The 72089-nt window shown below is 45.6% G+C and overlaps 3 protein-coding genes and 1 long non-coding RNA gene across 4 annotated transcripts; 3 read left to right on the top strand and 1 right to left on the bottom strand.

Annotated features, from left to right (window-relative positions):
- The first annotated feature begins 12634 nt into the window (after window positions 1-12634).
- Window positions 12635-13407, top strand: LOC135384747 (neuropeptide-like protein 31). The gene is made up of 2 exons (XM_064613936.1): window positions 12635-12646; window positions 13129-13407. The coding sequence occupies exons 1-2, from the start codon at window positions 12635-12637 to the stop codon at window positions 13405-13407; spliced, it is 291 nt and encodes a 96-aa protein (XP_064470006.1).
- Window positions 13408-15938: 2531 nt separating this feature from the next.
- LOC135384746 (uncharacterized) lies at window positions 15939-16682 on the bottom strand. The gene has a single exon (XM_064613934.1). It carries the CDS (start codon window positions 16680-16682, stop codon window positions 15939-15941), a length of 744 nt encoding a protein of 247 aa, XP_064470004.1.
- A 24294-nt stretch (window positions 16683-40976) lies between these two features.
- LOC135384745 (keratin-associated protein 21-1-like) lies at window positions 40977-41243 on the top strand. Its single transcript, XM_064613933.1, has one exon. The coding sequence runs from the start codon at window positions 40977-40979 to the stop codon at window positions 41241-41243; it is 267 nt and encodes an 88-aa protein (XP_064470003.1).
- A 20465-nt stretch (window positions 41244-61708) lies between these two features.
- LOC135383678 (uncharacterized) lies at window positions 61709-63373 on the top strand. Its single transcript, XR_010419998.1, has 3 exons — window positions 61709-61997; window positions 62110-62326; window positions 62823-63373. It is a non-coding gene; the product is annotated as an uncharacterized LOC135383678 (long non-coding RNA).
- The last annotated feature ends 8716 nt before the right edge of the window (window positions 63374-72089 follow it).

The following is a 72089-nucleotide window of genomic DNA, read 5'->3' as shown; positions in this document are numbered from 1 at the left end:
AACGTATCCCATGCATTAATCAACGCTGAATTCAAGCGCCCAATAATAAGACTAAAGTATTTGATGCCTTCTGAATTCATCAATCAAGACAACAAGCGGAAACTTCAGAGTTTTGAATAGAACAACTGTAATAATTTATCGAAATAAACAAGTGTATAAACTACAGCACAGCGTCCACTACAGCGTCTGCACAATTATCTTCTTCTACCAGTTCTTGCAATGATGTCGAATGAGCAGAAGTTCAATTGTCGACAATATTGAACTTCTGCTCATTCGACATCATTGCAAGAACTGGTAGAGGAAGATAATTGTGCAGACGCTGTAGTGGAATATATCACGTGATAATATTTTTATGTACTTTCCATTTCAACTGTTTGGTGTAATTTCAACAAATCCGTAACGAATCGTGCGAGATAGAGTACTTGGATATGATAATTTGATCTGATTGCTTTCTTGATTAATGCAATCCCCGTTGCAATGATTACAATTACCGGATTAAAAGCATTAAAAAACAGACGAGGACAGACACTTTTATTTGACATGAGACGCACCTACTATAAAAGAGCTCAAAAACTCCCTCTCTTTTTCCGTTAAACCAATGGACGGACAGCTGACACATCTGGCTCCTCCCTCTGCGATCAAAAAGGCTTCAAAAATTTCCCTCTCCCTACTATCACGGAACCGTGTCTTTATCTCCACTCCAGTAAACACAGGATGACAACCACAGTGTTGCACATGTGCAAACAGTGTACCAGAACGCTCGGAGAGGTTATACCTATGTTCCCTTAAGCGGGTGTTGACGTATCTACCTGTTTCGCCCAGATACGAAGCACCACAAGATAAGGGAATCTCATAAATTACCTCATTGCGACACCCGACAAACTTATCAATATGTTTTATAGTACAACCCGCCCGGTCACTCTCCTGTTGATCACTGACAATGCCAGGAAGAGAGGATAAATTTCTACCACCCCAAAAAACCACCATTACCCCTTGCTTCTTCGACATTTTCTTCAAATTGTGCGAAATTTTATGAACGTAGGGAATAACAGTCACATGCGAAAACCCATCCCTGAAACGAGGGGCTTCCGAACCCAAACGCTTCAAAACCTTAGTACACACATCCACCAGCAAATCCTCCGGAAACCAAGCATCTCTCAACTTATACAACTGGGCATCAAAACTAATCTACATTTCGTGAAAGCAAGATCTGCTGAGAGAAGATTTCGCGCACATCTGGGCCACGCCCCTCTTGACCAACTTTGACTGATTTGAGGAGAAAGGCAGGACAGGCTTGACAGATCTCTGTTGGTAGCGCCAGCATAAATGCTCTTTCTTTAGGATCAACATTAGGTCCAAATATTGCAAGGCGTCATCTGCCATCCGCTCAATCGTAAAACGGAGGTCAGGAGCAGCACACTCAAAGACATTAAGAACCGAGTCAACAATACCGCTATCAGCTTCCGCTACAACCAAGTAATCATCAACATATCCAAAAGTCCGCTTTACCGGTAGCCCCCTTTCCCCTAGAAGACGGCACACCTTATCGTCCACATCAGCCAGGAACAGATTACTGAGCACGGGGGCTATTCTCGACCCAATACACACACCTGTTCTCTGAGTCCACGCCTGCCCAATAACCTGTACCATGGTAGATTTCAGGTACTCTTTTAACAACCACAAAAACTGATCTACAGTGCAACCCACTCTGTTCTGAAAACCCACTAATCCCGCTTTATCAATAGCTCTCTCAACAGTTTCCAAAATTCCCACAGTCGGAAGGGAATAGAACAGATCGGTAATGTCGAAAGACCACCCCAGAACATTGCTACCAAACCCCCCGCCTTCAGCCACTCAACAACTTCAATAGAATTCCGAACCATGTACGGATCCACAAGGGGTAGCTTGTTAAGGTAGTTACAAAGGAAACGGGTAACAGCTCCTTGCCAGAGGAGGCTTCAGATACAATCGCCCTGAACAGAAACCCCTCCTTGTGCGTTTTCAGCGTGAAGAAAATTTCCAGCCACTCCCCCGGTGAACCCCCAATGGTTTTGAACAGCCCCGACAAGCCCCAATCCGAACAGTTCCTCAAAATTTCCTTCTCCTTGACCCCCAGACCAGGGTCTTCGAATAGCACGAAGTTCTTCCTGACGGCATCCCTCTCCCTTTCCTCATAGCTCACTGTGTCCAGCAGCACGAAAGAACCAGTTTTGTCGGACTGAAGAAGCTTCACACCCTGGGAGCGCAAATCCCGGATCGCAGCCTTGACTTTCCCCCGCACCGAGCGGGCCTGGGAGCCTTTAAGAACATTGACAGCCTTTGAGGCAAAGTGAGATTGCTCATCCTCTGGGAGACGATCCCCCACCTGCGGGCCATTGCCAAGAGGTGGACTGGGTTCTTGTCCTCCGAAACGGTGTACTTCGGACCCAACCGAAGAAGTTGACAAGTTGAATCCTCAACCGAGACTTGACCCACTCGCACACCCGGAAGCCCGGAGTTGGTGGGCCGCGAGGCACATTTCCTGATGTCAAAAAACATGAACCGCCACAAGCTTTCCTGGAGTGCGAAGGCCAAATCCTTAAGGTGCTTGAACGCCGCCACCGAGGCGAACCCTTTGCCCCAGATTTCCCTGGCCAAATTCCTCTCCAGCTGCCTGCCAAGCCAGACCTGGTGATACAGTTCCGCTCAAAATGCGAGTGATCCTCCGGCGATTAGAAGCCGACGGTCGGCTACAACCAAAGACTCCACGGAACTCAGGCGGTACTGTGTTGTATCTAAGGGTACATTTATGCTGCAGCATCGCTGCTGGCACATGGCACATCGCTGTTTGGCGATGACGAAACAAACACATGTATCTCTGTGGGCGCGTTCATGCTGCAGCATCGCTGCTTGCCAAAGATGCACGCCATGATCATCGCCACAACAATGCTGCCAAACATGTTTGAACATGCCCGGGGACTACCTGACTTCTGGCGATGACAGGTCAAACACAGAGCTTTCTGTTGGTGCATTTACCCTGCAGCCTGGCTGCTCGCTTATCCTCGCCGCTGCTTGCCGCTCTGCTCGCTGCACCTAGGAATGTAAACATGTTTGTCTTCCTGGTATCATTGATGACTGGCGTCTTGAAATCCGACCTGCGATTGGTTGTGATGAAGTCGGTTTCCTCCTTCCCACTTTTCCTCGTTTCCATCCTTCCACAGTGAACGCTGCTAGGCGACTGATATAGCGAAAGCGAGCAGCATCTTGAGCAATCTGCAGGGTAAACGCACCCTAGCGGTTATGCGAGCAGCGATGTGCTTGAAGCTGCAGCGAGCAGCGATGCTGCAGCATAAATGTACCCTAAGGCAAGCTGAAATCCTTCTCGCCCTGCAGAGGAGCACCGTCGTCAGTTGTAACGTCTGGATGAGGTGAGCGACGGTGGTCCAGAACGATTCGTTGAACACAGACGATACATACGGAGGAACTGTTCGGATTGGGGCTTGTCGGGGCTGTGCAAAACCATTGGGGGGTCACCGGGGGAGTGGCTGGAAATTTTCTTTACGGTGAAAACGCACAAGGAGGGGTTTCCGTTCAGGGCGATTGCATTTGAAGCCTCCTCTTGGCAAGGAGGTGTTAGCCGTTTCCTTTGTAACTACCTTAACACGCTACCGCTTGTGGATCCGTACATGGTTCGGAATTCTATTGAAGTTGTTGATTGGCTGAAGGCGGGGGGGGTTTGGTAGCAATGTTCTGGTGTGGTCTTTCGACATTACCGATCTGTTCTATTCCCTTCCGACTGTGGGAATTTTGGAAGCTGTTCAGAGAGCTATTGATAAAGCGGTATTAGTGGGTTTTCAGAGCACAGTGGGTTGCACTGTAGATCAGTTTTTGTGGTTGTTAGAAGAGTACCTGAAGTCTACCATGGTCCAGGTTAATGGGCATGCGAAGGACTCAGAGAACAGGTGTGTGTATTGGGTCGAGAATAGCCCCCGTGCTCAGTAATCTGTTCCTGGCTGATGTGGACGATAAGGTGTGCCGTCTTCTAGGGGAAAAGGGGCTACCGGTAAAGCGGACTTTTAGATATGTTGATGATTACTTCGTTGTAGCGGAAGCTGATAGCGGTATTGTTGACTCGGTTCTTAATGGAGAGTTTTAGCAGACCGTTGATAACGTGGCTTGCGTCAAACCGTATCAACCGGATCCAATCAGTGGATAAGATTCTGAGTCACGCGCGCCTACGATTGGTTCCGATAGACACGATAATCTTATCAACGGTTTACTAAAACTCAGTAATGTCTTTGAGTGTGCTGCTCCTGACCTCCGTTTTACGATTGAGCGGATGGCAGATGACGCCTTGCAATATTTGGACCTAATGTTGATCCTAAAGAGAGAGCATTTATGTTGGGGCTACCAACAGAGATCTGTCAAGCCTGTCCTGCCTTTCACCTCAAATCAGTCAAAGTTGGTAAAGAGGGGCGTGGCCCAGATGTGCGTGAAATCTTCTCTCAGCAGATCTTGCTTTCACGAAATGCAGATTAGTTTTGATGCCCAGTTGTGTAGGTTGAGAGACGCTGGGTTTCCGGAGGATTTGCTGGTGGATGTGTGTACTAAGGTTTTGAAGTGTTTGGGTTCGGATGCCCCTCGTTTCAGGGATGGGTTTTCGCATGTGACTGTTATTCCCTACGTTCATAAAATTTCGCACAATTTGAAGAAAATGTCGAAGAAGCAAGGGGTAATGGTGGTTTTTTGGGGTGGTAGAAATTTATCCTCTCTTCCTGCCATTGTCAGTGATCAACAGGAGAGTGACCGGGCGGGTTGTACTATAAAACATATTGATAAGTTTGTCGGGTGTCGCAATGAGGTAATTTATGAGATTCCCTTATCTTGTGGTGCTTCGTATCTGGGCCAAACAGGTAGATGTGTCAACACCCGCTTAAGGGAACATAGGTATAACCTCTCCGAGCGTTCTGGTACACTGTTTGCACATGTGCAACACTGTGGTTGTCATCCTGTGTTTACTGGAGTGGAGATAAAGCCAAGGTTCCGTGATAGTAGGGAGAGGGAAATTTGGGAAGCCTTTTTGATCGCAGAGGGAGGAGCCAGATGTGTCAGCTGTCCGTCCATTGGTTTAACGGAAGGAGAGGGAGTTTTTGAGCTCTTTCATAGTACGTGCTTCTCATGTCAAATAAATTTGTTGTTAGTGCGCCTTCCGTGTGTTTGTCCTCGTCTGTTTTCTTAGCGCTTTTAATCCAGCATGCAGTACGAACAGGCCCAATTCCACATTTTGATTACAATTACATCTGGTCTAGTGTATTTCAATTCTTCGTTAGTAAACAGAATGGCGTAAATGCAGGCTAGCTGGTGGATAAATTCCATGATAGGCAAGCCTGAGCGATGGGTCCCTATTCCCCTCTCTTTGTCTTCCCTCGCACCGTCTACATGTTCATGAAGTTCGTTGTTATCAATTAAACGTCTTGCTGGTTGCGAGCCTTCGTGTTTGTGTTTGTTTACGTACCTTGCTTATCGCTCAGGCTTGCCTATCATGGAATTCGTTAGCAAACCTCAACAACTCCACCATCAATCCCATCGGCCCTTCCGACGTTGACGTGCAAATATTTTTATAACTATTGTAGATTCGGCATACAAGTTATTGCACCTTCAATTCCGTAATTTGAACCACATCTCCGAATACGACCATGTCTAAAACGTATTGAAATGCTGTGATAATAGAATCATTTCGCTGCTCTTCTTTTTCGAAACAGCTTGCTTTTTATCATGTCCTCCCACGACCTATGGTAGCGAGTACAAAATCCGTCCATCTCTTCGCTGAAACTTCCTTGTTTGTTCTGTTTTCTAGCTCGCTTCTACATTTAATTAAATCATATTTGTGCTCATTTTATTGATAAAAAAGTATTATGTTATCTGGTTTAGAATATTAATAATATCCACATGGCCACACCGACCCTCCATATCTTGACTTGAGTGGGGAGCGAGTTTATGGCCTTCAACTACATTGTGTACCAAGACAGCGGGAGAATTCCCCTACCCCCTGAGGGGGAGTAGGAGAATTCCCCTACTCCTTAACGAAAGTGTACGGGAACTTTATGGTTAGCGGCTTCCCTCTCTCACTTCGAATCCACTAGTGGGTCTTGGATGAAAAAGACATGTTTCTGTGATGTATTCACGCTGCTTGTTTAGAAAATGTTTGCCTGAATTAATTACTGCTTTGACTTTGTTTCAGATGATCACTCGATTGATATTAATAAAAATATTCTACTAGTTGGGAAGATATTCTTGAGATGTGTGTGTTGATTTCCTCTGTAGAAAACTTTTACATTAATTTACATTTCAGATGTGTTGTTTGTTTGTGGCTTGTGTGTGTAGAAATTATTGTTGCAAGTTATCATAAAAAATGATGTAATTAAATTTGTTTCTCGTTTTCGAATGAGTATTGTTTCTACCACGGATCAACTTGACTTTCTCTCTTTGCTTCAGATGTTCACTCGATTGATATTTTGTGAGTTCAGAATTATGTGTGCATGAGTTATTAGTTGTGTTGTTGATTTCTTGATTGATTAACAATAATCTGAAATACATTAAATTCACAATGTTTCTCGTTTTGATTGAGTATTGTTTCCGCCATAATATTTCTCGCTTGCTTAGATAATATTTGTCTGAAACCAGTTTGCAGTGATATCGATGTCTGTTCGTAGATTTTTTTGCTTGCTACTGTTTGTTTTGATAGAATTCTCATTGTGTTCTTGAGAATCGAATAATACTAACATCTATTTGCGATAGTTGATCAATAAAAAATTTCGCCGCTGTGCAAACTTGACCAGTCCTAAGAATATTCCCCTTTGGAGGAAGAATGTGAAAGAGAGAGAGAGAGAGAGTCCCCCACCCGTTAGACTGACAAAGGACGTGCGGTTTCTTCGCTTTGGGCTGTATAGAGAGAGAGAGAGAGTGACCCCACCAGGCTCAAGTAGAAAAGATAGATAGCTGGCTTGGTTGTACTGCGTGTTGGATACCTCCGTCAAGGTAATGTTCATAGTGACTGAGTCGGATGAAAATTGTACATTGTTCGACAAGATTATGTCGCAAGGATGATTTTATGATACTTGAAAAGATAGATTATTCCCATTTCAAGTTATTAAATTTGTAATGTTTCTTGTTTTGATAGTTTGTTTCGATATTATTTTCCTGCATGTGTCTGTTGTTTACACGTTGACAGATGCGCCGTTTAGAGTGTTTCTCCGCTGTTCAGCGTTAAGTCCGTGCATGTTTATCGTTTTGATAGATTGTTTTTCAATTATTTTCCTGTGTGTACCTCTTGTTTTCGTGTTGGATGGTGCATTGATATGGCTCTCTATTAGCTGTTGATCGTGTTTCTCATTATTTCCTTGCATGTATCTATTGTTTACGTATGGATGATGCGCCGTTTAGAGTGTTTCTCTGCTATTCAGCGTTAGCTCTGTGCTAGTCGCGGTATTAAATTTGTAAGGTTTCCGTTTTGATAGATTGTTTTTCAATTATTTTGCTGCATGCATCTTTTGTTTACGTGTTGGATGATGCGCCGTTTAGAGTGTTTCTCTGTTCTTCAGATTTAACTTTGTGCTGGTCACAATATTAAATTTGTAATGTGTATTGTTTTGATAGATTGTTTTTCAATTATTTTCCTGTATGTCTCTTCTGTTTACGTGTTGGATTATGCATGGGTTTGGCACTCTATTAGTGCTAGCTGTTGATCGTGTTTCTAATTATTTCCTTGCATGTGTGCTATTCACGTCATAAGAAACTGATTAATTGTGTCGTGTTAGAATATTCAACTTAGCTTCCCATATTCTTTATTATGTGTATTGTATTTCTTCTGTTTCATGTTTTTGCTTTCTTTTTTTAGGTTTTCTCCTTTACACTGAGTCACAACATAATTCCTGCCATTATTGGCATTAATAAATATACCTCATCTTGTAGTTTTGTGTATGGCTATCCTTTGTATATCTATACTTGCATGTGAACCACCCACCGCACGGCTGTTGTAAGGAAAAAATGCCTGTGAAGCTTGCCCAGGTGTGATGGTAGCATCGCTTGGGTGTGTTGTCAGTGTGCATGTCCCTACTTGCGTGTAATGCGCCCACCACACAGCTGTTGTAGCGGGAAAAATACGAATCAAGTTTGCCCAGGGTGAAAAATGTGAATGAAGCCGGCCCAGGTGTTGTCAGTGTGCATGTCCCTACTTGCGTGTAAACCGCCTATCACACGGCTGTCGTAGAGAGAAAATAATATGAATGAAGTCGGCCCAGGTTGAAAAATCGCGAATGAAGTCGGCCCAGGTGTGACGGCACCATCGCTTGGTGGGGTTGCCGGTGTGCGTGTCCCTACTTGCATGTAAACTGCCTACAACATGGTTGTTTAGCGAAAAAATTATGGATGAAGTCGGTCCAGGCGAACAAAAAATGTGAATGAAGTCGGCCCAGGTGTGACGCCATCATCGCTTGGTAGGGTAGCCGGTGCGCATGTCCCTACTTGCATGTAAACCACCCACCACGCAGCTGTTGTAGCGGAAAAAAATACGAATGAAGTCGTCCCAGGCTGAAAATCGCGAATAAAGTTGGCCCAGGTGTGACGGCACCATCGCTTGATGGGGTTGCCGGTGTGCATGTCCCTACTTGCATGTAAACCGCCTACCACACGGCTGTTATAGCGAAAAAACTTGTGAATGAAGTCGGTCTAGGCTGAAAAATCGCCCAAGAAGTCGATCCACGGTGAAAAATGCCCGACGGTAAACGAAAGCCCTCCGCCAACGCCACTGATCACTTCATAATAATCTGTTTAATTTTGGCTCATTGGAATATTCAACTTAGCTTCCCTATTGTGCTTGAAGTTACATACATTTATCAGAACTTTGTAATTAAAACTCCTTTATGATGCTCACATATAATGTTAGATAATAAAACTTGTAATTTTGATTGCAATCGTATTGATTAAAGGTATCCTCTTTGATCAAATGTGCTACCCCATTTTAGTTCTGATTCATTGAAAACTTGTATGATTATCATTAATAAAAAATATTGTGTATGATGTGTGATACCCCTTCACTGCTATAGCATCATACATGTAATAAGTATAACCTTTGTTACGAGTATCGTGTTGTGTTTCTTCTGCTTCAGGTTTTTTGGCTGGGTTTTTCTCCTTCACACAGAGTCATAACATAATTCCTGACACTATTGACTTTAATAAATGTATTTTCACTTGTACTTTTGTGTATGGCAATCCCTTGCATGTAAAGCGCCTACTGCACACCTGTTGTAACGGGAAAAAATTTACGAGTGAAGTCGGCCCAGGCTGAAAAATGAGCGAGGGAAGCGCGCACGCAGTCCTCCGGCCACGCGCCGCGCACCGATAAGGGCGCAGACAACCCTCCGCACACACGCCGCTCGCAGGGCGCGTGAAAAAATACGCGAGTGAAGTCGGCCCAGACGCACCTGGCCGTTGCTAGGTGTTATCCAGAAAACCTTTCATTGCAACAGTATATGAAGTGGGCGACGCTTTCTTCTCATGTCGCTCGCAGGTGGGTCATTGTGTAGTGGATTACTTGTCGGAGTTTATCCGAACAACGTCCGGTGTACCTCAAGGTTCTTGCTTTGTTTGATCTAGGTAGAACAAAATAAAGCGTTTGTAGTTTTTATATTACAGACATTCTGTCTGGAATGACTAGTAGAGGCGGGCAGTGCAACAACAACGGAAGAAATTGTACTCCAGAACGGTGTAGGTCTTATTCGCGAGTGGAGCAACAAAAGAATTAATATGTCTCAATATCAAGCGGTGTTGCCTTGCGTCTTGTTGCCGTAGCCAACAAAACGTATCATGCTCTTTTATTTTGTACGCCACACCGTTTATGCCTCGCTTGGACTGGTACACATAAGTATTTTGTCGTACAGCCGCACTGGGGACTGAGCCCCTTTTGCAGGAAACTTAAGCAAATAAATAAACCTCTCATTGTACTCGCTGTGAAATCCATCTCTAACTGGGAATCGTGCCGTCGTCTACATCTGCCGTAACATAAAGCTCCAACCAAAACGTATTAAACGCTTGGCATAAATAAACTTAACTCGTCCTCGTGTTCTGTATGCTTCTGTTACACGGGGAGCATTATACAAAATATGTAACCAATTACTCTAAAGGTAATTACGAAATAAGCTCAATAGAGAAGCAGTTTTCGTCATATTAAACTAACTTTCTAGCATTTCAACAATTAAAGGTAACGCAGATACCCCACCGGTGGGGCCAGCTACATTTCACCCTTTTTCTCGGGACCTTCCACTCAACCCTATACTATGGCCATCTTATGTTCCACCAACTCTAACGTATCAGCAGGCTTTTCTCGTACAATTACAGTGATACGTATTCTTGCCACAGAAAGCACGACAAATCTTCGCACAAGCAATTGTCCATTGGAATTTATTACCGGTGTTCATTGGAACCGGTCCTAACACTGACCTCTCCTGGGAAGCAAGATCAATAATTAACTTTGCTTAATTTTTCTGAATTATTGGGGTTTTCCTTCGTTTGTAGCTACTTAACTCAGAGCAGATAATGCTTCTACGACAAGAAAAAGCAACAAAAAACAAAATGAAAAGAAAAGTCTCACTGTAGGCTAGGCATCTTCTGCGATTCTTTTTGCCATATTCACAACGGCAAACGCATCTCCTAAGATACATACTTGGGCATCGAGCAGTTACATAATGTATTAGTCACTGGTTACGTCAGAAAATGTTATTGCCTACCGTGTTAGAGAATTTCGAATCTAACAGTAATTGCCTGGTCCGTTGACGATTTCAGTGCATTACTTTGAGAAGGATAAGCACGCGAAACACTGGACAAAAGACCAAGAAGTCATACAGAGCACTAAACGCGGCAAAACTCACTCCTGAGCATGATCGCTCATGTGGCGAATAAGCTGAGTGTGAGTGAGCAGACCGAGAGCTGAGTTGAGCGGATACCGAAAGACTACATTACTGCAGGCACCTTGTACCACTACACACTCCACCGGAAGAGTATCACTATACACTCTAAGAAAAAGGGGGGAGTGATAGTGACTCACCTTTGGGGATTTAAATCCTGATGCATATATAACCCCCCTTGGTATCGTACCCCCTCTGTGCAGCAGGGCTGTTTCACGCTTGGCAGTGTCTTTTGGCCCTATTTTTTTCCACTTTTCAGTGTGGAGTAGCTAGGTTGGACAGCTAGTATTACTGGAGCGGCACGGCTTAACCAAGTAGCTGAATGATGGCAGTTGAAGAAAAGGTACCAGCAGTGGGGTACGAATCACACCGTCTGATTGCCGTTCAGAGATGCTGCCAATTAGACCAGGGTTACGCTACAACATTAACCAAGTAGGGTTAATTATTCTTTCACAGAACAATTACTCTTTTTTACAACTGCTGCAGGTCATCTGCGCAGCAATAATAATAATACAAAATTACACGTGCATGGGCATCTGAAGTAAGCGAAGTAGGTACTGCCTTCCAAGCGTTTATTGCAATGTTTCCTGACACAGCCCTACCGCTTCTTTATTCCCTGCAGCATTGGCTGGAAGCTGAGCAGAAGCTTTTCCTTATTTGTGCGCCTGAAATCTTCAGCGTTGCAGGGGTGTATCCTGTAAAAGACCGTGAATCACCAACTGATGAGCTACACCTCACTGTAATAATATCATTATCTGGTTAAAGTTTCTAAACCACTCGGCGTCTCTCTATACGGCATCGCGATCAAATGTAAGTTGTCACTGGGAGAAAAAAAACGACATTACTCACCGGTATAACCAATTCGTATCCAGAATGGAATCAACGCAACTCTAGCTCAGGTTATCATCCTCTCTGGCTTTTTGAACCAGCAGAGAAGCAGAAAAATATTTCGGGAGGAATTATATGGGAACCTTACATGGGGAGGAGAATTTCACCCTCGTTTCCCTTTCCCAAAAGCACAGCCAAAGGTACGGATTCGCGTACACATTCTTACATGTAAGTCATTACACGATAAATTCCCAGTTTGCTCAAAGAGAAATCCACAAAGCATCCTACCGAGAGACGTTGAGAGGGATAACCATTTAGCAGTGAAAGGACACTTCGGATTAAAACTACTGGACTTTGTCACGATTGTCTTCATTCTCATGAACTCCGTGTGCTTTCTTTAATCAATTCCGGATTGAACTGATCACCTTGACCGCACCGTGACCGTTTTTACTGCTATTGTGACACATGGCCGAAAATATACAAAAAAATGAACGAATCAAATATACGACAGACCAATGAGGCGGAAACAAGTTCATGATCGTGAAACGGTCGACAAAAGCGAAATGGTGCTGACAAGCTGGTGCATAACTGCGAAATAAACCTGAGAAAAACAGCAAAGACGAATTCTCGAGAATTTGTCTGTACTCCTTGTCTCGGGTTATTTCGCAATCTTGCAACGGAAAGCGAACAAGAAATATCGAAGAAAAAGGAGGAATCGTAGTTTTCTATTCACTACAGGTCACACTAAATGGTTAATTGCATTGCGGGAAGGGAAACGTTCCACAGCGGCACAAGATGTGGTATATAAGCGGAGAACACTTCATAGTGGCAGCATTCACTGCTTGCTACACTTCCCGAGTGACAACATGAGGTCCATTGTAAGTATGAGCTACAGTCAACGACATCGCGTCTGCCGGTTTTCTTGGTGATATTTACAGTAGCTTGCTACGGCTGGCATTGCATAAATGGGATAGCTATCTTGTTTTTAATTTGTTCACATGGTAGTGAAGTTACAGTTCAACCATGGCGAAGAGGTCGTCCAAAGTCGTACAGTACGGATGTGCACAACACAACAGAGGAGGTTCTTTGATCCCTTGTTTTCTGTTTCATAAATGGATGGGTACCCAAACATCATTAATCGACCAAAACAAAGGTGTATGTCCGCATGCTGATATGCAACTATAAAGCGTTAGCAGTAGCCCGTGGGATAGCGTTGATATCGCTCATTATTTTCCACAGTTCTTGCGCTTCCCAGCCCATGTTAAGTTCTACCGTGTGTCATTTTACATTTTTAGCAGCACAACAAAGCATTGAATTATCGGAGTATAACAGAAGAACGATGTGCTTCACTTCTTTTTAGATCATTCTTGCCGTTTTCTGTCTGGTGGCCACCATAGCATCTGCTGGCTACTTTGGTGGCTATGGTCTTGGCTACGGAGGATATGGCGGGTACGTAGGATATGGCGGCTACGGACGTGGCTATGGCGGCTACGGTGGATACGGCCTTGGATACGGTGGTTATGGCCGCGGTTTTGGCTTCGGAGGCTATGGTGGTTACGGTGGATATGGAGGTTACGGCGGATATGGTGGCTACGGTGGACATGGCGGTTATGGCTACGGCCATGGCTTCTACGGCTAGACAAGTTTGTAATTAATACCGCAGAATTAAATTATTATATTGCATTTCTTCTTCCCCCATGTGCAATTGTGCTTATTGCCATTTAGTGGCAGGGAAAGGGAAAAGTAAAGGAAAGGGACAAGTAAAAGTAAAGGGGATGAGGAAAGGCTACTGCCGCAAGAAAAGAAGCAGGGCTCGACAATTGTAGCTGTATGATTGTCGAAGGGAGAGTTAGAGTGAGAAAAGGCAACAATAGGCTGGTGTGAGTTAAAAGTGAATTGATCTCTCTTCTACTCGAATTATGTACGAGCACGTTACAGTGAGTATATTTTAGCAAGGTGGAAGATGGCGTGAAAAACCTGCAGTGTTATTATCAGCTCACAGACAGTCTAAACATTCACGCCTTTCGGCACCTATGTGCACCTGCGGTAGTAGTGGGGGCCGTACAGCATCTCGGCGAACAAACACATGTGTGGCTGTGTGGAGATCTGGACTGACAATGATGGGCCGGCGCGTGGGAGTCCGTACAGCTGGGAACGTAGGTCACGGAATGTCTCACGGAGGTGGTCCACGTACGACGTCATGTCGGGGACGCGCGGCGACGTTGGAGAAGGGTATGAAGAAGGCACCAGGAAGGTGAAGAGGACAGCCGTAAACCAGTTCTGCGGCGCTGCAGTGGCAGCCCTGCTTGATTGCGGTGCGAATGCCCAGCATAATGAGGGCAAGGCGCTCAACCGAGGATGAGGAACTGTCAGAAGCTCGCAAGGCAGACTTGAGCTGACTGTGAAAACGTTCTACGAGTCCGTTTGAGGCTGGATGGTAGGCTGTAGCGCGGATGTGCATAGTCCCGATAAGCTTGTACAGCTCGTGAAACAGAGTGGAGTCGAACTGGCGGCAACGGTCGGAGGTGATTGTTGAGGGTACGCCGAAGCGTGAGATACATATTTCGACGAAGGCTCTGGCAACGGTCTCAGCGCAGATGTCGGGAAGGAGCACAGCCTCAGGCCATCGGGTAAAGCGGTCCACGCAAGAGAGGACGTACCGAAAGCCTTTGACTGGAGGTAGTGGTTCAACAAGATTTATGTGGATCTTGTCAAAGCGGTGGTCGGGTGGGATGCACTTGGCCAAGGGGGTTATGCTGCGTAGGTGAATCTTCGCTCGCTGGCAGCAAGGCAGGAACGTGTCCAGGCACGGAGGTCAGTGTGCATGTTAGGTAGGATGTAGCGTGCGGTAACGAGTTGTTACGTGCCTCGTACGCCTGGGTGAGACAATGAATGGAGGGCGTCGAAGACGAAGGGCCGTGGCGTCCCGGTGGACACATCACACCACAGTAGGGAGGTCGAGCACGTGAGTGGCACTTGTTGAAAGCGTGCGGAGGTTGCCGGCGACGTCCGCAGGGCGGAGAGCTCGTTGTCGTCATGCTGAGCTGCGGCCATGGCGCTGAAGTCGATGTGCGGTTATGAAGGGATCGCGTCGATGGTGAGGCGAGAGAGTGCGCCCGCACCAGCGTTGGCTTCTCCAGAAATGTGGCGAACGTCGACCGTGAACTCGAGGATGTCGCTCATATGTCGAGTCCCGCGCGGTGAATGGTTGCACGAAGCGGTCTTGAGGGCAAAGGTGAGGAACTTGTGGTCAGTGTTCAGCACAAACGTGCGACCTTCCAGGAAGTGGTGGTAATGCTTGAGAGCCAGGTATGCAGCAAGTAGCTCGCGCCCAAAGGTGCTGTACCTGGACTCAGGTGGTTTAAGCTTGTGGGAAACCCAGTGGCCACCATGCCCCGTCGTGGCGTTGCTGTAGGACAGCGCCTACGGCAATGCTCGAAGCGTCGACGAAGAGGGCAGTCTCTGCGTCCAGCCGCGGATGGTGGAGGAGAGCAGCGTGAGCGAGAGCCTGTTGAACACGGTCAAAAGCTTCGTCAGCGTGCGGGGTCCACGAGACGTGCGTGGAAGAGGGTTCTCTTGGGCGAGAGTCCAGGAGCAGGTCCTAAAGGGGCTGCAACACGGCAGCACAGTGGGGAACGAAGCGGCGACAAAAGTTGCCCAAGCCAAGGAAGATGCGATGGGAGCGACGGATAGTGGGGCGTTGGTAGTCCTGAATGGCCTGGACTTTCGTTTGAAGAGGCCGGATACCGTTGGCATTGATGATGTGGCCGAGGAAAGTAAGCGATGTAACTCCGAATTCACACTTCCCGGCAATGATGACCACGTCGTAGGCTTCGAAACGGGCGAAGACATGGCGGAGGTGGTCTTTGCGCTCTTCCGGCGAAACACTGGCAACAAGAATATCGTCCAGGTAGCCGTGCGCAAAGTCGAGGCCGCGCAGGACTTGATCGATGAAGCGTTGGAACGTTTGTGCGGCATTGCGAAGACCAAAAGGCATCTGGACGTACTCAAACAGACCGAAAGGGGCGGTAATGGCGGTCTTCGAAATGTCGGGTGGTTGGACAGAAATCTTGATGAGGTCAATTTTGGAGAAGGTGGCAGCTCCATGTAAGTTTGCCGTGAAGTCCTGGATGTGGGGCAGTGGATATCTGTCAGGGACAGTCACAAGGTTCAGGGCGCGGTAGTCTCCGCAAGGACGCCAGTCTCCCGAAGTAGATTTGGGAAACATGTGGAGGGCAGAGGACCATGGGCTCGAAGAAGGCCGAATGATACCATAGGTTCCAACATGTGGTCGAACTCCTTTTCGGCGATAGCAAGACGTTGGGGTGCCAGGCGTCTCGGGCGGGCGGATACCGAGGGGCCCTTCGTGACGATGTGATTGGGCACCGTATACCTGGGCGGGGTAGTGGCGTGTGTCTGCCGTGTGACGCCAGGGAAGTCCTTCAGGATGTCGCCAAAGGGATCTGCCGACGGGAGACAGATGGTAGGGCTGACGATAGCTATGGTGTAAACACTACCACGTACGGCGAGGGAGGTTGCCTTGTCAACGAGGCAGCGGCGGCGGAAAATCAAGCAGGAAGTCAAAGAATTACAAGAAGTCCGCTCCAATAATGGCATAAGGAAGGTCGGTGCTGACGACGACCCATCGAAATACACGCCTGAGACCAAGGTTGAGAGTGACTGAGCGCTGACCGTAAGTGGCAATCTGGACGTGGTGACAGATTGCAGAATGTACTCGGGTTTACGATGACGCTTCTCACTAGGCGTTGGAGGAACGATACTGACGTCGGCACCGGCATCCACCAAGAAGCGGTGACCAGAGTAACGGTACGTGATGAAGAATATGCAGTGGCCAGTGTCCTCGAGAATGGTGGCCGTTACTAGCCTGGCAGGTTGGTTTGAGAGTAGCTGCATGGTGGACGGCACCGACGGGCGGCGGTGCCAAAGGAGTGGTGGTACAGCACTGTGCACACTTAACAGTAACACGACCTCAGTACAATCGGTGACCCCAGTAGAAAGTGCGCTAGGGTTCGCCACAATGCGAGTAGTAAACATGTAAGTCGAAACCTGACCTTCATGTTTGCAACTTGCATTGTCGGGAACCATTGCGCACTTTCTACTGGGGCCACCGATTGTACGGAGGTCGTGTTACTGTTAAGTGTGCACAGTGCTGTACCAACACAGAGCAGGACTGTAAGGCTGCTGACAGGGGAAGATGGTGCGTTTACGACGAGCCCTGGATGTCAGAAGCTCATCTGTAGCGTGATGCGACATCCCGGGTGGTAAGCACTTTGGGGGCGACTTCTCCGGCCAAGTGGGCGATGGCAGTGTGTAGCTGCAGAAGGCGGGCTGTCAGAACTGTGATGGGCTGTTCTGACATAGTGCCGATATCAGAGGCGCGAGAAGGGTGGGGCAGTCATGGTCCACTCAGAAATCGTGTTCCACAACTGTTCGAGTCACCGAATTTGTACCAATTCGGGTCAAAATTGTACACCGGACTGAGATCTTCGTTGTCCAGGTCACCAAATTGTAGAGCAATTGGGACCACGACAACCGTACTCTACAAATGAGCGACGTTTAATGCCAGATGAAAGTACGTGCACGAACAATGAAACCTCGGTGCACGGTCGAGAGAACGTGCCACAGAACATCGTGGTGAAGATGTGGCAGGGTGCCAGGCAAATGGGATGTGTCTGTTGCAGGCAAAGCCCATAGCGCGCATTAAATTCATCACTTTTTCACGTGATTCCCTACGACCTCTTGCGCGTGCCTCGAATGCGAGATCGGGGCCACGATCTTTAACTTTGACATCCTGATCGTTATCGTTATAGTTAAAGCTCGCGCCATACAAAGCTGTTTTGGTATAGGCTCGCACAAGAGCTCGTGGCGAATCACGGACGATGGTGGTGGTTGTGGTGAAACGGCTCGCTTTGAATCAGGGACGAAGTGAGGCATTTAACGCGCGTTAAGGGCTGTTTGTACTTAAAACGGCAACCAGCAGAGCTCGTGCAGCGTTGCAGGGCGCCATCGGGCGCTTACGGCACGCTGCGCAGTTTTTCGTGTGCTGTTTAAGGCCTAAACGCATGGGACGTTTTCCCGACGTTTTCACGGCGCGCGCTCGGCGTGCATGTGACATCGGAAAAGCCAGTTCTTCATCGCGCGCGGAGAGCGTACGCCGGTATTCTCCGACTGCAGATATTCGCCCGCGTCAGTGACGCGTTAGCAGAAGTTACGTTTTCAGGCAACCAATGAGAGCTATAGCAAGAGAAAACAGGAAAAATAGTGGACAAGCTCTTCCGTCCTCCGCCACATGGTTCTGTTTGGCACCCGCCCAACCATTATGGCGGCACCGATGTTTGAAGGAAACGAGATGTTGATTCTTGAAGTGTCCAAGCGTCCTGCATTGTGGGACATGCGGTCTAAAGATCAGCCGAAGAAAAACATGCTTTGGGGTGAAGTCGCGGCCGCTGACGGATCGGAAGGTAGGTGTTTTTCGTACATTGAAGTTTAGTACCGCTGTACACATATACATAAAGTAAACACGTGCTAGTGTTGAGCACTGCGCACTGTTGAGCACTAGCGCTAAGTGTTGAGTTTTCTCTGTTTTCTCTGTCTTATGCCCATTGCCCAATCATCTCCATTATTATGTTCTCATGTCTTTCTGTTCGTTGCGCAGTCGGCCAAGCACAAAGAAGGTGGAAATCGCTTCGCCACCAAGTCATTTGGAAGTGGAAGGAACGAGTTTGGAAGTGGAAGGAATTTGGAGTTGGAAGTGGCGTGGAGGATGTAGTCGATAGGAACTGGCCGTATTTTAGCCAGATGTCGCCATAACAAGAAGGTATCTTCATTTTCTCGAGGAATTTGTCGGCGTTCGCATATATGCAAGTCCTTACGCTATATTATAGAGTAATACGATGTTTGTGCATTGCATGGAAGCCCATGTTGTAGTGACAGCTAGCAGAGCATTAAAATCGTGGATTTGACATATGACTGCTTCAGCACATGTTTTGATCTTCAGACATAAACACCCCATGACAGCGTCGCAGGTATTTCCACAGTGCTTGAGGCATTACTGCTTGATATAACGACATACTAAAGTGCTTAGCTAAAGGTAATTTGATTAATGATTTGATTTGATTTGTAATTAACTTACAGCCATGACCAACAATCTGTGACAGGAACTTGATTTGGCTTCACCTATACACTCCCGGGCTGTGCAAGGTAGTTAGGCCTTAGGATAGACTGATAGTAGCAATGAAAGCTGTCGGCATTCTGTTCGCGTAAGTGCCGCCGTGGAAACGTTTCGTCTGAGCGAAGTTTTCACACAAAAATGTGAATCGTGCGTATTTGTATGCCCGAACTAATGTCAGTGAGTATGATTTAGGGCCACAGTTAAGACTCAAGTTGATAGTGCACAGTGCGGGCGCATACACGGAGTACCACTATATGGGAAGCATACTGGCCTATACGTCACTCGTGTGTCTACACATATTCTGAGTGCCCCACACTCACAAGCACTAATTTTTGCGCATCTGCGAGTGGTGGAGGGGAAATCGGGACGTCGGGTATGATGGGGCGCTTGACGACATGTTGCTCCTGTGAATATTGTTCGGTCAACCGACTTCGTAGGGCACCTTGCCGGCGTACGCCTTCATGTCAGGCGCAGACCCCGAAAAACCTGCTGGAACCACGACAGCCAGACCGGACACAGGTCCGCACCAGCGAACTTTGTTGATGTCACGCAGCCCGCATTTGCTAGGTCACCTGTCGGCGATGATAATGACCGGATAATATGCAATGGATATGAAAGCTGCTACTTCCCGTTGTGGCATTTTATCTGCTCGAAAAGACGTTACGGTGTCGTGGTGTTGGTGGTTTATTGTGGGAACGGAAGATACGTCCAGAAAACAGAATTGCCGTCGTATCGAATGGAAGCACATGGCGCGTCAGCAGCCTGGACATATTTGCTCGCGTGGCTGAACGCTAGGCTCCTTGTGATTCCCAAGTGCAGGAATTCAGGAATTTGTCAAAAAAGGGCGCAGTCCGCCGACTTGAGGTAAACAAGCGTACCACAACAAAACTTGGATGTCGCATTGCGTTGGTGCGGAATGTCACACGCTAAACTGCTTGGCGGCTCACGATTATTTAGAGGTGGTCGAATGGCGAATAGAGTGGTCTAATGGCGAACAAGTTCGCGATGTCTCGTTGGCACACCACACCAGAAGGGGTAGCGGTAGTAACTAGAGGTGTGCGCGGGGGGTGTTTAAATCCCGACCAGCATCTGGGTACCCGCGGTGAAAATTGCGGGTACACCCGGATTTGCCCACAACTATTCCGAAGAAGTAATGTTAACACTGTAACAGATATATTTCGCGCAAAGCAACATCGAGGTATTACTAACATCGCGCTCATCATTGATTGCATAGGTAAAATTCAAAGCTCTTTCTCAAAGTTAGCTAGCAAGTATGAACGTTCTTGACGACCCTTTTTATTAAACCTCAGAAAGGACTGGTATTAATTTTGCGTGGATAATGCGGATATACCCGAAAAACCTGCTGACACTTGCGTGTGCACCCGCATTTTACTCGCTACACGCAGCGATGCAAATTTCCACCCGTAAATCAGAAAAAAACTCTGTGGGCATGAGCGGGTTTGGGCGGGTATAGGCGCATCCGCGCACACCTCTAGGATAAAAATGAAGTCCTGTGAATCATGCGGGCCACATCCACTACACTGAAACAAACAGTAACCAAGATATGGACGCGATGCCAATTGTCACTTCTCATGCAGATTCCATGCCTGATATTAACCAGGAACATGATAATGGAACAGCGTACAGACGAAAAGCTCCCCCTATCGATGTCGTTCCTTACTCCTGTTATTCATCATCATAAAAACCAAGCCACAGCCACGTTTACACCCTCGCTACGTCATCGGTTTCTTCTGTTTTTCCTCTGTCTTAATAATGCATGTCAGTCTATCACGACATCCTGCTGGCCTTTTATCTTTGAACAATGAATGCGCGGAATGTCGTGCAGCATAATTGGCTTACCGCTGTAGTTCTTTTTTTATTTAGTTAGTTAGGAGACCTTGGGAACAGCAAGGTGACACACTGAAAACCGCGCTTCTCAGCAATGCACTTTCAGATTTTCTATCATCGCAGCTGCCGGCTTCGCGCGAAGGCGCACAATCGGCTAAAGGAAGCAGCAGCGAGAGAGGAGCCCGCAGCTAGTACACAGTGCTATCACCTTTTTCACCTTGACAAGCTTATCTCTTGGCGGCAACCAGCAGGCTATTTTCGTCCCTTATCATGCTGGAAGCTGAAAAATCAGCACGCCGGATGAGCGGCGATTGTCAGCGGCAGTGTTAAATTTTTGTGGATAACTTCCGAAAACCGCATACTTATTAGTGAAACGGTGTGACCGAAATCTGGGGCTTTCTGCATGAAGTAATAAAATACATTTTCCTCACTTTGTAGATTTCTCTCGGCCTAATGAGGTCAAATGTACCGAGTAATGGAGTGCAATGATGCACATTACTGATTTAGGTGGCAGACACTTCTTAGCTAACACGTTACAAGCTTCAACTTTTTATCTTGTCAACCGTGCCGTTGTCTTCGTTTCAACTTGACAGTATCACGTACAACGGCGTGTTTGGACATCGAAACACTCGCTACACTTGTTGTTACGCTCCATAAGTCACCGAAGACGACTTTCAACACCGTCAACTTAGACACTGTCCCTCAGTGACCGTCGCAGTACCGGAAGCACATTGTTCATGCTTGAAGTTGTTCAAGTAACGCAGATATTTTCGCATGCTCGTGGACGCCATGGTATCACTGACCCAGAGGGACGAGCAAAAGAAACCGACCGATAAGTAATGTATAACTACCGATCCGCACCTCGCATGTCTCTCTCGAAAAATGCAGTTGTACCCGTAAAACTATTTATTTGTGTATTCCGTGTATCCAGCATTGCCCGCAGCGTATGGTTGACCACCAACAACAGCTTTTTCTTGGGCAATAGTCCACAGTAAGATCCACTTTAACTGACCATTCGGCCATATTATGTCAGAATAACGCCACGCAAGCAGCTTCCATAGATTCCGGCAGTACTTTCGCACACGTACGCAGTTGTCAAAATCAGGTTGCGAGGTCTACTGCTATAGCCTGTATCTCCTTCGTGACACCCGCTGTAAAAAAGTTCTCCAAGAATCCAAGTCTACATATCCTAATGTACCTGTCGTCCAAAGAATTTCTACCTACCATCGGAACTGTCGGTTCCCTGAATGCACGAAGTTGTCGAATGCACGTGAGGGGAGCTACTTCTGCAGCCGACATCTCCCACGTAAGTCGCGTTATGAAAAAGTTCTCCCGAATTTTGGGACTACATCACTTAAGGTACCTGCCGTCCAGACCATTTTCCTGTAGACGCAAAACTGTCGGTTCCCTAGCAGTCACCTTTTGACTTCCCCATAGAGAACAATGTGTTAGCGATAATCATTGGGGAACCAAGACGAATGGTGCTATCGCCATCAAATTTTGTGAAGGTAGTCACCATGAACCCTTCACTTCATATCCCGGAGAACGTTGCCGTGCTACGTACGCGAACAGAATTATAGGCAACATTGTCTGCCGAATACATGTATTTCTAAAGGGCCTGTGCTTCAAGCTTCCCCTGATGCCCAGGCGAATGTGGTGAAGTGTGCTTTACGTTTTGGCACAGACTGTTGGGAATGTGTACTAACTTGAGTTATTTAATATTATTTGGAAAGCAGTAGCCGTAACTCTGCGGAACAGATGGCAGAAATGCAGGCAAGCTGGTGGGAAAACGTGAACTATCACCAAAGGGCTACAAAACTAAGGACTTGAATTGTCTATGTCTTTGTCCCTTTTTGTGTGCCCACACTCAAGCCTTTTTATGATGCTGTAACTGCACCTTGCCTTTTTCCTCTAATCTTCTTGCTTTCTGAGTCATAGTGCTGGAGTCTGCTTCCTCTTCTAAGTGTCATTGCAACTCTCATCAGCACTAACACTCTTCTGCTCTCCAAGAACAGAAATTCCAGCACTTACATCATTTTCATCGGCCAATCCACCACACTCCTCTCTCACCACATTACCGGAATCACCTTAACCATCCACAGCTACAGTCCTTCAACAACACTCTTCCTTTTCAGGGCAGCGGGAAAGAAAAAGGAAAGAGGATGAGGTAGACGGCAATTTGGTGACTGTACGCGAGAAGCTACAAAGTAATACAAAGGCCAGATGACCATGAGCATTTTGCTCTTTCACTGTGCACCGAGATGAGGAAGTGCCCACCTGGCGCCGTATTTGAAATGAGAATTGAAGTGATGAGAATGGTGCGTCAGTTCATAGGACGCAGTTTAGAAGAACCAGTATAAAATATCACACTATAAATGAATTGATTGACCGGAAAGTGTACGTGCCTTTTCCTCGAAGACGATAGTGTAACACACTGTGCGTTATGTGCAATTATGTGAAACTATGAAAATTGTGCAAAGCCACATAATCTAGTCTGAAAGATCTGTAAACATTTAATGGTAATTTGGCAAATAAACAGAAATGTCAACATATGTACAGAAATATTTGCATCTCATTCCCAAAAAGAAAGCATGCATTGATAATGTTGAAATTAACAAAATGAACACAAAAACACAGTACACTATAAAACATGCATAATATACAGTCGCAGTATACCCTCTTGTTGAATATACATATACAGTCGTGCCTCGTTAATATGGACACTTTCTTCCCCGACCAAAATTGTTCGTAAAGGAAATCGTCCTATTATCGAATACCAAGGAAATAACAAAAACAACGATGAAAGTATCCTGAAAAACTCCCGAACTAGTGCCTGTTTCCAGGTATACTTGGTTGTACATAGATGTTAGTTTAGCAAAACATCGGCAACATGTAGAGCCTGCTGCTCATCGCAATTGTAATAATAGCCCCCTTTCATTTGATACCGTACATAATAACGAGACAAAGATGCATGGACTACATATGGTTTGTACCTTGTTGAACTGTCTATTGTCCGAAAGGAGAGTTTCCCTATTAACGAGACGATAATGCATTGAAAAAGTTTGGTTCCCACAAAAATCATCCATAATTTGAGTTGTCCGTATTAACTGGTTGCATATTAATGAGGTACTACTGTATACATGAAGTGTTTACTGTGATGCTGTGCTCCACAGTCACATGCCACCAGCTCCACACAGCTCCACCACACATTATGCTCCACAGTCTCACACAAATATGTCCCAATTAGGTGATCCAGTCTGGAGGGCTACGATGTGCCTTTGCCCACTGGTATGGCACTGCACCAGCACGGCTACTAAAATACTTGCCAAAAGTATCCCTGCAGGAAACACCATCTCTGCTATGATTCCTGGCACGTGTGAGAGCTAAAGAGTCGAGCTCAACACCCTGCACTTCAGTGCGCCATGCTCCGTCGGCAATGTTTCCAATGCAGTCCTTCTCATCCCCATAACTGTCGGGAAGTTGGGAGTGCTCCAGGAGGAAGCTGTGTAGCACACAGCTTGCCTTGACAACATCCGCATTTGCTGGATCTAGATTTATAGTCAGCAGCAGTGTTCGCCAACGTGCAGAGAGAATGTCAAAGGCATTCTCATTGCAGTTCCTCGGAAAAAGGCGGTCATAAATATGCTGATCATTATTGTATACACTAAAGTGCATGTGTTATATGTACACAGTATAGGCAATACTACTGACAATATTAAAACACAGAAGCAATACCACTTTTGATGTTATCAGATCAAGAAGCACTAGCGAATATTGCCCTGCAGGACCCTTTTCCAAGATAAGAAAACATTAACATTAAAAACAATGTCGCACAATCAGACACGCTATAATAGCAAAATAAATACGCATGTATACAAATTTTGAATTAAAGGGTGTTTCTTCCAAACTGCATTATACCCTGGAAATACATACGTCTTCCGTTTGTTAAAATGACAACTATTTGGTACCTTGCACTGCTGAGCCTAAAGTTGAAGACTCTCTTTTCGCTTGTCAGCTCACGGGCAGGATAGGGCCGTATGAAATTTGTCTGTAACTGAAAGGCCTCATCCCCAATGAAAACACGGGGAGCTGCAGTGCTTGTCTCAGGTAGCAGTGACATTCCAGGCAGTCCGAGAGTCCCAGCTTCCAGGTGGTGACCTATAGTCGAGGATTTCAAGACCCCCGAGTCCCTCTGCCGGCCCTCAGCACCCACATCGATGAGTAGAAATGTGTACTGACTGTCAACGACAGCCATGAGTACACTTGAGAATGTACCCTGCAACAGTGTTAGATGCTACATAAGTAGTGGTGTCCACATTTACATTTCATTATCTGGTTACCTTATAATTGTAAAACAGGCTGTCTGATTTCTTTGGACACGTGATTTTTACATACTTTCCATCTACTGCTCCAGTGCAGTTGGGAAAGCACCGTCGTTTTTCAAACCCCTTTGCAATGGCTTTCCACACAGCTTCTGTGGGGGCTGCAATTCCATTTCAAACAAGAAAGTGGTCAGAGATAACTGCGAAGAACTCTAATCTTGTCGGTTCCAATACCTGCACGTACAGGTCCTTAAGCGTATTCCAAAGGACGGAGCATGTCAGATGGATTGCATCCCTGGCAGTCTGTATGCCCACTGTAAATTCCAGGGCCACGTCTTTGATTCTCATCCTGGATGACAAGTACCTGTGAAATCATATTAAGAAAGAAATTACATATATAAACACAAAGGATAGTGTCAACAAGCAGACGTTTACGTGCACTTTTGTGTAAACGTTTTGCGTTATTACCTGAATGTCAGTGCCAGGCGCTCGGCCGATGGGATCGGCTCACTGCACAGGTACTGCTGTTCCAGCCCTTCCCCCACGAGGCTACGCAAATAGTCAAGTCTCTCTGGAGTCATCCGGAAATACTTGCACTAAGGCATAAGGAAATGCACTAAGGCATGCAAAGTGTCACCAGAAAATGACAGCGGTGGTCATTCGATTCTTCACCCTGAGCTAAAAATGTTTTTGCCAGATGGAAACCCAACCGAAACAGACGATGCACAATCGAAATCGGTAAATAATGCCTTCCAGAAGTTTTCTACCTTCCTTTTGCTTCGAACTGATTGAAAAAAACAAAACAAAACAAACCAGTCTCGTTTCTTTCGCCTACATCACTAGTGCCAGCACAGTCTATACTTGGCGTCTGTTCCAAATATCGGTGGATCATCGCCTATTGAGTTTTGCTTCAATCTTCCGTCATTGGATCGCAGCATTTTCCACTTTTCTTGCCATACATGACCCATTTATGTGATCCTCTGTAGGGAGTTATAGTTTTGTAAGTTTCTCCTCACTTTTGTCCTTTTTCGAAACGTCCTGGGTCTACGACACTGGACTTACCTTGTCTGTAACTAACGTGCCGATCTATGCGAATGAAAGAGGTTCAAAGACTTTGCGCAAGAGTAAAGAGACGAACGACAACGAAAATGCCCCAGCTCTGTTGCTGCAATTGTTGATTTCATTTACTTACTAAGCATACCAACAGACGAGCATCTGCAATCTCGTATCAGCCGCAGACTGCCGTTTCCCGTCTGAAGCTATTCAGCGCAATGCAGAGAATCGGCAAGGCCTAGGACTGACGACATCATCGTCCCTCGACGACATATCGTTGTATAGCACGTCCAAATACAGACCGTTTTATTATGAGTCTGATTTCTCAATCAGGAGCGTGCTTTCTGCTGGGAACTATCATACGCAGCGAAGTTACAACTCTGTGCGAGCGCGTGACCTGCAACACTGAAAACCTGCATCATCGAAGAAATGTCTCAGTGAACGTCTAGTAGAAGTGGGCAAGGCTTTTTACATCGACAGCTGTTATGGGCTTAATTTCATGAAGATCTTGTCCCGTACGTCGCATCGCTGAAACACAGAAATGAAGAAACGAAGAAGAACCGAAGAGAAACACAGAAGAGAAGAATCGAAGAAGAAGAGAACAACGTTGCAAGACACAGCTCGGTCATTTCGCAGAGTCACGTTTGCTCTGGCGTTGGCCGAATTACGGTCCGTCCTAAGAAGTATACGCCTCCTGAAGAGGCATATCGCGCTGCACAAGCGAATGCATCACGACACCTTATAAACGACCCTTAGCGAACCATGCATGTAGCGACAAACGAGCTCAAATAATTGATTTTGATAATTGATTTGATATAACTTGCATGATATCGGATCATCGGATTTAAACCCCACAATGCCCCACCTTCTGTTTCAATTATACAGGGTGTCCCACAAAACGTGTCACTGAATTATAATAAAAAAACTACACCACCTAAAATCATGCGGTCAGCGGTATTTGTTCTTACTAGGTTTTTTCCACCTCCTGATGTGAATGTCGTGTAACGTAAGTTTAATTATGTAAACTTTCGCGAACTGAAGTCGGAAATTTGCCAAGTAAATGTCACTTTTTTACCCCACCAATGTGAAGAGCGTGTCTAATTTACTCAAATTAATGATAACTGACAGGGATATTCAGGGGCTATCCCATCAGAACAAATAGCCCAACATCATGCTCTACGGAGCTAGCGCGCTACAAATTTTTCAGCGTAATCCTTGTCAGTCCGACGAAAGGAGGTTGGAAACCCAGCCCGCTAGAACCCGGCCCGCTCGAAACCCAGCTAGATAACACAGGTATGGCTTATCGCGTCCGACTTTCGCTGGGATCGCACTTCCCCTCTCCCAATTATAGGAACTGCCACTTTTTCTACTATCACTTTGTGGGCTGCGTTTGGAACCTCCTTTCGTCGGACTGAGAGCGATTATACGCTCAAAAAGTCGTCGCGCGTTATGGTTTGGTGCTACGAAAAGCATGATGCTCGGCAATTTTTTTCGATGGGATAGCTTGTGAATATCAGTGTTAATTATCATGAACTTGAATGAACTCGGCACACTCTTCATATTGGTGGGGTAAAAAAGTGACCTTTACTTGGCAAATTTCAGAGTTCAGTTCGCAAATATTTACATAATTAAACTTACGATACATGACATTTCACATCAGGAGTTAGCAAAAAACTAGGTGGCGTAGTTTTTTTATTAAAATTCAATGACACGTTTTCTAGGACACCCTGCATACCTTTGGAGGGTACAGAAAAGGTACAAAGTGCCGATTTATACCTCCAACCATGCACAAGGGTATAAAAGAGGTATGAAGCAGGGATAACGTAACATATTTATACCTCATCATCACGTGTTTATACCTTGTGCATATAGCATACACAACCGAGGCTATACCTCCTAAGGTATAACTGCAGGCTGTTTATACCTTCAGCGTTTTTATACCTTTACTTGCACCACGTGTTGAATCACATAATTTTCTTTTGTTGAAGCGGTATCATTTAAGATAAACAGTAATTTGTTTAAGAAACACAGACTTCGTTAGAGTTGTATACTACAATCTACAGGTTGAGTTTATGACTGCGTTATATGTGTACCTGCAATAATTAAATCATGCCGTTCTCACCCCTATGGTTGTCTGCCAGGCGAAGGTTACTCTATAATTTGCCAAGTCTCCAGCCGCATATCAGTAGCCGTATATCAGTATTTGTTGTCCTTCAGATGTCGATGTCTGGATTTGGTCGATCCAAATTGCCACACTCGCGGAACGGTATTCCTATTTGAACCTTTTCTTTTTAATTTTCTTTTATTTTATATTTCTTCTTATATGAGGAACTCGTATGGCGTACTCGAGCGTTGCTCTCAAATAGTTTGCGTGTGTGAGTGTATCTGAAAAAAGAAAAATAGAATGCCTTTCTTCCATCAAATGTGATTCCAGCTCCCTCTCCTAAAAATTTCTCGCAAACTGGATTAGAATATGCCTTTGTAGAGGTACAGTTTATGTGAAGTAGAGGTATAAATTCTAGACCTCCACTATGGTATAACCTTTCCGGATGGTATAAATCTATACCCTAAGAGGTACGAGGTATTGCTTTTATACCCTAAATGGTATAAATTTTTCTAACAGTGTGCAGTGAACCTCATGGTTAGGAATTTCGTTTGATGGAAGCAGGGGATAAAATAAGAGGTTCTTACAGTCCTTATCTGCAATGACTATAGGCCGGTTTCACGTGAGATCAGACAGGAGGTCCCATCGACATCCTGGATTTTCATTATATTTAGAAGCTCATTCTACATGATGATCAACAGTGGCAAAATGAATGATTTCTACCGAATAGTGTTTGTGAAAAAAAAAAATAATAATAAAATCGAGCAGATCCAACCTTGACTTCGAGTTTTAAGTTTTACCATTTTTGCACGCGTACATCTCCTGACTTCGGCCTGACTTGGCCATCTCCTGACTTCGGGTCGCCATTTAAGACGGCGAGCTGCTGCGCTTTCATTTCACACCAGAACTTTATTTATGATCTACATGTTGGGAAGCTTAGCAAGCTGTAGAGGAACGCCACCGTGCGGCGTGTGCGGAAAACGGAGCGTGCGGCAGGAAAATCTGACGGAATGGGGGGTAGAGGTATGTCTCGGGGGGGGGAGGGGTATGTCGGCCCCCCCCTGGATCCGCCCCTGCGTGAAGTTTACAAATTTTTCAACTGTGAAAACCCAGGTGCAAGCCTAGGCCTCACGAAATTTTACAGCCTACGTCCAAAGAGGGTGAAAATAGATACCCGACAGGCTGTTTGTTCGTGCACTTACTCCGCAGACTTCCAGTTATGTCTGTGTACCGTGCAAGATAGTGGTCGTTCTACAATAACAGCCGAGCACATCAAGTTATATATGATGTGCGAACTGAATACTACATCTTGATTTCTTACGCTTTGTCTGTATTGCCCTGGAGAAGGGGATTTATCTCTTGATAAAGTCGGCATTGACGTGGACAATGTGAAAGTTGCTGTGTGGGAATCCCGAACTCATCTAGTCAAAAAAGAAGTTCCAGCAGTACATTTCCTCTGCGAGCTGAGGAACTGGGCTGTTTCTCACATTTGTCATAATTACAGACGTTCAGAGGAAAGCCATACGGGAGAAAAAGACTAATACACCTTCCAAGCCGCACATGACGCATTTTGATTCTGAAAACCGGCTCTACTGAGAACTGAGCAGTAGCTCTACCACTAGGGAAAAAACATATTTCTATATTCACATGCGCTGTAACAGCTGCCACGGAAACGTACAGTTTTGGTGTGGTGAGCGAAGACTTGTTTGAGCACGTCATATACATCCCGGGTACATCCTGGCGATATCACAAATTGGATGTTAGGATATCCATAGGAGCTCCACAGAGAGCCCGTCTACGTAGAAAGTACATCCACGCGACTGCTAAATTCCTACTGTTTTCACATCCCAGGACCATCGCACAGACATCTATTTTGGATATTTGGATGTCAGGGGATATTTTAAAATTTATGCTATTTTTGTGTGGGATCAATTTTCGATTGATTGTCTACTATAGCAAATTAATGCCGCACACCCCACTTGGCGAGTGCCCAGCGACCTTTCGGCCATAATCCAAGACCGTTAACAAATGTGTTCTCACCATATGAAGAGCAGGCTCCCTCGGCGTACGCGGATTTCAAGAGATACCAGAGGAGCATATACGGAAATACAAATTGTTGGAGTACGATCATTAAGTGTAGCGTGGCATCAGTGCTATTCCCGATAGGGCCTACTCAAAGTTAGTGGCGAAGCCTTGTGACACGTAGGGTCACAAGTCTTCGGTGGTTTCGTCCCTTCTTTCGAGAGCTGAGAAGATTTGTTTGTCGGAGAAAGGCAAGAAAAAACAAGCAGCAGCAATCACTTCCGATTTAAAAAAGGACGGATACACATGTAACTTTGTTCAGAGAGTCACCCGTCGTCAAGCTCGCGGTCTCCGAAACCGACCACGTCCAACTGACGACCAGCCCTGTCAGACTAGACGAATCACCATGCCATATGTGAAGGGAATCAGCGAGTCTCTGGCACGTATACTAGCGAAGGAAGGAATACGTGTGTCTCACAAACCCGTCTCAACAATCGGACACTATATACGGTGGCCGAAAGATCGCCCACCGAAAGAAAAAGCACAAGGTGTAGTATATAAAATCCATGCACCAAATGCAGCGCATCATATATCGGCGACTCGGAGAACAAGGAGCAGTCTAAACAAGGACAACGACACAGGAAGGCACACAAACAGAGGCTCCACTATCAACAAGTTTTTACTGAACAACACAAGCACATTTATAACCAATGGTATGGAGGGGAAAAGGGGCAAAACGGAACACACGTGGGGGCCATATAAACACGAGGAACAATCAGGTCTAACTACTCACTTCCAGCCTTCAGTCTGCATTCCAAGAACCCAAACTCTTCCCTTGTTAGCGATATTGACGGCTCACTGACACATTTATCAGACCCATACTTCATTATCAAAAAGGCCTCGAAAATATCTCTTTCATTCTTGGAGTTAAATCGTCCTCTAATCTTTGTTCTCGGAAACTCCGGAACGCGACCGCAGACCCTGACGTGTTCATGCAAGGTACCCCCATCCGTTTTATTTACACAATTCTTATGCTCCATTAAACGTTCATTTAAGCACCGGCCAGATTGGCCCACATAAACCTTATCACATGAAAGTGGGATTTCATAAACAATAGACCTTTTACATTCCACAAGAGGACACCTATGCTTCTTCTCGCACTCTAGTGATACCTGTTCTTGATTCGTTAACCTAACGAGTGAAGATAGCTTAGAAAAAGTCTTAAAAACTACAGGTACGCCGAACCTTCCTGCCAATTTTTTTAAATGATGCGACGTTTTATGAATATATGGAATCACCCCCGGTCTTCCGTCCACTCTTATATGGGAACTCTTTAGACCCTTAACCTCTGTAAGCAACCTACGGAGGATCATCAGCAGTACCTGCCGAGGAAAACCAGCTTCTTCAAGGCGGTTCAACTGTAGCACTACGCTTTCAGACATGATATGCACACAAGATTTCTGGAGGGCCTTCCTAACACAGGTCAATCCTATCCCATTCTTTACTACTTTTGAATGGTTCGACCCAAAGGGAAGCTACTCTAGTCTATATCGGCGAGACAAAGAACTTCCCCGAAAGGCTACGGCAACATAAGAATGATGTACGGAAGTCGGACATCGAACGAGCAGCAACTGTCAAGTTCGAGACTATCCTATCGACTTTCATAACGCCTGCATCATCGACCTTGAGGGTAATCAGATCAAAAGAATGTTTGTAGAGTCCTGGCATGTACAATCCACACCTGGAAGCCTTAACCGATCTGAGCGTTACCCAGCGTATACCCAGCGTATAAGTCAGCGGCCTCCGTCACGTGACTGAAAAACAATCCGACGACTCACGAAATTCGAACCACGGCAAGAACGCTGCTGCCAACGGCCACTACAGTCACCCCTGAGGAAGGAGCCGAACTGGCTCCGAAACGTCGGGTATCCCCGTCCTGTACCTTGGTTGGAGATTTTCGTTACTATCATAGTTCTCACCCAATCAGACACACTTGTGTCGAATATGTTCACTTTCACTGTCTTTGTTTCACTGGAAGTAGACGTTGTTGCTGCATATGCCTGAACAGAAGATATAGGTTCTATGTAACAGTACCTCCTGGTCCAGGATGGAGCATGCCTCATTGTGCTCCACGTTTAGCAATTTCTTCTCCAACCGTAGGGCCTCGACGTTGAGTCACAACGCATGCTCCCTCCTTAAGCTTTTTTTCACCCAGAGGAACAGCTGTGCAGGTGTGCAGGAACAGCAGCAATTGTAATTTCTCTTTTTCTATTACGACGTGGTGGTGGTGGTGGTGGTGGTGGTGATAGGGCTTGCCGTTGTCGGCCTCACGTATGTGGGCAACGTCACGACTCACGCCCTGGGGGAATGTGCGTCCTGGGCCGACTTCTAAGGGAACTGTGCCGACATATGTCTGAAAGCGTCTGAGGAAAACCCAGGAAAAACCCCAGACAGCACAGCCGGCACCGGGATTCGAACCCGGGTGCCGACGTGCCATCAGGGAAGTAGTACATTTCTCAGACATTGTTCAATAAACAAGTGGCGAATGGTGTGTACCGTAACATTGTCATGAATCATGAGTCAGACAACCAGAAACGACGACGAAGCCGCTACAAAAAGGCGGCCTTGAGTACTAGCAGTAGAACCATAGTAGAACTAACAGTAGAAGGCGAATTTACTTCAAAGTGTGATAATGGTACCTTACAGATGGGATATGAATGCGCTGACGACTTTTTTTTTTTTCTCGCTTATGGAAAAATACACATGTAGACTTTCAAACTGTTATGCGAGAGGGTGTTCTCCACAAAGGCACATTTGTTTTACTTCCTAGAAGACCTCAACTAACGAATGAGCTGCAGCGGAGTATGGTGAGGGAAAAAAATATTTTTTCTCGTTTAAGGAAAAATACACCTGCAGATTTTCAATATGTTACAGGAGAGGACTTGTTCTGCAAATGGCACGATTTGTTTCACTTCCTAGACGACCTCAGGTATGTGAAAATATTATCTGAGAAGTGTCATTTTTTACGAATGCTCGATATTTTCGATTGCTTAGTTAAGCAATGAACACAGGTGAGCTTCAAATGTTTATGTGAAGCGAATCTCTATACAGTAGTTTATGAGCATAAATAATCTCGGGCTCCTGAGAAAATGGTAACTTGCCAAAAATGTATCGTAAACTTGGCCTAAAACGCGCTCCGTTCTTGAGCTCTTACGACGTCACCAGATTTATTCTCGTTCCATATGTTCTTTGGGAAGCTAGATGGACCCTTCCCCTCTAGCACCAGACAAAGAAAGCGCAGAAATGTCGTCTGTACGTGTCCGAAGGACGCGCGGAACGGACAACACTTTTTCACATTTGAGCCAAGTTCGAGGCGCCCCCAATGCTCAAGAAAGCAAAATCTCGAGAAAATAAGTTTATGTCCTACATACACACCCATAAGGGAATGCATACAATTTTTTTCAGCAAAATCTAAGAGGGTCGAGCTACACCTCTGGCTGGTTTCGACTGGAATGGCCCAGCGCTGAGCACACATGCGACAGGAGTGTTGTGCGGACATGCGAATGCCGACGACGCTGACAGGGGGGGGGGGGGGGGGGGGGGATCTCAGGGAAATCTTCACTATACAGATGCCGCTGTAAAATAAAGGTATTGACTGGGAAACTAGGAAGCGGGGGGTGAGGAACAGCTTGATGTCAATTGAGAAACAGTGACAACGAAAGGGGGATAGGAAAACGCGGCCGCACAACTAGCGCAGAGCTTAAAAATCGTGCATTTGCGATATATATTGCTAGTGCCTGTAACAGCGCTGAGATTTCGGTTCTAGCGGACTCGACCCCTCGCGGTTGCGCTCTGCAACTTTGTAATGGGCTAGTTCCATCTCAAATCGAACAATCCGGTACACTTGATGTCTCGAATGAACGGGAAAAAAATATATGTTGAAGCCATCCGTGAGTTAGGAGAAATAAACGCTTTCCGAATTCTCTGCGGTGCGCGGTTCGGGAAATAGGAGAGGAGGAAAAAACTGCTTCTCATAAGGCGACGTCGTCGCGAGCGGGTTTGAGCGTTCGCTACAAGGCCATTTCTTCTCGCATTATAGTAATTTCTTGGTCTGGCTTTAGACCGCTTAGGGCACAATAGGATCCTGCGTTGGCAGTGCTGTGTCCGGTTTTGTTTGTCTACAAAAAAATATCAAAGTTGACTCAAAGTGCCGAAAAGCACCATATTCACTGCAACTTTGCGGATGATGTACAAAACCGATAAGACTGAGCTTTATGCCGTTTAATTTGTCATTGATAGGGCTATCGAATGATGTATAATTTGTTGCTCTACTCTGTAAGGAACGTAAGCGATACCTCTTTTAGTAGCACCATACCACCGAAAAATGACGAATTTCGGAAGCCATTATCTAAAAAACCCCACCAAAAACTTGCCTCGAAAATTTTATATGTTGTAGGCAGTTCCTTAGACTATGCACAGAAGAAAAATCAAAAGTCGGACTTTATCGGTAGGCGCACTGTGAATTTTTTGCCAGCCCTATACGCGGAGCGCATTCAAGCCGTGGCACCGTGTCCCGCGTGTTGCAAAATTGAATTTTCCGAAGGGACTTTCAACTTCTGTCTTCATATAAAAAGTAATTGCTGTCATTTGAAACCATTCTGAGGTTTCAAGGTTTCCTTTTCAAGGTTCTGAGCGTTTGCGTTCATAACAATGGTGTAATCGCTGAATCTAGATTGTGGAGCAACCAGATGTGCTCGCATTTTTTGCGGGATGTCACACATGCATTGCAAGTGCTGGGAGCCCGGGAAGAACAGAATGATTTTACATCTTTGTAAGAGGCATATCTGTTCAGGGTTATTCTAAACAAGCATATTTACTGTACGCATTATGGCAGCAGGGACGCAGTGACTTCCAGTATTCTTTGAAACATTTCCTTTCCTACGGCCACATTACCTCGGACGGAGGAGATTGCACTGAGGAAAATATTGTTGTGTAGTGCCATACGCACACACTCAAAGCTAATTCATGGTGCCTTTTGTGAACCTTGCCGAAACAGCCCGACTGGCGCCGCTGTCCAATATGTTATTCGGTTCGACATGCTGCGACCTTGGGAAGGTCCTGATCGCATTTACTCCCTGACGACACCTTGCGCAAAGTTTCGGCTACACACAGAAGACGGTTCACTCACTTCTCGACTACAGAAGTGCAGGGAGTGCCCTTATACAGAGTGTGCGAAGACATCTGCATTACTGTAGTGTGTCGTCCTGCTTTCACACCTACCTCAATGGCCTCTTCGTTGTACAGTGCTGATCGTGTGGATTTCGCTGACTACCGCCTCATACACAAGAAAAAAGTGCTATAGACAAAGGATTTTCGCTTTGCTTCGGAGATCGGCGTAGCTGCCATAAAGACTGTGTTTCCAGCAGATCAAGCAGAAGGCGTAACAGAAATGGGCCAGCTATGCAGAAGCTGCTTCAAGTACTTCACAGCAAAGGTGGCTGAATCACAACGCGCAGCAATGTTGCCCACGTTTGAAAGAAAATCTGACAAGAACCTGCCATCAAAAGTAACATTAAGGAAAGCGGCTTCCACAACGGCCTAAAGCAGTTCATGACACGAGCACACTCATCCACCCGGAATGCTCTGCATAACTTACGTTACCTTCTTACCTTCGTCACCTTGTCTTCTTCGCTGTCAAGTTCTTGTTATTCTGTGTACTGTAAATATGCTTCGATATGATCACCGTGGACAAATATACCTCTTATAAAGACGCAAAAGTATTCTAAAGCATTCTGTTCTTCACGGGCTACAGCACTTGCAATGCATGTGTGTCATCCCGCAAAAAATGTGAGCACATATGGTTGCTCCACAATCTACATTCAGCGATTACAACACTATTATGAACGCAAGCGCTCAGAACGGTTTCAAATGATAGCAATTACTTTTTATGTGAAGCCAGAAGTTGAAAGTCCCTTTGGAAAATTCAATTTTGCAACACGCGGGACACGGTGCCACGGCTTGAATGCGCTCCGCGTATAGGGCTGGCAAAAAATTCACAGTGCCCCTACCGATAAAGTCCGACTTTTGATTTTTCTTCTGTGCATAGTCTAAGGAACTACCTACAACATATAAAATTTTCGAGGCAAGTTTTTGGTGGGGTTTTTTAGATAATGGCTTCCGAAATTCGTCATTTTTCGGTGGTATGGTGCTACTAAAAGAGGTATCGCTTACGTTCCTTACAGAGTAGAGCAACAAATTATACATCATTCGATAGCCCTATAAATGACAAATTAAGCGGCATAAAGCTCAGTCTTATCCGTTTTGTACATCGTCCGCAAAGTTGCAGTGAATATGGTGCTTTTCGGCACTTTGAGTCAACTTTGATATTTTTTTGTAGACAAACAAAAACGGACACACCACTGCCAACGCAGGATCGTATTGTGCCCTAAGTGGTCTAAAGCCAGATCAAGAAATTACTATAATGCGAGAAGAAATGGCCTTGTAGCGAACGCTCAAACCCGCTCGCGACGACGTCGCCTTATGAGAAGCAGTTTTTTCCTCCTGTCCTATTTCCCGAACCGCGCACCGCAGAGAATTCGTAAAGCGTTTATTTCTCCTAACTCACCGATGGCTTCAACATATATTTTTTTCCCGTTTATTCGAGACATCAAGTGCACCGGATTGTTCGATTTGAGATGGAACTAGCCAATGGCGCGGTCAACCTATTTTCACTATTTTTTCTAGATTGATTGTGAAAGTTAATTAACGGCTGCACTTATTACTATACACCACTACCTCTGAGTAGACCGCATCGGGAATAGATATATTCAACGACTGTTTCAAAAACAAACCGCGAAGTTATGAAATTTCTGGTCGGATTCAGGTGACGCACCCTGTATGACTAACTCAAAAGTAATTCATTAACATTTAATGAGTTGTTTCCGGGGAAATGTGAGGTAGCAGAATTGGAGCCAGTCATTATTTAAATCCAGCCTCTTTTATAAATATTCTCAAGCAGGAGCGTACCCTCTGTGAAATATAAATCGCTAAATTTTGCAAATGACCCGAAACCACGCTTGTCGAGCGTAACAGGAGCAACGGACGTTCGCGTCGGAGGGCCAAGTACTTTGTAGTGGTGGAGTTGGTTGGAGTAGGCGCTGATCTGATGGTCAGATACACCGTTTTCTGACCGACCGAAGTCGTCCAAGGACGCACGATGCTCCCTGCGATAGTTGTGACGCTGCCCGCCTGAGCGTGGCCAACTACGGCAAGCAGTTCTGTGGCCCAGATAAGCCGGAAGTCATGCCGGTTCTGCGCTCGAGAAGTGCGTAGTTCTAGTTTCGGATTAGTTTGCATGTAAAAATTTGCCCATTTATATATCACAGTACGCGTTCGTTTCAGGATTTCTTAAGAGAAATGATGGATTCCAATAATGATTGACTCAAATCCTGCTGCCTCCCACTTTACCGAAAACATCAAACTAATGAATATAATTAATGAATCTTAGATGATTAGTCATCCAGTAGTTACATCCGCCTGGCCGCATAACTCACATGTAAAAACATCATTGTGCTGTTTTCATGACTTTATAATAAAAAAATCTGTGAGATGCATCGGAAGTTATCTTAGTTGATTCACACTTTGAACTATTAATAACAACACACTGTACTCTATTAGTAAGGTAGGCCTGAAGCCAGAAGAAAATATAAGCCCCAATTTTTCACGCACATAACTCATGTAATAGTACTGTATGATGGTAAAGCAGAGTAAAAAAAGCATCACCTGTGGGTGCATCATTATCAGAGAAGGACGATAACTCGAACTGAATGTCAATCAATCAGCTTGCAGTAGCGAAAATCATGATTCAACAAGATACTATAAGTCACATGCTTCAGAATCATTATACAAACAGAAGTTAGTGAACTACAACTATCGCACTTTTGAAGACATGCAGTGGACCAGTCTCGCGGTAATTCATGACGTGTCAGGGAAGCTTGTCGTACAGCAGACACAGAAATGTAGCGATAGTGGGATACGATTTTAAGGCCACTGTACATACACCATCAGGACATTGTAATTTACGCTCAGTTTAGAGATGAACGAGATTTACAATCCCGTCGGTAATCTAACTTAATTCGATCCATTGATTATATAGCTACGGTGTATGTGGGTATATATCTTCGCCAGTATTAAAATTCGACCATATACCGAACGGCCCCGACAATGTGGAGAGACCTCGGATTGGTCTTTTGAAACAATCTCTCGTGGTGACTGGACAATTTGCGGAGACCTATGAGAGAACCAGATAACGGACGACTCTAGCTCCTTTTGTGCTGGTGTCAAGGTAACGGGATCTTTCATTCCTCGATGAGAATTTGTTCACTTTAGTAGCCTTTAAGCACTTATTAAAGGAAACAGCGTCGTAATCAATAGTAATCAGACCATAACTGCTCTCCAATGACGGTATGCTCACAACACCCCTAGTGCTATTGCTGATGAGTTTCCCAAATTCATTTGGGCACTGTAAATTCGTACTGTAAGTGCGTGAGCACCTTAACCTTAGTGCAGAGTTGGGTGCATCCTTAGAATATTTTATCGTGTATTTAACCTGGTTGATGAACTCCTTAATTCTCAAACGCATGTCCACCAACAGATTGTTTCGATGTTTAAAGTGAAGTACATCGTTTTTCTTTATGAGCTTCTTCAGGCAAAGTTCACACTTAGCCCAGCAGACTGCCTATTCGGCTTCGTGTCATATTTCCTTGAATTGGAAGATTTTAATCACAAATCACTAAAACATATCTCCCTATATTTTTTCTACTATGAATCAAGCAATACGTACGCTTCCGGGAAAGCTCGGATAGAAGAATAAATCCTTGCTTTATATAGGGCACGACCTGGTGCTAGTGGTTCACGTGATAGAGAAGCTACCTGGCCGTCCTTCACTTCGTACCAGTGATTTCCCCAGAAATTCACTACTGGGGGGGGGGGGGGTGCCGAGCTTTCAAGGGGGGGTCATGCTTGGTGAAGGTTCCACTTACGGAATTTTTCTGAGACACGGAAAGAATCGTGGCACAACGGTGACATGTCTGCACAGCTTTCCTGGTTTATTTGTACGTGTTATTACTTTAGAACACACTACATTAGAATAGAGATTCATTGTGAACGGCATTTCAACAAATTAAGATGCATAATCACACGACCGGCAACGATAAGAGACTACCATCTTGTCAACGAACACCTAGCAATCAACGGTGAAAACTTTAGAATACCTCGCTTGGTTGAGCTGAGCGCAAATGGCTGTTGATGATCCACATTGAGTTTGCGTGCGCGCACGCATTTTTGCTCGTACATACGCACAATATATGTATTGCACAGTCACTTTCAAATGATTTTGGACAAATGCATGGTACGATCATCTGCATGACTGTGGTCCTACAGCCCAAGTCTGGCAGCACAGGATGTAATTCGCTGCGCCGGACTCAATACCAGAAAGTGTTGGTGGCCGAGCTGGGTGGGGTCACCTGAGAAATTTCAGGGGGGGGGGGGGTGTTGCAAAAATGCACGGAGGGTGTACACCCCCCCCCTGAGGGGGGTGTAGGGAAATCCCTGCTTCGTACAGTGACATTGGGGACGTAAAGAAAAGAATTCATACCCCCGACTACTAGCTCCACAACCCTTAATTCCTGAACATGACCTTCGCAAGTGGCTGCCCAACAAGAACCCGAATTGAAACCTGCATTTGTGCAACCACATTCCGACAATCGGACAGCTGAAGGAGGGCCGTAATTCTGACAGGTAAGGCACCACGTTACCGCTTTCGCTCTTGTTGTAACGCGACGACGAAAAAAAAGTACATGTGGAACCGACGAGGCGGAAACAAGTTCATGATCGTAAAATAGGCGAACGAAGCTGAAAAATGGAATGAAATTAAGGAACTATACTTATCCGTTCGGAACCGGCCGCTCTAAGTGGTCAATTGCATTGTGCGAGAGAAATCGGTTCAACTGCGGGGCGGGAGTAGACTGTGTATATAAGCGGAAAACACTCCCAGTGGCAGCATTCGGTGCTTGCTACACTTGGCTACAACGCAGCCTTCTCGTTGACACCATGAAGTCCCTTGTAAGTGTTTACTCTCGCTATTTTTTCGCCATTCTCCATTGGATCTGCTCCGGCACCTTTGCCTCTGCTGTGCATCCATGCATGCGTTTTTTTCCGTCTCGCCTGTAGTGGAAGGGATAATTGTTTCATATTTAATTTTCTCCTGCCAGTGAAGTAGCGAACCAGCTGTACTTTAGTGTACCAGTGTGGGCTTCCTCAGAAACCCCGTAGCACCGATCTGCAGAAGCCAACACATGAAGTTCTCTGGGCCGTTTCCTTCTGTTCGATATATTACTGAACGGTCAGACGTCTTGTACGACTACCGCGAATGTCTGAAGGTTCATATGGTAACTGTAAAATATCTGCCCTATCCGTGGGACAATGTGTGTCACTTCGCAGTTCGCTATGTTGTTCTCGCACTTGCTGGCCTGCGTTATTTTCCACCACGTGTTGTTTCATATTCGTGCGAGAGTAATAATGAAAGCAGGTGAATATCCAAAAAATGAAACAACCATCTTCATCTCTCGTTTTAGATTGTTCTTGCTGTTCTCTGTCTTTTGGCCACCATGGTATCTGCTGGCTACTTTGGTGGCTATGGACTCGGATACGGACACGGCTATGGCGGCTACGGCGGGTATGGTGGCTACGGTGGTTATGGTGGCTATGGACTCGGATACGGACACGGCTATGGTGGATACGGCGGTTATGGTGGCTATGGACACGGCTACGGTGGATACGGTGGTTATGGTCGCGGTTTCGGTCTCGGAGGATACGGCGGATACGGAGGCTACGGCGCTCACGGTTATGGCTACGGGCATGGATTTTACGGCTAGGTGATTTTGTAATGGATATATCAAAATTAAATTATTGTGTTGCATCGTTTCACCCTATTCGTGTGCACATGTGTTTTTTTGCCATTTAATGGCGCAAAGCGAGGAGCGGGAATTATGAAATATCAGAAGGCAAGATAACCACCGAGAGAGAGAGAGAGGGAGAGACAAGAAAGGCAGGAGAGAAAAAATAGTCAGATTGGATGTGTTTGTCACAAGACCCGAGTAGCAGAGGCGTTAATCCGAAGTGCGGTACTAGGTAAGTTCCTCTTTAGGATTACAGACAACGGCTTAACGAACATGCTGGCTCAGCAGCTACAGACTGACTACAACGGGTGTAAACATAACCTAATAATGAGTTTTAGTATATCGTACGCTGTGGCCCTTGCGTGCGTAAGGAATAGCGTTGTAGTTCTCCACAATGCGCAAAGCTCTCCACAATGCGCGTGCGCAGAACCACCAGCGGTATCCCTTATGCACGCAAAGGCGATAGCGTACAAGATATACCAAAACCCACTAATGCCGGTAGCAGCATCCGGCGTGGTGTGTTATACCCCTGTCACACGGGCATTTTCGATCCTGCTCAACCGAACCTGCTTGAACCCAATGCCGATCGGATGGTGCTACACGGCCGCTTCCAAGCAGGATCGAACTTTGATCCTGCTTGACTCAAGACAGTTCCCATAACAGGATTGATAATTTCAAGACTGCTCGACGGCCGCCATTTGCATCCTCGACCCCGGTGAACTGTCATAACTTAAGACGGACATGCGCGCGAAGCTACAAATGATGCTTACATCGGTATACGATAAATTACCGCTAATATCGCTGTTATATAGGAAACGCGAAATTAATGAGTTCCGTTTATTCATTTGCACAGGTCAACCATTCAATGCGCATTGAAAGTGGCCGTGTAGCAGCGTCAAAACTCGAGCGTGCTCGGGAAGTTCAATGCAGATCGGATTCGAGAAGGATCGAAATGCCCGTGTGACAGGGGTATTACTATACATCAGATTAAGATACCACGCTATACCACGCAGATACCACGCTTCAGATTAAGGAAGTCCAGATTAATTGAGTCCAGACCGTTAAAAATGTGTCTGATGTAGAGAATGCTCCACATGTTGCACGTTTTTTTTTTAAATATTTTTCTTCTTTTTCTTTTTTTGCTCCGTGATGGTTTTTCGGTTTGTTTGTCGGTTCAACCAACTCCTCATCTTTTACCTCACCGAAGCGCGGCCATTCAGTGGGTTGGTATCGTACTAGACTTCTGTGTAGTGCTGCGAAAATATCGAAACTTTGGATATCGATAAATGCCGACATCGTAAAAAAAAATAATGGATAGAATCAATTAAAATATCGATAATTTATCGATATATCGCTATTATTTTAAAAAGAAATATCGATATATCGATGTTTGAAAGGCTGTCACGGCATTACTTGAACAATTAAAAACAATTGCCCAGGGTTGTTTTATTATCTTCCGTGCGTGTTACCGCTGAGGCACGTGACGAAGGGGCCCACGAACAACGTGGACTACGAGGACGTATGAGGGCCGTACGTCGTCAATTACCGTTACCACCTCTGCAATGAAACGTCAAAAAGATCGAAGGTCAACATCCTTGAGCTTGAGGAATGATTGACACAGAGACGGAGGACACGACACAGACCGGCTCCAAAACCAACAGACAGACTGTATACTGACATATTGTACATGTGGACATGGGACAAGGATAAGAGGAGCACAACGAAGGCAAATGGATGGATGCTATCCGACTGGGTAAAAGTGGTTTAAAAGGGTCAGTCATACTCTCGGACATAACACCTGGCTTGCTCACGCCGCCCTGAAGGGTCCGCGATGCGGCGTGTCTACATTTTAGCAAGGGGCATTCTGTCAGAAAGATTGGGTAAAAATTAGTGCAATAATTTAGTGAGAGCAGAGGATGCTGCCCTCTTCGGATACTCACCCGCTAGCCTGCCTCCTTCTTCTTTGTTCCTCGAGGAATGGTGTGGTGTGGTGGTGGTGGAGGTAGGATGTACAAAGGAAGAGCAGCGAGGTCTGCCTGCTCAGACAAGGCGGCAAGTTTCACATGTTTGTGAAAGAAAAAGGATAGAGAGGGTCAGCAATTAAAAGAAATGAGAAATGAGAAATGTTGAAAGAAAGAAAAAGTAAGAAGAGAGGGAGAGAGAAAGAAGCGTTCAAGACAGACCCTCACCGGAGGCGAAAGCTAGAAGCGCGTCTTGCGCTTTTCGACGGATGTGGGTGGTACCCTGCAGGCGCAAAATCTCGTCTAGAGAGCAATAGGGAAGTGATAGGGCTCTGAAACTCGCGGCCAAGGTGTCTCTGGCTGCTTGAGCTTGAGTACAGTCAATGATGACGTGCAGCAGGTCACCGAAACAGAAACAAGTCCCACAGCGTTGCGATGACGCGAAGCCCAGTTTGTAGCGAAAAGCGGGTGTCCTATCGGACTTGCAACGGAGACTGTGGAGAAGCGTAGATCGCTTGCGGTTGAGATCCTTCACGGGAATTGATGTTTACGGAGACGGAGCCACGCGAGGAACACAAAGTCCACGGTTTCCAGTGCCGCGTACGTTGTGCGCTCCGTGAACTCGTTCTGCTCATTCCGATGTGTTGTTAGGCGCGAAATATAGCCCCGGACGTTCCACAAACTTTTAGAGACTGTACAAAGGTTTCTCCCTAACGTGCATCACACCTTTACAGGAAATATCGGCATCGTGTTGTTTAATTGCCTCCCGAACCCTTCCTTACAACTAAAAAAAAACAAAACCAAGAGGGAGAGAGGAACAAAAGCTGTCAAGTTTGATTAATAAACTCGTTGACACGCTCTTTTTTGTTTTTCGCATCCTGTTTGTGCGCCGCCGAATATACTAATATTTCTATCAGCATGCGTATCGATATTTATAACGTTGTAAGATCGATATTTATATCGATTTGAATAGTGATATTTTTTATCGACAAATGTCGCAATTTTAAAAGTATCGGTAACATCCACTGATCTCTATGTATAAAGGCTGGATCGCGTATGGGAGAGGGGCTCGTGGGAGAGAGGTACGCATTCGGGCCGCCATGTTGGTGGGCCCTAAAACGCTGTGTGTGCCCATTGGAAACAATGGGAGGCAACAGAGATTGTGAGTATTTATTGCGCTACAGGCGCTGATCATTGTTTGTCGTCACGCGATTTTGTAAGGTGCCAGTATACTGATGTATCCTAACAGTGTTTCGCAGGTGCCCTGCTTTTCGATTTTTAATAACGTTATGTTTTGCATTCCGAAACTAGACTGTCACTGCAGTGCAGCGCTGGGAATTGTACTACAGCACGTTTCAGGGCCAATATTTCAATGAGAAACGATGTGAGGTTAACAACAACCATGTATATAATATCCTGTGCTGCGTTCTGGACAAAAATTTTTCCGTCACGAACGGTCCGGGAAAAGATATACTCGCATGACAGAAAGATATCGTTCTGTAGACTCTCAGCCGTTGTTTTAGCCGTGTATGCGCTTAGTATGATTTATATCAAGCATCGCCGCAGAAAGAGTCTTTTAGTGAACGACATGGGTGCCATGCCTCGCACATATGGACACACCGCCAAGCAGCTCAAATAATTACTTCACGCAATTCGTTCGCGCTCGTTAGAACAGTTAGTCAGGTAGTGATGTAAGCTTAATCAATTAACTTACTTAGGAAGTGGTGACACCTGCTTGAAACACAGGACTTATCTCTTTTTGAAGTACAGCCCTTCTATGTTTGTTTGTTGCTTCCTTCATTTGTTCTGCGTATTTGCAGGCGCGGTTGTGCCAAACTGAATGTCCATCCAGCACTGGCTTTGTCATGCTTGTTATGTGGAGCACGTTACAAAAAATGCAGCTCCACATCTGAAACACCAATCAGTATCATCGTCATCTAAAAGGGGCACCGTTGTGAGACCAGACACGCTTTCTGGAGATCTTCTATGGCACTTTCCGCAGTTTGCACAATTTTCTTCAGCATCGAAGTCTCTCATAGGAACCACTTTCATTAACGACTCCCATCTTACCCTTTGATGTGCAAGGGCCCTCTTGCACTACACACGTATGGTCTGCAAATTGCAACAGAACGATTTGGAGCTTGAAACAGTTGTGCTTTTGTCATTTTGGACCTCGTTTATCCTGTCTGTGAAGCGTAAACAAAAAAGTCTAACACGATATGCTTTTGTAAAGAAGATCACTGATGATGAGTAAAGAGAGTATACATTTTTCAAGTTCAACATTTATTTCTTGCACTTATGCATTTCAGGATACAATGAACGTGCAGGAAGGTCGCAAAAGACTACATTTATTGTTTTGTGACCTTCCTACAATGACAATATATATTTTAGGGATGACAATGGACAAGTACACTCTCTAAATTTGTAGCACTCAATTTTAGGTTGGAATGAGCAAAGAATAGCAACTTCCCTCCTGATATTTTCTCATATACGCTGAATTTTAAATTTAATGTGATCAACGGCAGATGTAAACATAATCAGTACCAGAGAAATGCATCCTCAATAAATAAATTTCTTCTTATAGCATATATGTGCATGCCTATTAACTGAAACGTTCCCGTTATCACAGTTCCCTGACATGTTTTAATTTCTGAGAGTGTACTGTAGAGGCTGCTTAGATCTACAACAGTTCACACAAGGTATTATATACTGTGAATGCCTTTAAAAATCCCATGTGACACATATGCTTTTACTTTCTGGAGGTGCTGTGGTAGTCAAAGTTTGTGGGCATTACGCAGGTTAAGCACCCATTTCTTGAGTATGTCGAGGCAGCTGTGAAGTAACCTGTATTGATGATTATTCCAGTTTTTATGGTGCATCGACAACAAAGGCAAGGCATTGCAAAGGCAATAAATGCATTGGACAAATGTTAAAACATCAGTTTAAAACATGGCTCACAATCCCTGTATCTTCTAAAAATTGAAAAGATTAAAACCTATTCTAAAAAGAATATGGGGAACTCTTCTAAAAAGAATTATAATTATTATATTGCTGGGTGAAGGAGCCTAAGGTGTGTTTCTGATGTCAACATGTATGAAAATGTGCAAATTTGAGAGAGGCTAACCACAGTGCGTGCACTGAGGTGGTTCCTTCCTGTAAAGTAGAAACCAGTGGATGAGGAACTTGATACTTATCTGTACACCCAGTCGTATCACACTGCACAGATTATTCACTGGGTAGTCCACATGACGAAACCTGTATTGACGAGACACCACTTTTGCCTTAAAAACTGCTACAAATAGCACGGCACGCTACAAATTATTATTATCGTAACAAGCTGACGATACAGGTGAGACACAAGGCGTTATCCAAGTCGCGCCACACCACCGTCACGTAGCATTCTGTGTCACTCAAACCAAGGCAGAAAACAATACCAATACATGAAAAAATGTGACAATCTTGGTCTAATTACGACGTAATACCGAACTTGTGCGCGAAGGTAATTCAAAGAAATGAATGTGTCACTTACTTCCGCAGAGAACACGGTGTACCATGCTAGCAATGCATGCAAAAAAGCGCTCGAGTTCTCGCACATATATTGATGACAACACTACCAGTGTACTATAACATGTTCTTTCAAGCACATTATGCACTCAAACTGTATTTGCCACCAGGTAACATGCAAGTGTGCTCGATTGAACCTCGGAAGAGCGATCAAGCAACCTGCATCCAGTGCTCGTTTTGAACAAAAAAACACTTCATAATGGTCAACTAAATATACAGAATGGACGCCTATTTATTCCTTGATAGAGAATTACTCACCTGTAGAAATTTAGGCCCTGTATCCTTGCCAGTACGGTTGGTACGACCGTAATTGCAAGAAGTTGCCATGATCGCTGCGGCGACTGTTGTGGGTACAGTAAGATGGCGGCCGGTTTCCTCACGCTCGCGCTCCCCATCCGCGATCCAGCCTTTTACAATCGAGATCAGTGGTAACATCGCATGCATAAAACATCGATAAACCTGTTGAACCAGGGTGATGAACGTGTAGTATAATTTTATTGTTAGGAAAAACACACGTGACCTCTAGCATCGGGCCATTCGTTAGACGACAGCTGAGTAGCTTTTTGCTTTGCTTTTTCTTTTCTTCTTTTTTTTGTCTCCCTGCACTCTAAGAACAGAACTTCACCGCATAGCCCGCTGTGCGCCAACCATTGCCACGAATGGTAGGGTTATCGCTTCTGATTCGAAGCGAATTCTGAATTTGGATATATGAAAATTTCCACAAAAAGGCGAACGCCCCTCTCTTTCTTCGAATCAGAAGCGATAACCCTATCATTCTTGGCAAGGGTGGCACACAGCGTGCTATGCGGTGAAGTGCTGTTTTTAGAGTGCGGGTGACGTGGTGCTCTTGCGAGGATTCCCCTTTCTCATGTGTTCTCTCCCTCTCTCCTGCTTTGGCGGTTCTGGGTGGTTGTGGATTCTCGTTTGCGTTGAGTGAAATGAATAACCAAATGTTTCTCTTGCATAAAGTGCTTTATTTTTCGGGATAGGTATTTCCAAATCACAAAGATGCAGTCTGCTGTAGCTGCGCGAAACACGAACATTATATGAACATTCATTGTTTCTGAAGTACGAGTGATATGCCGAAGCAACTTTGTATTCACTGATAGCTGATGTCTCACGTGGACGGTTTCACAGTAGAACAACAGTATATTGACTGCACAGGCACAGACATTCATAGATCCAGCATGACAGAGAACATGTCCATATATCGCTTTGCTGCTTGTGTTGGCGTCTGGTTGAGCCGCCATAGAGGAACTTGCGCAGCTGGTATGCCGTAAGATGAAGATGCTCCAACCACTCACCATGGCTTATCCATGCAGATGCTTTTCGGAAGCAGATATGGGTTGAGTGCTTATACCTGAGCAAGAAAGATCAGAACAGGAATCAGAAATGTGAAAACAAAAAATTCTACCTGCCGAAATGCTGCGTATATGCCACAGGTGTTGTGCTACGCTATGCTAAGCGGCAGGATGCTATAGGAACAGACTTACCTGTCATCGAGTGGGCAGAGGAAAAACGCAGTATTGGTCCTTCTTGAATCGTTGTGGCACCGAGCAAGCGAAGCTGCCTTCCACTTCTCTGTCACTGAATTGACTTCCAGAAGTATCCAAGAGGCCCCGAGTTTTGCAGAGTCAATATCGACAATATGTTAATGGAAGGACGCTAAAAACCATCCAAAGCGGTACCGGCATAGATGCTTTGCTTGCGTCCCTGCCGCACGCGCTATATATCGAAACTTCACGCCCAGCTGCTCCGGCACCGTCGACACGGCGTCACGGTGGTGGTGGTGATGATGGTGAAAGGGCTCGCCGTTGTCTGACTCACAGATGTGGGCAACGTCACGACTGGCACCCTGGGGAATGTGCGTCCGACTTCTGAGGGACATATGTCTGAAAGCGTCTGAGGAAAAACCCAAGACAGGACAGCCGGCACCGGGATACACGGCGTCACCCGCTTGCGCGCGCCAGGGAAAGTTCATAATTCCAAACCGACCAATCAGCGCTCGCATACCGGGGGAGTGGCCACAGGTGCCAATGGGCTGGTGGGGACATAGCTGGGCGAACTCACTCATGAGGGCCCTCATGAGTGCCCCTCACCCTCACCTCACGCCTTTGAGGTGAGGGTGAGTGAGGGCAAGCCCGCGATCAGGCCATCCGTGAGTGCACTCATGAGGTTCTTACCCTCATAAGGTCTCATGTGAGTGCACTCATGAGGTCTTACCCTCACGAAGTCTCCTGTGAGTGCACTCATGAGGTTTTGCCCCTCATGAGACCTCCTGTGAGTGCACTCATGAGGTCTGAGGGGCGCCAGGTCTGTGTGAGTGAAGTCACTGGTGAGGCCTGAGGGGTGTGAGGTCAGTATCAGTGCAGTCAGAAATTAGGTTAAATGACGCTTACGAGACGTGGACAAATTCTGAAGGCACTAGTGATATGGTTCCACCGATCCAGCTACCGGCAGAGTGTACTTTAAAGGGCTGGTGTTCCCGTTTTTAGCAATTTCGTCTACGTCGCGCTGGGAACACAGCCAAGCGACCTGAACTGACGGATTAGTTGGGGAATTGGTTCCAGCGACCTAACTACACGCAGTGTGCACTTTAAAGGGCTGATGTGCCCGTTTTTAGCAATTTCGTTTACGTCGCGCTGGAAACACAGCAAAGCGTGCTGAGCTGACGGATTAGTTGGTGATATGGTTCCAGCGACCCAACTACACGCAGTGTGCACTTTAAAGGGCTGGTGTGCCCGTTTTTAGCAATTTCGTCTATGTCGCGCCGGGAACAGTGCAAAGCATCCTCAGCTGACTGATTACTTGGTGATATGGTTCGATTGACCCACCTACACGCAGTGTGCACTTTAAAGGGCTGGTGTGCCCATTTTTAGCAGTTTCGTATATGTCACGCTGAGAACAGAGCAAAGCGTCTTGACTGACTGATTACTTGGTGACATGGCTCCAGCCACCCAACTACCGGCAGGAGCACTGTAAAGGGCTGGTGTGCCCGTTTTTAGCAGCTTCGTCTACGTCGCGCTGGCAACACAGCCACGTGTCCTGAGTTGACTGATTACTTGGTGATATGGTTCCAGCGACCCAACTACAGGCATGATGCACCTTAAAGTGCTGGTGTGCAGGTTTTTACCAATTTCGTCTATGTCGCGCTGGGAACACAGCAAAGCCTCCTGAGCTGATTGATTACTTGGTGATATGGTTCCATCGACCCACCTACACGCAGTGTGCACTTTAAAGGGCTGGTATGCCCCTTTTTAGCAGTTTCGTATATGTCGCGCTGAGAACAGAGCAAAGCGTCTTGACTGACTCCGTAGTTGGTGACATGGTTCCAGCCACCCAACTACCGGCAGGGAGCACTTTAAAGGGCTGGTGTGCCCGTTTTTACCAATTTCGTCTATGTTGCGCTGAGAACACAGCCAAGTGTCCTGGGCTTTGTTGTGTTCCCAGCGCGACATAGACGAAATTGCTAAAAACCGGCGCACCTGCCCTTTAAAGCGCACGCTCTCGGTAGTTGGGTCGCTGGAACCATATCACGAAGTAATCAGTCAGCTCAGGAGGCTTTGCTGTGTTCCCAGCGCGACGTAGACGAAATTGCTCAAAACGGGCACACCAGCCCTTTAAAGTGCACCCTGCCTGTATATGGATCGATGGAACCATATCACCAACTAATCAGTCAGCTCAGGACGATGTGCTGTGTTCCCAGCGCGACGTAGACGAAATTGCTAAAAACGGGCACACCAGCCCTTTCAAGTGCACCCTGCCGGTAGTTCGGTCACTGGAACCATATCACCAAGTAATCAGTCAGCTCAGGACGCTTTGCTGTGTTCCCAGCGCAACATAGACGAAATTGGTAAAAACGTGCACACCAGCCCTTTAACGTGCACCCTTCCTGTAGTTGGGTCGCTGGAACCATATCGCCAAGTAATCAGTCAGCTCAGGACGCTTCGCTGTGTTCCCAGCGCGCCGTAGACGGAAATTGCTAAAAACGTGCACACCAGCCCTTTAAAGTGCACCCTGCCGGTAGTTCGGTCACTGGAACCATATCGCCAAGCAATCAGTCAGCTCAGGACGCTTTCCTGTGTTCCCAGTGCGACATAGACTAAATTTGTAAAAACGTGCACACCAGCCCTTCAAAGTGCACCCTGCCTGTAGTTGGGTCGCTGGAACCATATCGCCAAGTAATCAGTCAGCTCAGGACGCTTCGCTGTGTTCCCAGCGCGACGTAGACGAAATTGCTAAAAACGGGCACACCAGCCCTTTAACGTCTACACAGCCAGTGGTTGTGTCGCTGGAACCACATCATGCGTCATTTGACCTCATTTCTGAATGCCCTCATACTGACCTCACATACCTCAGGCCTCACCAGTGACTTCACTTACAGAGACCTGGCGCCCCCTCAGACCTCATGAGTGCACTCACAGGAGGTCTCATGAGGGGCACAACCTCATGAGTGCACTCACGGGAGACGTTATGAGGGTAAGACCCTCAGGGCTTGCGTTTGTGAGTGCCGTGAGGGTGAGGGCGAGTGAGGGCCTGTGCTCGAGAGGGCGGTGAGGTTGAGGGCGATTGAGGGCATGTGTTTGTGAGGGCCGTGAGGGTGAGGGCGAGTGAGGGCCTATGCTCGTGAGGGCGGTGAGAGTGAGGGCGATTGAGGGCATGTGTCTGTGAGGGCCGTGAGGGTGAGGGCTAGTGAGGGCATGTGCCCGTGAGGGCCGTGAGGGTGAGGGCGAGTGAGGTTTCACCAAAATGCCCACCTATAGGTGGGGATTGAGAAATCGAGAAATTGAGTGCATAACGAGCGGATAACGTGCACCGCCCGTTTGGGACAAGTTTTCCGAGCATAACGTACACATTAGGGAGTTTTAATACATAAGGGGCACTATTCTCGTCAAAATAATCGACCTAGATTACTTTGTGTCTCGCCTGTCACTGGACGCCACGCCACTACAGCCAATACAAGAAAAACAACTTTATTTTGAGATCATAAATGGGGAGTTTCATCGCCAGGGGCGATACTCTACCCCATTGCTGGTGGTGATGTGGAGAATGAAATAATGACGATCGAAGTCCTCTTGTGTCCAAATAGGACGAGCGCAGAGCGTTGGTAGGTTGGCATTGAGCGCAGAGCGTTGGTAGGTTGGATTCGGCCAGGGGCCAGGCACTTTTCACCAAGCCAAGGAACCAAGCAGAAGGGGCGAGAGTCCAACTGAGTGCAGGCCCATTCCCACTACCGGGCGGGAGTGCAGAACGGCGCCCAAAACGGCAGAAACGTCACTTGAGTGTCACCGGACAGCCGTTTTCCAGCTGCCTCGGCATCTGCAAACTGAGGTGCTGCACAAAATAGACACAGCATTCTATGAAGCACAAATGTCGTTGTACTCAACATATGCAGACGAATAAAGACATTATGACTAGTGATATTACTCAGTATACCCTGTGCCCTCAAGATGTGCTTGTCTTGCCACGGTACTCTGCCATCTGCAGTGAAGTAGTTTGCGAGCTGTACTCACATTGCGGCAGCCATCCTGTTAACATAATGTGGAGATAGTGCAATTTTCCAGCTGCGTTTAATGCCTACCTTTTTGGGTTACATCCAACACCCATTCTGTCTTCCATGCCTGGGAATGACCCAGCTTCTGCTCGCCAAGCTCAACAACAACTCAACATTTCCTTCAAGGTCCTCCATGTCCGTGTACCGTGGAGGGTTGTGTGTAGCAGCAGATATTGGCGATTCTTTGAGCAAAAAGTTGTGCAACACAACAGGTGCTTGTACGATCCTGTTTGCACTTTTCACTGAGGCCTGGAATGATCGCCTGAGAATACGCCAACGTGCTGCCAAGGTACCGAAATAATTTTCGAGTAAAGGACGTGCACGACTGAGGCGGTAATTGAAGGCCTTATGGCGGTACTGCAGCATTCCTGTATGCAGAAACGAGAGGAATCAATTCATGTTAAAATGTTGAAAACTGCTGAATATAAGGGTAGGAATTTTGAACTTTCTGCACCTCTTTTTAGATATGGACGCATCATGTATGGCTTCAATGGAAATACCTGATCTCCTGCGATGAAGTATGGCGTGATGCCAGCAGAACCAACTGGCCGTACAGAGGGAATGCCATGTGTGTTGTTGTCCAAAATTTCCTTCAGGAGCGACCTTGCAAATATAAAGCCATCACTTTCACTTCCCATATGTGTTCCCATGTGTTGGCGATGATTTTGCTGCCTACCAAGAAGTTGAAGGACGTGCCTCGCACGGAACTGCCTTCCGCTAGGAACGTGAGGATTAATGTGCCATATGGTGAATTACGTATAATCATCTTTTGTAACCGGGTACAAACCTAAGTGTCAGCGCCAAGCGGTCACTCGCTGGGATTGGCTTTCCGAAACGATGTGTCGGCCCTCGTGATTGTCGTTTGCACCAGTCCCAAAAGGAGTATCGAATGTCCGTGGTAGCATTCGAATGAAACTGAAGTAAAAATGCTATATGCAGGCGGCATTTGACATCTACAGCGCTAGCTTGTTACTTCCTCTCTGAACAAAGACACGTCTCTTGACCGAAGTCTTGGCAACAACTCTGACGCCTATCCTTCCACATCGCCATAGCGTAAGACGGGTCGTACCCCGTAGCGTCGCTAACTCTGGTTCGTTTGCGATCGCCTTTTCCTCAAGATGAGAGACACCGTTAACAAACGCACCTGAATTGTAGCGAGCATGTCGTTGTCCTCCATATGTATCCAAACAAACAGGAGATCTGTCGTCGCGAATTTGGAGTCTCGCGGGTCTTGTTCTCTTCGTTAAGTCACGAGAAGTGGCTCCCGCTCGTGTGGACGCTCTCCTGCAATCTTCTGAGACTCCGTTGGCCATTCCCCGTTGTGCAAGCGCAAGCCTGGTAGTGGGAACTAGCCGTAAGAGATCCGGAGACTGCGCTTCGAGAAGTTTGGTCCTCAACCAATAACAAGAACAACAACTTTATTACATGATGAACGTGGAGTTTCATCGCCAGGGGCGATACTCTACCTTATTGCTGTAGGTGATGTGGGGAATGAAATAATGAGCCCTTTCACAATAAGGATCGAAGTCCTATGGTATCCAGAAAGGTGAAGAGAGCTTTGAGGGCAGAGCGTAGGTGGGTTGGATGTGGCCAGAGACCAAGCAATTTTGTGAGAGAGAGGGGGCGAGAGTCCAGCTCGTTAAGGGTTCCGGAGAGTACGGTTAGGCTGGTAGCGTGGGCAATGGAGAAGAATGTGCTCTAGATTTTCAACAGCACCGCAGTGAATGCATTGGGGAGAGTCAACTTGCCTCCAGCGGTAACGCCACCGCGCTGTAAAAGCCACATCGATGCGCATTGGATCAACTAATGCGTCATCTTGGCGACATCTTTGATGACATCGGCATCTCGACGAGAGGTATGTCGAGGCATGCGGAAAGCGAGCGCTGGATCAATTCTGCTCAGTACGACTGGGGGGAGAGTGTCAGCAGTCCAGTGGCGGCAAGCCAGAGAAGTCACGAGGCGTCGAAGTACGCTCTCTCTGCACGCAAGTACGCACAAGTACGTACGTAGTGCAAGTACGTAGTCTCAGCAGCGCAATACGCGTCCGACTCCGAGACGAAAGAGCTGCTTCTGCGGAGCTGTCGGCCTGTTCGTTCCCTTCGACACCGCAATGGGCTGGAACTCATTGGAGAACCAGCCTGTGCTCTGCTTCGTTGACTAGGTTGTAAGCCACTAACACATCCAACGCCAACGGTGCGGATAAGCCTCGGATGGCCGAATTTTCAACTGCTTGTAGTGCAGATGTAGAGTCAGTGAACACTACCCATTCCCGCCGGGTAAAATCAACGACGTGCTGTACAAAGAAAAGTATGACAGATAGTTTCGCAACTGTGGATGAGGTTTGATGCGAAAGGCGACGTGCTTCCACTACGCCTCCCTCCGGACGGGATGACCAATGCCGAGGCGGACTTGCCATTTCGAGATGCGCCATCGGTGTATGCTGCGGCAGACGCAAAAAACTTCGCGTCTACCAGAGCATAAAAATGGGCCCGAAGGACTTGAGGGGGAACCTGATCTCTTCATTCCTGGAGGTTCAGAAGACGTACGAAGGCGGGTGGCACAAGCGGAGTCCAGGGAGCGTCCAGCTGTGTGATGTCATTAGCTATGAAACCAGTGAGAGCCTGCCGCCTCTGCGCTACGCGATGGAAATCACTATCAGGACGATATCGAATTTTGCTGCGAGGCGGAGCCCGTTTTGTACCGTTATGCACATGCATTATTGGTACAAAATAGGTTCCCGTTTTCAACAAATCAGGGGCGAGAACGTTGTCATTTGGCATGATGGTTGGCTAGGAGCGTGCTATGTGGTGGAACTCATTTTTAAGGGTGCATTTCTAGCGCTTTTCAATGTAGGTGCGCCGCCATTTGGGAAGGTGTTGGTGGTTGTGATGAAACTGCTTGCCGTAGTCGCCCACGATCAGGAAGGCAACGTCACGGCTATCGCGGCATGTCGTAGAGGGAGTTTCAGTATATAGAGCAACGCAGAGTCTTGGCCCAATACTGGCGGCACACTGGGAATGCCGTTCCAATATTGGACCACTATTCCCAAGATTCAGCCAATATTGGCTCATGATTGTGCATATTGGCCTAATATTCACAAGGCCCTGTAACGTTGGTTCATCATTGGCCATATTGGCATTTCCCAATATAGGTTTGCATATGTCCTTCTATGTTGTTCCAGCCTCAGAACATCAGTTCTCTTAGGTTAGATACTCGGAATACTGACATTTTTTAGCAATCTGGAAAATCAGAAATAATAATTTTCCCACATTAAACAAGAATCAGCGAGGTATGCGCAGTTTTACCAAAGCTGAAAAGTTGACACTGGCAGCCGTGTCTCCAAAGCGAGGGAATGGATCCGCGCCAGGTTATCACTGTCTGGGGCGTAACTCGCTTCCCTCACGTCCGATTTCGTTGAAGTTTTGGGTCCGTATTGCTCGGGCTGTTGTTTCCAATGCAGCCCCCAATAGACGGATTATCTCTGAGGAATAGAAGAATTAGCCATTGTATAGGGTACACCACTAGAGGGCGCTACGAGCGACGCTTCACCACTAGGGGCCGCTGCTGTCGCATTCCGCGGATGACGTCATGCTCTTTCAGGGAGCATGGTGAGAGATGGCGTGGCGCATGGGATGGCGATGCGAAATAGAGCCCCCTTGTGCAAGGCTGTGGTGGCGCTGCAGGCGACAGGACAGCCGCTCTTGGTGGCGGCAAGGGCCCGAAACTCGCCAGTTCCTTTGCGGGATAAAGTGAGGCGCTTCATGCGTTTCACGTCATCGGACGTCAGAAAACGTCACAAATTGAACGTCATGGAGACATCCGGTGGCTAGTGATTACTGATTGGTTCCCATGAGGATGAATTCGTTTCCTGAGCGATGATTGGCTGTTTTCAAATTTGTTCGCGAGCGCTCGAGCAGGCGACAGTGCGGCGGCTGTGCTGGTTGGAACCGGCGTCCACGGAGTCGCCGGCGTCCGTTTCGGACGGCTCGTGTTGTGTAGCGGTTGTGTTGGACTATGAGTTCTGATTTTTCCTGTTTAAAAACGCAAGCTGTATCATGTGAGCGTCCTCGAACAGTCACAGCTGCCAGGGAAGATGCCTGCGCAACATTTATGCTCTACTTCTTGGTGTAGAAACTATTCGAGCGTCCGAACGCCTCGTACCCGGTACCTGGTCAACGACTGCCGAGAGGTAAGTCATTTGTCGTTGCTTGTTGCCTTACAACACCGCATTCACTTCGTGTATTGTGAATAAGTTGCTTAACAGTTACCGGAATACGCGGTGACCGAGACAGACAGCGTAGCTTTGCAGATACGATGGTAGACTATATTTATTTTCGTGAAACAATATCATCTAAACGTTATGATTAAATACCCGTTCACGTCGTACCGTATAAAGGTATGACGCTACTGTAAGTCTGATTCTTGGTGACTTCGCTCGACAAGTTTCGTCAGACGCGTTGACTTAGTAGCTGTTCTGTACGTAGCGCCAAAGCCAACATTGTCAGGCTAATCGGTCTGAATATATAATTGTGAAGTAGCGCAATAAAAGGTATTTTTCGTACTGAGGTCGCTCATCACACTCCATGACTGCGAGCTTCTCACAACCCTACCACCGTTCTTATTTTTCGCGTTCAATAGCACCTTTATTCTTTCTATTTACATTGCAACTTTCACATGCATAACCGTATATCTGATACCAATTGTTTTCATCTTGCAGCCACTAAGCTCCAGTTCCCAGTAGTAGCCCTTGCCAGAGGCAGTTCGACATCATCAGGCTTCTTCAAGCAAATTCTGGAGCAATATTAAAGGGACTATGAAATTTCCCGAACCCCCATACTTTTTTTCGATGGAAACTGTTCTTCCCGCAGAGAAACTAATATGCCACAAATTTTTCCGGACGAAATCGCTCCACTCTGCGAGGAGCGCGCGCTGGAAATGTCTCTTCCGCGTTCCTCCTCTCCCGCGCATATTTCCCTGCCGATGGTGTAACTGTACGGACCGCTCTTGGGTTCCCCGTTACGTCACCGGTGTTGCACAATGGCAAGTAATGCCGCGAGCTCGCGCTGTGGCTGCCGCCACTGCCGAAATCTGCCGATCGCGCGAAAGCTGCTGTCATGGAGATTTCCACTCCCGATGAACACATACGCGGGATCCTACGGCGCATGCTCCTGGCGGGATTCCTCGGCTCGGCAACACGTCACGATGACGTGTTGCTGAGCCGGCCGTGGTCGCGTCAAGTTACCCGTTGTGTCTTCGCTCGGCAGCTCCTCACGGCGCGGCGCCAGCTGTCCTCCCTTCGCCGCTCCGTTTAAATTCGCTCCCGAGAAATCCGCTCGCGCGACGAAAGTAAAATTTCGGTTCTAGACTCAGAAAAATGTCTTCTTTCGAACGAAACGAAGAAAAAAATCGTTTCATAGTCCCTTTAATGTCATCCTGTGTACGTCTTGCTTGCATAACCGTATGTCGCACAATAAAATACTTCATGTGACAAAACAACCAAGGCTCAGTCGTATTCCTGTAACTCCCACTGCATTCCGACAAACGCGAACAAAAAAAACAGTGCATGGAAGAAAAAAAGGAACAACAAAAGAGGACGGGAGGCAGAGCAGAGAGGAGGAAAGTAGTAAGAGAGAAACGGATGACACGTCATTTACGTGATTCGCGACATAATCAAAAAAAAAAAAAAAAACTAGGGTGGCTAGTCCTCAGTCATTGGTCGAGCTCCGGAGGTCATGTGAGTTTTCTGCTACAATAGATTTCTACTACAGCTTCGTACCCCTGGTGGCGGCTCTCCACGGCGTTGTTATGGCCTCGTGACCGCGATACGCGGTGTTTGCGGCAAAGGGTTTTGGGTCCAGCGTTGTGTACCAGTCTATGAGTGAGTTTATATTAATCTCACTGCGCTTATTGTTCAACAGATGGTTGTTGTTTGAGAGCTCAATTGCTATGCTGTGAGATTGGAGTGTACGGCACGCATACGGCATACGACAATGTAAATAAATTGATATAAACAAAAGGACGTGCACGATAAATTACGCCACATTATTCTTCCAGTGTTGCTAGACTTTGCATTACAAAGGCACTTTCGCGAACCAGTCCGTTCACAAACAGCCGTGTGCATCCCGTCGTGTATACATTAGACTTGGATACTTTCCTTGTAATTGCCTAATAACGCTTTTGCGACTCGAGCGCGTATATTAGCACGCTCCAGACTGGCGCAATATTATTTTGGTGATGCTGCATATGTTCAGACAAGAGTGGAGGAAAATGGTTCCTGTTTACTTTATTTACTTCAGTATATCATTCTCACATACTAGTTTAAGTTTAATTAGCGGTTAGTAATACTGCAGTATAAGCAATTTAGAACACTACAGTGCTGTAAGATATATTGTAAGCACCTTATGGCTGCAGGTACACTGGGTGGATATCAGTAAAATATTAGTGCCTTCCTTTCTGTGGTGGTCACTGTCACTAATAGGGATTCAGTTAAGTGTTGTGGCAATTCCAATGTAAACAGTCATCTGCTATATTGGAAAGTGAGTGATTATGGTCAAACAAGTCTCAATAGACATGATACCTTCTACCATACCATCTGTGATTCCTAAATGTCAGTATGACAAGGTATGAAGAAATGTTAACGTAGTGCATGTTATCCAAAGCAAGTTCTTCCACATCCCCCCCATGTACACACACTCAGGAAGAAAAAAAAACGTGTCTTGGGTTTGCCTCTGGTAACATAATTTAACTACAGAAATGCAGATATGTGCAATCAAACACATTTGCAAGGAAAGCATGACGATCATTGCAGTTGCAACAGTCATGTCAGTAGGTCATGCACACCTTGGTATTTTTTTAAATTTCTCAAACATTTCCATATCTATTATATTCAACGTGCTGAACATCTGGTGTGCAACACCTGATATCCAACCAAAATCTGAGCCAGTATTGGGTCACTAACACACCGGTGTTACATGAGCAACACTAAGGGAGACGACATGTCAACAAGTTGCAAACCGCTGTTCCATCTTGCACATTTGTCATACTCATCTAGGTATTTTTGAAATTTCTTAAACGTTTCCACAGCTTTTATATTCAGTGTACTGAACATCTTAGTGTGCATCCTGCAGACCGTATGTATCAATATTATATTACTACATGCGCAGAGGCAAACCCAAGACCTTTTTTTTTCTCTGTGTGTGTGTGTGGGGGGGGGGGGATGTGGAAGAACTTGTTTCAGATAGCATGCACTATGTTAACCATTTATTCATCCTATTCATATTCAAATTTGCAAAATATCTGTGTGCATGACAAATGTGCAAGATGGAACAGCGGTTTGCAAATTATTGACATGTCATCTGCCTTATTGTTGCTCACGTTACACCGGTGTGACCTTGACCCCATACTGGCTCAGATTTCAACTCGATATCTGGTGTTGCACACTAGTTGTCCAGCACGTTGAATATAAAAGCTGTGGAGATGTTTAAGAAATTTCTGAAATACCTAAATGAGTATGACAAATGTGCAAGATGGAACAGCGGTTTGCAACTTGTTGACATGTCGTCTGCCATAGCGTTGCTCATGTTACACCGGTGTGTTCGTGACCGAATACTGGCTCAGATTTTGGTTCGATATCAGGTGGTGCACACCAGATGTCCAGCACGTTGAATATAAAAGATATGGAAATGTTTGAGAAATTTCAAAAATACCAAGGTGTGCATGACCTACTGACATGACTGTTGCAATTGCAATAATCGTTTGCAAATGTGTTTGATTGCACAACAACAACAACTTTATTTTGACCTTGGAGAGTGGTGAGTTTCATCGCCACCGGATTTTTGATTGCACATATCTGCATTTGTGTAGTTAATTTTTGTTACCAGAGGCAAACCCAAGACCCGTTATTTTTCTGAGTGTGTGTACATGCGGGGGGATGTGGAAGAACTTGCTTTGGATAATATGCACTACGTTAACATTTCTTCATACCTTGTCATGCTGACATTTAGGAATCACAGATGGTATTGTAGAAGGTATCATGTTTATTGAGACTTGTTTGACCATAAGCACTCATTTTCCAATATAGCAGATGACCGTTTACATTGGAATTGCCACAACGCTTAACTTAATCCCTATTACAGTGTCCACCACAGAAAAAAAGGGACTAAAATTTTACTGATGTCCACCCAGTGATTCTGCAGCCATAAGGTGCTTACAATATATCTTACAGCAGTGCAATGTGTTTAATTGCTTATGCCGCAGTATTATTAACCGCTGATTAAATTTAAACTGGTGTGTAAGAATGATATACTGAAGTACATAAAGCAAATAGGAACAACTTTCCTCCACTCTTGTCTGAACATATGCAGCATCACCAAAATAATATCGCAAGTCTGGAGCGTGCTAATATACGCGCTCGAGTCGCAAAAGCGCTATTAGGCAATGAAAAGGAAAGTATCAAGACTAATGTATACACGACGGAATGCACACGGCTGTTTGTGAACGGACTGGTTCGCGAAAGTGCCTTTATAATGCAAAGTGTAGCAACACGGGAAGAATAATGTGGCGTAATTTATCGTGCACGTCCTTTTGTTTATATCAATTTATTTATGTTGTCGTATGCCGTATGCGTGCCGTACACCCCAATCTCACAGCATAGCAATTGAGCTTTCAAACAACAACCATCTGTTGAACATTAAACGCAGTGAGATTAATATAAACTCGCTCATAGACTGGTACACAACGCTGGACCCAAAACCCTTTGCCGCCGACGCCGCGTATCGCGCTCACGAGGCCATAACAACGCCGTGGAGCGCCGCCACCGAGAGCGGCTGTCCTATCGCCCGCAGCACCACCACAGCCTTGCACAAGGGTACCCTTTTTGGGGGGTCCTCGAAATCCACCATTAAAGGGACTCTGACCAGAAACTGTGGGAGCTCTTTCGTACCTGTAGTCGATAAAGCACCCAACAAGGACTCTCCATGCGAAAAATCACGCATTAAAACCCCACGGTTTCTCTAAACTCGAATTTTAAACATTCGACTTCATCCGAGTGCAGCACGCCTAGCGTCAAACCGAGAAAACATACGTTTATATAGAATATCCACCCCGGTCCACCATCAAGATGACGTCAACACGGGGGCCACTCGCAACACCCACAATTGGCTCAAACGCGTCACGTGGTCACGCAATATCTGTCAATTTCCTTCATGAAATGGCATTTCTACGTTAATATGTTTTTGTTACAGAGCCTCAAAAAGAAAAATATACCCTGCATTTATCACCTGCAACAGTTTCTACGATTTTCTTTTCAATCTGTACACGGCGTTCGATATATGCTTCCGTATCCGGTCAGCTGTAATGGATGCCGTATGCCGAGCTTGCGAACTGCGAACTTGTGTGACTCCCGGTTCATCCTCTTTGTTCGGGTCATTGGGTTGGTGTTGGAGTTGGTCACCATATTCTGAACGTTTCACCTATCGTTGCGGTGTACTGTTCTTGATCTGCTGCGAAGCGATGAACCGCAACGGCAGTCACTCGCCTCATTGAACTTCTGTCTGCTGCATCTCAAAGGAGCATGGGGACCTGATGATACCTTCAACTAAAGAAACCAAATGTGCTCTCGTGTGGTCCTGACGGAAAAGTAGTATCAACAAGGTTAGCACATTTATTTTTCAGTTCCAAGTCTACGTACTGAAAACCATGCAGGTGCAGTCGATCATTCTCGTAGCTGTTGTGTAACGCGTATGCTTTCTTACATATCCCACAGAACCCTCCACTTTTTCGACCAAGTTATCGTTATGAGATCCTTCTGATGGCCTTCTGAGGCTATGCCGCTCCGAAGCATTGAGATGACGAAGCGTCGTGGTAGCTGCACCTCTGCCTTCGAAAGATGAATCAGTCATTCCACACTGTGCTTACTGGCTTTGTGTAGAGTCTGGCAAATCCGACAGACTTGGACTGCCTTTTTCAAGAAAGTTTGAAATGTAAGTATGTGTATATTGGTTTCACATATCCACCACATATTGAGCGTGTGTATGATTGTACTCTATATGCTACAGCGTATCAGCGTACATTATTATTCAACACGTAGTGTGGCAAACTCGACATCAGTCACACAAAGCCAACAATTGCCTTTTCTTTAATTGCTTATTTTTGTCATATCATGTTTTTGTCTATATCTCAATTTACCAACCAACAAAGTATATTATTTTAGTATAATCGTCTGATATTTAACAAGTCACAGTTTTACCATGGTTTTGGCACACTATAGCCCGAGTTGCTTATGCGTCATTAAATTGAATCATCGTCATCTTCAACTGCCATTATTCAATTGAAGTGCCAGGTGGATATAATGATATGGCAAGATATATTTTTTTGCTGTCATCCTGGAATTGCTCATTTCAGAAGAATAGTCACCGTGAAGTTTGTTTTCGTTTTCAGAAACATTAAGAGGACTAAAACCAAACACTTTTCTTTCAGAGCATCCCTTATGCACCTGCATTTCAATTCCAATCTGTATTACAAGAATGACACCACTCAACAGAGATGAACATCTGAAAGTGAAAGAGCTGGAATGAAGATACGTTAATCTGTGTCAAAGGTTCTTAGTATGTGTGCGAGTCGAGGACATAGGTCTCAAGCTTATTCCTGTCTTCAGAAGAGGTGACAACTATGCTCCTTCTATCTATTAACCAGCTCCACTTTTTAGGGTTCCCTGTAAACTAATGGAGCACATCATGTACTACCACGTTGTCAACTAAGTTGACTCTGTCAATTTCTTTTTTTAAATTCCAGCATGGCTTTAGAAAAGGGTATTCAGGCAAAACTAACGTAGTGGAATTCGTTCACAGCATTTCAAACTGTCTTGATTTCTGGGTCCATGTAGATGTAGTATTCTTTTTATTTTGTAAGGGCTTTTGACACTGTGCTCTACGCTCGCGTGTTGGCCAAAGTAGCCTAATTAAAATTTGATCCTGCTACCTGGATATGCAGTTTCTCAACTAACCGTAACTGTGGCGACAACTCGTGAGGAGAACCTATCATATCGCCACCATGCAGCATTTGTTATATTACAATCGCTTCACATTTTAATCTAGTCAAAAGCTAGGCCTTTTGGTGATCGGTCTTGTATAATTACGTGCCCCTCCGTTATGTAACACCACACTGGGTTCTTCAACCTATGAGAGAGAAATAAATATATTGCCAAGTAAATTGTCTACAAGGCTCGTTATTCCATTTCGCCACACTACCACAAGCAATTGTTAGAGTAGTGGCCCAGGGTATGAAGCTCGCCACTAATCATCATTCAAACAAAGTTCATAATGTAAAATGCTTTACTCAGAACACTGGCTTAACACAACAATTAAGAATAAAGAGAGTAAACGTTTCATTGCCTGTCCAGGTGGCATCATCCCTCCAACAGAGAACAATCAAAAACAACATCAAAGGAGTCAAATCGGTGGTCCGCATTCCTTTCATCCAATGTATTTCATACGCTATTTGGAGGGCACTGTGCCCATCAGGCATTTTGACTGTGCATATCAAGTTGAGTGCATAGAATCTGATGCAACCTACATTGGCGAGATAGACAAAAGACGTGGGACAAGACTAAAAGAGCCAGTTGCCAGGGCTACTAATGCTTAGCTTAACTAAACAGGACCGAATCAGTCTACCACTGCTGTCCTAAGGGACATATATTTTGATGGTGCAGTAACCTTTGCTCATGACTAGCGATGGGACCCTAGAAAGTTCTTAGAATCCTGCTTTATCAGGCGTGATGCTTCAGCCTGTAATACATACCGTGGCCCCCTATCGGATGTGTAAGATTCCCTCTTAGATAGGCTGATGTGCTCATCTTTGGCCTCTGTTGTACTGATGATGCCACCCGGATAGGCGACAAAACGTTTACGCTCTGTTTTTATTCGTTGTGTTCAGCGGTGTTTGCAGTAAAGGACGCTACATTATGAGGTTGTCACCCGGCTTTTGGAATATATTTTCAAATAAAGTTGTTTTACAAAGCTCAATACATTGCAGAAATCATTCTTGTTGCCTATTGTTTTGGGGGTGCCATTCTAGCAGTCACATGAAGCACTGAAGGGCCAATTTAAAAAGTAAAGGCAGTCTGATTTATGTTCTTGCTGACATGGCACAGCGTATGTACGAGGTAGCTCCATTTCAGAAGCCTGAGAACACTCAAAGCAATTAGTGTGCTAGCATCAGATATGGTGTACAGCATTACATATTTGCTTTTGCTAGGGCAACTAAGAAGGGTGGATAGAAAGGCAGTTACAACCTGTTTCCACAAAAGACACTCAGATTCATTAGCAATTTCCTCTAAGAGAGCCAAGGCTTTTTCTATATTACTAGAACATGGGTACCTGGTTATAAATAACAACAATTCATCTACCAGAAGTCAGTGTTTCACACACCCTGCTTTCCATCAACACTATTAAAAGGTGTGACCCCCAAACCTGCACAAAATTCCTGGAGAGTCTTTACTGGACACTGTTGCTGTCCCTCTCACCAGGTGCTCCCTATGAACCCGATTCACAGTTCTGGATGCACTGCCTGAGCTAACTTCAGCATGCTTTCCCAACACGAATGGTATATGCTATGAGGAGTGTTGTACTTACTGAAAGCAACATGAAATGCTGTACCTTGACAGGTAACGTTGATATCCTTCTTAAGACCGTAGAGAGATGTTCCTTGCTCCCTTTCTTCCAAATCTTACTATCAGACGCAAGCCCACTTGCCACCAAGAGAATGAGATGTGCCTCACAGTCAGTGCAATCAAGGGAATCAATCACTGAGGCTCAGAAAAGCTGTTTTCCATCGGGATCTGATCCAGCACTGAGCCGTGAGTAGCCCCATGAAAGTACCAGGGTTTCTTCGAATTTTAGATGTGCCAGCATTTGTTTTCCTCCCCTCCTTCTTTTTATGTAGTAGCTGATTACTTTAGCCTTGTACTGCTTTGGAGATTGTGGAGATGATGTAAGAGGTGGAACTAGGCTTTATGCAAAATGAGGCAAAGTGTGACTATGTACAAATCTTCTGAGAATGTCTATGTATCATTCACACAAAGAGAGGATACGTGTTACATCTTTTTCCGGTTTTGATATTTATTTATTTATGAATATGTCTCAAAGGCCATTGCAGGCATTACATGAAGGGCGACATCAACATGGGTCACTTAACAAATACGGAAGTTACAAGGAACATACATATTTGGAAGACAAGACTCTATTTTTTGTTCGTTCATCAGTCTTGCTCAAGAAATTGTTCACTGTAGCAATGGTACACAATGTCACGAAAGGAGTGCTCATCTATCGTTCCGCAAGGCTCATTAAAAAGGACTAGTGTTGTGTTTCAACACAACATGTTGAACTCATGAACCATGCATCATCCTGAGAGCTATAGATCATCCTAAATACAGATGCTGAATTATTTTAAATGTGATAGACGAGCTGTGCGAAGAGGTACCCCCAGTTAGGATCTTGGGTACTTGAAGCCTGTGGCATTTTCTGTGGGAAAGGCTTGCCAGACCCTCTTCACTGCACAGGCTGGGATGACCATGATCTTGTTTTTTCCAAGCTTGTGCCATACTCACCTTGCAAACTGGCGATACGCAGTGTATCTGCATCGTCTACACAGATGTACATAAAATATAGTTTAGGCAAATAGGTAACCGGTTACAGTACAGTGTGTGTGCATTGTCATTTCTACATGTACCTGAGAGTAACTGCAGTTTACCTGCCCACACCTTGTACATTACTACACACGCTGTGTTCTTTTAGAACCCAAAATTGTTTTGCTTTTCACTGAATCGACAATCAAGAACACTCAATATCTCTAAAAACCTACGCTAAAACATTATGCACAGGGCAATACATAAAAACGTGACTCAGGACACAGCACACTGACAATTACAAAACTGCCTATATTGGTTTTCTCCAGTTCAGAGTCGTGTACTGTATAGCCTTTTTATGTGCTGCGCCCTGTACTGGAGTTTTTAACGACTCTATTGCAGGACCAAACCAGTTTTGGGCGCCCAAATTTTAACATCGTTCGACAAGGACACATGTGACTTACTTGTGAATACAGTCGCTCATAGGTTCGCGCTGCCCACGGAGTTCAATATGCGACCTTCAGGACAGTCATATTGAAGAATAGAAGTTGGAAATCTTTGTGGGTTGTAATGCACTCATACTGCAGTCATTCGGCAGTGTTTTCGAGCTCCTTGCAGCACAAGCATTCGATCTCCTTCGGCATTATGACACACCAGCCACACCGGCACCATGAACAGCAAGTGCGCATTAGATATCAGAACACGAAATTTGTGAGAACGTTTACATGTTCGATCACAGTGTGCGTTAAAAAGCTCATCGCTTACCTGAAGACAGTCGACTCATGCTGTTTGCTTCATCTGTAACTGATGTTCGTAGAGCTCTAACTTCGTCTCGCATTCGCGGCATCGGCGACGTTTCGAAAGCCTACCGAGCTGTTCAGCACGCAGAATTTTCTTCTCGATGTCTCGATCGCAGAAAGGTCAGAAAGAAGTTCCGGGCTCGAAGTCTCCGCATTTCTGCCTTCGACGTCCATATTGAAGATCGCTTTCCGGACGGATGCCGGCGCTCTCACAAACTCACTAACAACAGAACTTCCGGTCCGGGCGCCCAATGAAACGTGGCCCTCGTGACTTCGTCACACACACGGAAATTGGCGGATGTCCAGTGCAAAGAGGCTAGATTTCGGCCCCGATTGCGCGAGTTGAGGGGGAAAAGCGAAGCCGGTTTTGAGCTCCCTGTTTGGCAAACTTTGCCTCCGCGCACAGCCAAAATATTTCGCGTGTGGCTTGGAGGCATATTATACCTTCGTAATAGATGCAAACGAAATATTTGTCGAACTTCTGGTCAGAGTCCCTTTAAGAATAAACGTTTAAGAATAAAACATTCAAGAATAATCCGCTTAAAAAATACACGGTTAAAAATATATCTCGTAAAATAAACAGCTTACTATCCCCTCTTAGAGATCACCGTTTAATAATCCACCATTAAAAATAAACTGTTTCAAAATCCCCTCACCATCTAGCACGGCGGCGGACTGATTGCAATTTACGCCGGGTTATATCATATGTTATGTTATGTTAGTTTAGTTTGGTTTCGGTTAGTTTGGGATACACTCTAAAAACAGAACTTCACCGCATAGCACGCTCTCTAGCCAACCGTCATCTCGAATGATATCTTTACCTGCACTGATTTGTTGAAAACGGGAGGCGTACGCCTTTTTTGTGACAATTATGAACAGCATAAGTGTCACAAAAAAGGCGTACGCCTCCCGTTTTCAACAAATCAGTGCAGGTAAAGATATCATTCGAGATGACGGTTGGCTAGGAGCGTGCTATGCTGTGAAGTTCATTTTTAAGAGTGTAGTTTAGGCTAGTTTGGTCCTGTGAGGTTAGGTTAAGCCCCTTGCTTGCAGTTCACCTTGATTTGGGCCATACGACATGACTCTAGCAACTGTAGGGTGGATTTGGGGGGATTCTGAAACGATTTATTTTTAACTATATATTTTTAACCGTGGATTTCTTAGCGTTTATATTTAAACGGGGATATTTCGGCGATTATTTTTGTGCGTTTATTTTATGCGTATATTCTGGGAGATATATTTTGAACAGTGGGTACTTACGCGTTTCGGTTCGAACCAAATGGCGTATCTGCAGCATTTTTCAGTACGGCTTTTGTATTGTCTTTGACGCTCAGGATTTATACAATTTGTACAAGATTTGGCAGGGTCTTCTATGATTGCAGCCTTCATGGTATACGTTTCTGCACTGTGTTGAATGTTTTAGGTCAATCGCATTACACGTTTTCGCATAGTCTTTCATGCCCGTGGTTTTTATTGTATGGGTATATGCTTTGTGTTAAATGCTCAGCGTCTATCATGGTACAAGTTTTTGCATAGGTTTCGCATACGTTGCTTAGGTTTTTTTCTGTTCTTCTTCCCCTCAAGTAATGGGATAGGGTGCTGCCTCAGCGGCCAAACACCCCATTACATCGTCATTACTTATTTGTTGTTGTTGTTTCTGTTACATGCTTGTGGTCTTCCTACATAGAGGGTGGCGCACACATATTTTTTTCAGATGTAAAACTCATTCGTACATTTCATCATTTTGAATTTTTCGTTAGGGTGCTGTCAACCTCCCTACTGACTTCCCTTTCACGGACAACGTAGATGAATCGTGCAGCCCATCACTGCAAGCAAATGCCACAGAAAGAGAAGAGAACAACGAGAATAATATGTAATAAACTGAGAGTACACATAATAAACTGACTGACCGCTATGTCTGCCCGTACAACTGACATCGGAGAATTAGGTTGCAAATAGAGATATAAATTTAATACTATATGCATTTAAAATACAGATAAAATATCAAAGTAAATATACAGAAACATGGCTGGTCATTGGCGAAAGTGGATTGCCATTATTGGCCAAAAATATTGGACCACTATTGAGCCGGGTTACAGTTGCTGTATTGGGTGAATATTGGCAATATTGTTTTGCCAATATTGATAGTAGCCAAGTAGTGGTCCAATATTGGTGTGCTGCCTGGGGTCCTCATCCATGAAAAGTCGTAGGTCTCGCAGCTCAGTGACTTCAATATCGTCTGATTGTCCCGCAAGCAGCTGATTTCATTTTCGGACGTGGAAGCTTCCACATGGCGAATTCAATAGCGCTCTGCATGTTGGACTTCTTTTTTTTTCCTGGTAGCTCCGCGAAGCAACTTTGGCTATGAACTGCGTACAGACGTGGACAGATGCAGAAATCACAGCGGGAAGGAGTGTGGGACAGCAGAGTTAGTGCGCGTCCTGGGCTGACTTCAGGAGGGAACTGTGCCAACATTCGTCTGGAAAGTCTTCGGAAGACACAGAGAAACCCTCAGACAACACAGTCGGTGACAGGATCCGAACCGGTGTCACCTCCCAGTCTCGGCGTGAAAAGCGATCATCTTAACCACTATGCCACGGGAGGTCTGTTGAACTTCATTCGCTGAAAGTGAACCTGTGAGCTTTGTGGTTCCCCTCGTATTCTTGGTGAACTACATAATCCAGGCTGTCACACGGTGAAGGAAAGTTACTTTGCTGGATCGTTCCGTATGCAGGATTGAATTTGAACTGGATGTGACGGTCTGCAACACAGTGTGGTCTACCTCGAGCTCCTTTGTATCAACAGGACTGTTCAATGTGGGCCACTTGTTTGAGGGAGCTTGTAGCTATGACGGCTCGTTCTACCACAAGTGCGATACACGTAATTGTCTTGGGGATCAGGTCCGCTGAATTCACGTCAGTGGCCATATATCGCAAACGATATTGTGTCATGTTGCGCTGTAGTTCAAGTACACTATTACGCACAAATGGTGTCTTGCGGCTTGGGTCTCCTCTTATCCAATGTAGCGCGATGGTGGAATCGGGAAAGAAGTCATGCTGCGTTTCCAGTTTGATGCTGTTCTGCAAATATTTGGAGAGGCGTGCTGGCATTAGTACGCCTAGTAGCTCCAGCCGTCTGTCGTTTGGAGGAAGTCGAGCAAAGCTTGCGTGACGCACCACTGACGGGAGTACCGCACAGGGCCAAGTATAAGTAAAACCGGAAGGTCAATGTCCGCGGGTCCCAGAGCAGTCAGGTGTCTTTGGAGTGTGCCGCAGGTAGTGTTGTAGCGTCTACAGTGCAGTAGTAGATGCGCTGTGCCTGCTTTTACCATGCAAGCTGCGTACGCTGAGGAGTTCAGTTGGCCCATCTTAAGCAGTAGTGACGGTGTTCGGGCTACGTTGATGGTGGGATCGCCAAGCTGTACTCTGCGACTTTCTTCACCGACCCATCCATCGCTAAATGCAAAACAAACAATTTGAACAAAATTGCATTGAATTATGTCACAAATTCGTTTTTTTTCCTTCCTGCGATGAATCAACTGATATCAACGCTTGCTGGAAAACTAGAATAGAATTCCATCATACATGAAGCCTGAGTCTCAAAAGGGCAAAGAAACATACACACGAGGACTCAGGCTTCAAGCATGATGTAGTTCGTCCACACTCTCAGAAAAAGGGTGGAGCAGTTATACCGTTTAGGAGGTAACCGGTTTGTCGCATATGTTATGCCCAAAAGGTTGCAGCATTACATCCCTAGGGCAGGTGTAAAGTTGTATCCTATGCCAAGAGAGTAACGTTACCACATGCATCAGGTAAATATGCCTCGTCTAGGGAGGAAAGTACTGAGCTGAAAAAAGTTTTACGGAACACCACACAGGTGTATTTCTTCAAAGAAATGACACGAAGGCAGCGAATGGGACTGGTCGAACTTGCAGACATGTGACGGGACCACAGTTACCCAGCCACCCATCTGTAAGTCTATCCAGTCACATTTGCTGTTAGCATGTCACTTTAAGGAAGGAATACAGTTGTGCAGGGTTCCGTGAAATTTTGCCCAGCACTGTACTTCTATGAATGCCTCTAGCATTAGGCAATAAGTACTATTCACAGTAATGTCACCTAGCTACACAATTTGTCATCCAGCACAGCATTATGACACAGACAGACAGAGATGTGTTCATTGACAAACTCTTTATGTCATCTTGACGATAGTATAGATCAGCAGAAAACTACATAGCATACAAAAATCACTGAAAACTATTTTAACTAGTCACAATATAGTTCAATAAAGAAAGCGTTGTGCGCTTAACAATATAACTCAACAATACGTTTCTATGTTGTATGGTGTACAATACAACTCTTATTGTAGGGCAAAATGATGGACAATGTAAGATATTGAGAACTGAAGCAGCTACATTAATGGTCGCACATCGTGGGAGTATGACAACGACCAGGAGCTACGAATATGACAACATTCTGTGCATGTGGAAAAAAACTAAACTACATCATGTCATCTAAGAGCTGTTCATCTACAGACATTTTTACTATGAAATTTACCCTAGATGGTTAGCGCATGCATAATACTAGTTAAAGTGTCCGAACAGTAAAGCATTCTGAACATTAATGTCCGAACATGGAGAGCTGTTAGCTGTTCCAGGACGCAGTACAGCTATCTAGGATTTGCCGCACAAACCCACATCTATTTCATGCAGCGGGCGACAACAGTATTTGTTTCTGTCCATCCTGGATCTCCATTGTCATGCATTTACCATGCCTGGACGAGAGGATCCAGTATGGCCAAAATGCGTTGCATAAGACAATGAGTTTGATCCATCGTACATACAAAGTGGATATGCAGTGTGCCGTTAGTTGTGATAGGAATACCACTCAGTTGAAAAATAATGAAAATAGTGGTCCAGTTCAATTGGTTTGGTTGTAGTCCTTTGTTGATCACAAACATACCTATAGGGAGGGCACGTGCACGACAGATTTATAGATAGATAGATATGGATAGAAGAAAGAACAAAAATATTGAGCGCGAGTTAGGTAAGAATTCGCATGATCCCTATACTACCATGCCGACCATATCAACAACAGTAGCGCATAAAACATACAGGGATATCAAATATCAAATTAAAAACATACCTATAGGAAGGGCACACACACGACAGATTTATCTGGAAGTAAAAAAAAGATATTGGGCGCGAGTTAGGTAAGAATTTGCATGATCACTATGCTACTGCACACCAAATCAACATTGGCACATAAAACATATAGGAATGCCGTTATACATATATAGTGTCAGAGCAACAGCGACACAGGC

Source organism: Ornithodoros turicata, chromosome 2 (assembly GCF_037126465.1).
Source record: "Ornithodoros turicata isolate Travis chromosome 2, ASM3712646v1, whole genome shotgun sequence".
NCBI classification, from domain to species: domain Eukaryota; kingdom Metazoa; phylum Arthropoda; class Arachnida; order Ixodida; family Argasidae; genus Ornithodoros; species Ornithodoros turicata.
The sequence above is the reverse complement of the archived record's forward strand: the minus strand, read 5'-3'. Positions and strand labels throughout refer to the sequence as shown.

Bases quoted from the DNA above. Each gene is read 5' to 3' on its own strand.
- LOC135384745 (XM_064613933.1), top strand. From the start codon at position 40,977: ATGGTATCTGCTGGCTACTTTGGTGGCTATGGACTCGGATACGGACAC.
- LOC135384746 (XM_064613934.1), bottom strand. From the start codon at position 16,682: ATGCAGCTACTCTCAAACCAACCTGCCAGGCTAGTAACGGCCACCATT.